This window comes from Python bivittatus, unplaced genomic scaffold, assembly GCF_059951505.1.
Source record: "Python bivittatus isolate LINGU-HERP-01145 unplaced genomic scaffold, Pbiv_v1 ctg000080_np1212, whole genome shotgun sequence".
Taxonomy (NCBI): domain Eukaryota; kingdom Metazoa; phylum Chordata; class Lepidosauria; order Squamata; family Pythonidae; genus Python; species Python bivittatus.
The window spans coordinates 88,703,450-88,775,538 of NW_028277035.1; the positions used below are offsets into that span (position 1 = coordinate 88,703,450).

The following is a 72,089-nucleotide window of genomic DNA, read 5'->3' on the forward strand; positions in this document are numbered from 1 at the left end:
CACAGATTAGGCAATGGTTAGATAAGAGGCAGCTTAGCCCGCAGAAGGAATGGAGGTGTGGGAAATGTCTCAGAAGGGACCCTCTCTAGTTTTTTGGACTGTAAAGGCAAGGGTGGAGAGATGTACTTTCAGACTTGCAAGATTGATGTCAGCCCCTCAAGGCAGTCCAAGACAAGAAGCACCAACACGAGTATTATCATTATCTTTATTGTAAGGTTACATAAGCAGTCAGCCTCTTACTTGACTGTTGCTTAGTCGTCTCCTCTTCCTCCCCCTCCTCCTCCCCCTCTTCCTGCTGTCTCTCAAGGACATTCTTACAAACCATTACAGTGGGACTCCCTTCCATATTTTCACTTAGGCACTAGTTAGAAGAGCAGCTAGAATCTTTTAGTGAGTTATGAGCACACAACGTTCCACAGCTTTCAAAGCTTTAATGAAATAGAAGATTCTTTGCCTTCATTTTCACTCACATATTCATTCTCCCTTTCACTCACATGGCTCTTGCAACTCAGCATTGGCCAAACGTCTAGCTCAAGAGCATGGGGGTCCTCAGTCTGGATAGAGGAGCTCTGCTGGAACCTTTTCTGGATGGTCTTTTATAGTCTTGCCAGCTGCTGGGCTAATTGCTTTGCACCAGCTTGATTTACACACTGCCATTTTAAATGCCAGCCCTGTTAAGCCGATAATAAAAAGGTATCCACTGCAATCCCTTTGAAGTGCTTAAGTGGAAAAACCGATTTTACCATGATGTTGACCAATTGCTGGAAAAGGACTGGCTTTTCAAACTCAATCATCAAGTCCCCAAAACTGACAACTAATCACATTATTTGTACCAAGAATTTTATTCTCTATATAAACATACTTTTTTTTCCTGTAGCAACGTTCTACCTTCCCCATAATTTGGAACCCAACGATTATTTGTACAATAAATGGTGAGCTTTCCATCTCAGTGCTGTGCTCCTCCTTCTTCTTCCATGACAAAATGGAATTTGATCCATGTTGGGAACCTTCCCTACAAGAGGCCCCAAATCTCTGAGTGGATTCCTTGGTGTGAACTTAGGAGTTTGAAATATCAAGATGGGAAACAAACTGGGAAGAAAGATGGGAAGCAAATTGAAGAGCGTCAAGAATATTGATTTTACTTTTCATTCTGGTGTAAGTTACACTAAAATGACATATTTCCCTCCGTTTGCATTTTATCTCTATCATTTTGTGTCTCTGTGTGTGAGACAACTTTCACTTTTCTCAGTATTCCAAATTCGACTCCCAGATCTTCCTGGGAGCTTCCCTGCCCATCAATATTTACATATTCTGCAGGTCTTAGTCATATTTCCAAGTTTTTCTCTGCAGTCATGCTAGAAACCATCTGTTTTCTAAGAATAAATACTATTTTATTTATTCAAATTTGTTATAGCTTCCCAACTCCAACAGACTCTGGGAGGCGTGTGAAACGCCCAAAACATAAAAATAATTAAAACATAAAAGTGTTCAGGATACTGATGAAGCAATGGTATCAGAAGAATCTATTCAGCATTACACTGTTAAATCTCTGCCCTCCACTAGTGCTTGTTGGTCTACAGGAAATTGTGGAGGAGCTGATCATCCTTTGGATATGATCATCTTCTTTGGAGAAAATGCTCCATAAGTAAATTAAGTTTCCCATGCTAGGTTCAGTTATATGGATCCCAAAGGCATTCTTAGAAAATAAAAGTGGCAAGTGGATGTACCCCAGCACTTCATTCTGAAGCGTACTCAGAAGAAATAATTTAAACAGAGAAGGGTGAAGAATGTCTAGGAGATTAAACGTTAAAAGATAGTTAAGGAATGCCACCTTAGAGTACTTCTAATCTTAGTACTTAGTACTAAATACGTAGTGTAATATGAGTACTGTTCAGCTTGCAGAGGTGGAAGTGAATAACAACAAATTATTCAGCTCATAATTGCTGGTTTCTAATGAAGATAAGTCACTCATTACTCCCAGATGAACTCTTTGAATGAGTCAATGTATATGTCCATGATACAGTCCCTATAAAAGGGGAAGGCAATGTGGTTCCCATAAATATTGATGTGTCCATGGATACCTTCCTTGTGTCAGAAAACGACAGACACGGGTTCGGTTGTCCAGTAGACAGAAGTTTTTATTGGGCACGTTTGCAAAGGTGGGTCCCTCCCGCAGCAATGGAGGAACCCCGAAACAAGGTCTGACAGTTTTTTTATACCCCCTATCTGTCCTCCCCCTCCTACGAGGGCTTGGCTCACAATCTCACCTTTTTTTACCGCCCCGGAGCGCCGCTAATTAACCGCAAAACCGCAGACATTCCACTTTCCGAATCCAATCAGCGCAATACACATTCCAATACCCACTTGACCCAACAGCCGCCCCCTGCCGTTTCTCTTCACTCTGGTGCGAACGTGCCTTTTGCCTGCAGTCTTTCCTCCCTCCTGCCGTCCCTCTTCACTCTGGTGCGAGTGTGCCTTCTGCCCATCCTCCCTCCTGCCGTCCCCCCCAAGGCTGCCCCATGGTGCACAGCGCTCTCCCCTAGCAAACATGGTTCGTTTGAGGCCCTCACTTCTCCCTGCCTTCTCACAATCCCCCCTTTTTCTTTTCATGCCTCTGTTGGGCCTCAAACCTGGCTAACAGGATTGCTCCCTCGTCCCGGACCCGGGGCTTCACACACTGGGACAGGTAATTTCCACAAGCAGGGAGGCATTGCATTAAGCAACATACTAGGACCAGTAAGGCAATGAAGCCAACAGCTAGCACAGAAAGTTGTTTTAACCAAGCAAAGTTAGGTAACCAACTAGTGAGCCACGACCAATTCCATCCCTCTGGATCCTCGGATATGCGAGAGGCTAAGGTCTTCAACTTGGCTAGTTTTGCTTCAATATAATTCTCATTGTTGGTTAGGTTAAAGCAACAAAGACCTTGAAAAGATTCACAGCCTTGTCCTGCCCTTAATAGGAGATAGTCTATAGCTATCCGATTTTGAATGACCGCCCTCCTGATCTCAGTGACTTCTTCAGTGAGAGCTGCAATGAGAGAGGATGTAAGGTTGACACTTTTAGCCAGGAGGCAGGCCACCTTCCTTAGGTCCAGATGAGCTCTTCCGCTTAGTGCAGGAACCCCTACTAAGGAGAGGGCCAGAGCCATGGCTTCTGTTTCGGACAAGAGTGTCACATCACTCTCACAATCAGATGGCAGGGCATATAGAGAAGTCAGGCGCCCTACAGCACAAGGGCCCCCTGAACTATAGGCTGGAACATAGGTATAAGCTTCATGTCCACACAACAAAAAGAAACCTTTAGGTAGGTATAGAGGGGTTGAGGCGTAAGGGATATTATAGACCCCTCCACAAGTGAAAGCAGGACCTTTTGAGGGCAATGGGTGGGTACGGTTCTGGGTATTGTTGAAATATACACATTGAGTTGCATTGGTTATCCCCAAGAGATTTAGAGCCATTTGCCTTTGATTAGTCCAGGGTCTTGGTATGGGAGAAGACCCAAAATGATAGAACATCCCCCTCCCACGGGGGATCATCCCCAGTGATATCAATATTCGCTGAGTAACATTCTTCAATGCTTCCAAGCTGATGGGCATTCCAAAGAAACAGGTGGAAGTGACACCATTCACAGTCAAGAGTTGCCCCACACAAAAAATTGAGCTGTTCAAAGCTGTCTGTGCCAATTCTACAAAAAAATTGTTGTTAGAGCTGTGCGGTAGAGCATCTAAGCAGTGACATAACAGAATAACCTGGATGCAAGCCTTTATGTTGGTCATCTCCTCCCCTGCCTTAGTTCAGTTCCTTTTAAGTTTTACTTTGAGTCCGTCTCCCGGTTCGGCAGTCCACGGTCGGGGGTCGGGAGCTCGCTTAACCCGATGGTAGTGGGTCCAACCCCCCTGTCGGGTCCGAACCACTGATTCAGTTGTCAGGAGAACTTGGTATGGTCCCTCCCAAGACGGTTTCAGCTTCTCATCCTTCCACGTCTTTATCAGGACCCAATCCTCTGGCTTGTGGGGGTGTCGGTCTTCCAGCAAGGGGGCCGTTGAGCGAGGAGTCCCTGTTTTCTTAGAGACAAGAAAGATTGTGACAGTACCAAGAGATACTTTCTTAGGAAGGCATCCTTTAGCTCGGGGATAGGCTCTCCCATTGGAGCCAGGAAAGGTCTTCCCATCATCAACTCGAACGGGGAGACCCCCACATCCTTGCGAGGGGCTGTCCGCATTCGAAGCAGGGCAACCGGAAGTGTCTTTGTCCAAGGTAGCCCTGTTTCCAATCCCAGTTTGGTGAGATGTTGCTTCAACACCCCGTTGGCCCTTTCCACTTTCCCACTGGAGTCAGGATGCCAAGGGGTGTGGAGTTCCCATCGAACCCCCAGGCTCCAGTACCATGGCTTTACAGTGTCTACCAAAGCCTGCACCCCCCGTGAGACCCTTCGTGCAGTTTCTCCACCATCCCCCTCATGTCAGCACGGCTCACTACTGGGGTCCCCTCAATTGTAACCCAACGACCTGCTTCCTCCCTGCAACCTTCCCTTTCCAGCAGCACCTCATCCAACTTCCCCGGCGCCCAAGCCGGAGGTTCTTCTATTTGGGGGATTGCAATCATGATGGCAATGGGGACACCCTCCGCTGCCTCCTTTGCTACTTGATCAGCAAGTCGGTTCCCTCTTGCCTCCATCGAGTCCCCCTTCTGATGTCCCATTACATGCACCACTGCAATCCTGTCGGGTTCTTGAAGAGCTTCCATCATCCCCTCTATCAGTTGCTGAGCTTTCACCTCCTTCCCAGCAGTTGTGAGTAAACCCCGTTCCAGCCAAATTTTCCCGAAAGTGTGCACTACTCCCCAGGCGTATCGCGAGTCTGTGTAAATGGTGAGGGACACTCCCTTTCCCAACTCTAGTGCCCGTTTCAAAGCGTGCACTTCACACAGCTGGGCCGACCAGTCCGCTGGTAGTGCCCCCTTCTCTACTGTCTCTCCCTCCGCCGTCACTATCGCATACCCTTTGTCCCTGCTCTACTCGGCTAGACCCATCCACAAATCAGACCTCACCCTCCTCCAGCGGGACCTCCTGCAGGTCCTGCACCAGCCTGTAACTATTGTCCTTCTTCTTCACAGCTAAGATAGGGGAGTTGAAGGGGGACATAGCCGGTTCCAACAGCCCTTGCCGCCTCAGCCCATCAATGATGGGCTTCAGACCGCGCCTCCCATCCCGGGACAGCGGGTATTGGGCTTGCCGCAAACCCGTCACCCCCGATTTCAAGGGGATGCTAATTGGGGCGATGTGAAACCGACCCGCCCCCCCCTCCTGCTCATACCTCAGGGTTCACAACCTCCACGTCCGCCTCCCGCAACAAACACATCCTTTCTGCCTGTTCCATATTCCACAACTCCACTCCTAGACTACCCATTAGATCCCTTCCCAGCAAGTTCACTCCCGCCTGTGGGATCAGTAACACATCTGCAGTTACCTCCTTCCCATTCCACTCCAGTCTCACTCCCTCCAGTACGTCTGCCTTGACCGGAGAGCCTCCCACCCCCATCACCGATACCGACGTGCCCCGGGATTTCGCAATCCCTGGGATCGGTTGGCACAGCGATGTTCGAGAGGCTCCGGTGTCCACGAGGAACTGCTGTTCCTCGCCAGTGGGACCCACCGTGATGTTTACCAAGGGTTCCCCGTGGGTCCCGGTTGGGGAACCATGACCCCCCTAGTCGTACAGGGGGAAACTCCTCTCATGTTCTCCCAATGTTCAGCATTATTGGGATTCCAATTTGGGTCCGCCAGAGGGAATTTAGTATCCGCGGCTGGGGCACTCGGGACGTTTGCATTCCTTTGCTCCCAAGCCCCGAGCGCAGCTCGCTGAATCTGGCCCCTCTCTTCTGGCATATAGAGGTGGGCTAAAATGTAATTCAGTTCCCCCCAGGAGTATTCCACCGGGCCGAGAAAAAGTTCCAATTGTTCGGCGGCGGTATGGGCGTTCTCTTGCATACGAGGGAGGGTCTTTTTTTAATTCCCTCAACTCACTGGGTTTGATGGGAACCGTTACATAACTGGTGACGGCCACCCCCTGTGCGTTCGTTCCGTTCGGGACCTCCTGGACGGGGAAGACACTGGCCGACCTTAGAATAAAGGGCAAGTTCTGGATGTCTTGGTTCAGCTGGTCCAGCTCTTTCCGCAGCCCGGGATAGGGTGGGGGCGCCGGAGGGGGAGCGGTAGGAAGAGGAGGAGGAGGAGGAGGTGGCGGCCCCCATTGGGGTCCAGTCAGCCAGAGGTCCTCCTCATCCTCCTGTTCTTTTTGGACAAAAATTTTGGCTAACTTGGGTCGAGGCCCCTCCCAATGAACATGGAACCAGACTTCCACATAGGGTTCCTGTGTTAACATTTTATGCTCCACAATGTAGTTTTTTAGTTGGGTCACCCAGTAATTACTGGGGATTCCAAGAGTATCCCAATGGTAGGGGAATTCGGGGTCCACTAGTGGATATTTTGGCCATTCTTTAGTGCACAAAGTTATCATGGTCGGTTTTTCCAGACCCCTGGTGGATGGACACAACCAGGGTGTCTCCCATTGTTGCAACAATTGTCCTAATGGAGAATCCGTGGGGATTCCCCCTACTGCGTTTTTCCCATTGGCCCCTGGCCTTACACTCTTACTCTGCGCCTTACCCATCCTTCCTGACTACGTTTCCCACCTTACAGAAGGTCCCGGACTCTTCTGTCCCCTTGCGGCGTCCAACGCCTCGTAACCACGCTAATCTCCCTGAGATTATGGGTAGGCTGTACTTACCAGACCTCCCAGAGGTCCCCTCGTCGGCCGACTTCCTCTTTACTTCTGTCTGACTGGCGATTGGAGTCCCGTCCCGGACCCGGCTCCGGGGAAAATGGGAGACACCTCAACGGGGTGTTACGGCCGATTACTCACCGGTTCCCCACAGTCCGGTCGTCGAGGACTCCTGGCTGGCTCGCCAATTTTGTCAGAAAACGACAGACACGGGTTCGGTTGTCCAGTAGACAGAAGTTTTTTTATTGGGCACCTTTGCAAATGTGCCCAATAAAAACTTCTGTCTACTGGACAACCGAACCCGTGTCTGTCGTTTTCTGACACTTGGCATCCACTAGACCTGGATATAGATTTTTGAAAAATGATTTATTTAATTAAAACATGAATTGGAAAGTTGACATGCTGCAAAGCAAAATACCAGCTCCCAAGTATTATTATTTCTAGCAGAATGCCCCTGAGAGCCATAAAGGCCCTTGGCCTTCTTAGAAAATAACAATGGTGGATTGCTGCAACCAATTGACCTGTTTGAAAGTAGGCCCATCTGGCCAGAAAAAGGCTAAAGTAATCTGGGGTGGTGGAAGGCATCTTGGAGAACCAGACCAGGAAGCAAGGAACAACATTGCAATTAGCCTTCTGGGAAATTAATGATTTAAGACTGGCCTTGTCCAACATGGCAGCCATTTTGTAAGAGTGCCCACCATGTGCTCTCAAAATTCCAAACGTGCCCATCAGCCCAAAAAAGTTGCATATCAACTAGGTGGGAAATCCCACCCTTTCCCAGTAGATTAACAACTATGTCTTGGACATGACTGAAACTGAAATATAGTCTCACAGTCTAGAACCAGAGAGAGGGAACAAGGAACAGTAAGAAAGAAAGTTGAATTAGTTGCCGGAGGAAGACTCCTGAAGCTCCAACATCGGGTTCTCCTTTTCAAATCTTCCTACAGCACTGATCAACTTTGTTCAGATAGAATAATTATGATTAATCATTCACCATCCACAGGGCTGATTGAGTCGTTGAAAATTAGTAGGAAAAACAACAGAGTTGTGGCTTTTTTAAGGCCTATACATAAAAAATGGGCAACTATTTAATCCAAGATATACACAAACATTTCCAAGAGAAATGAAAATGGGCTATTAATACATCCCTGTCTCCCTTTTGAAACGGGGATTTCTCTGATTGATCCATAGGAGCTCCAAAAAGGTAAAATGGATCATCTTAGATGAACAGAGTTCTAACCATTGATGAATACACAAGACACTGAAAAATGTGGTAACGCAACTCTGCATTGTGACACAGATCAAATGAGGTAAAAGAGTTGCCCAGCTAGACCTGGAGCTTCCAACTTGGTGCAGATTAAAAGCACTGTGCTTTTAAACAATAATAGCCACCAGATCCTCTTCTCCTCTTAATGGCTTTGTATCCTGCAAAGTTCCTATTTCCCATGCTAGGTTCAATTATATGGATCCCAAAGGCATTCTTAGAAAATAAAAATGGCAAGTGGATGTACCCCAGCACTTCATTCTGAAGCATACTCAGAAAAAATGAACAGAGAAGGGTAAAGAATGTCTAAGAGATTAAACGTTTGGCTGGAAATGATGTATGTGTTGTCTGTTTTTGTGATGCGATACCTGTATTAGATCCTTTGTGTTTAACCATTTCCTCACTCATGATTCTGCCAGCCATGATGATGGCAAAATAAACTTGACTTCAATACTGATATATCCATCATGATGGTTGGATGATGGTATAAATCACTGATAAGGAAATGGCCCTTTTGTTATCCTTTCTTCCTTCCTGAACTCACATTTCATTCAGGAGTAAAAGGTAGCATACATAATACACCCTCCTCCTTTTTTGTCCTGCAACAACCAACCTGTAAGGTAGGATGGGGCCCCCGGGAGTTTTTGTGGCTGAGGCTGAATTAGAACCTGCTCGCTTCACTCCTGAACCATTTTCTGCATTGATTATTTGGCACCAACATGGTGTTGATTCTTAGTGACCACATTGATAGATCTTCTGCAGGATGATCTGTTCCCATCCTGGCCTTTCAGATCTTCCAATGATACACTCATTGATGCTGCCCATCCACTTTGTTTAGAAAGTAAAGAAGATGACCTTGACAGAGGTAAGCCAGATCTGTTTCCAAAATCTGGGAAAAGCAAGGCGAAAAGCATGACTCAAGCCCAAAACAATCTGAAGAGAGAAGGAAATGACTCAGACAGACACCTCCTTAATTTCCCAGGAGTATAAGGGGACGGGGAGGGAAGTGAAGCACAATCAGACTTGCAAGGTACTATAGCCAATATAATAGTTTTAACCTTCCTTTGGAGTTACTTTCATGATCTGGTATACATAGTGGAGCTGACATCAGTCTTAGAAGTCTGATTGTCAAGTTGGTGTTGACTCTTAGCAACCACATAGAGAGACCTTCTCCAGAATGATCTGTCCTCATCCTGCCATTCAGGTCTTCCAACAATGCATTCATTGATGCTGACCATCCACTCTGCTGGCGGACATCTTTTTCTCTTTCCTTCTACCTTTCCCAGCATTATAGACTTCTGAAGAAGTCTTAACCATTACATCACCCAATGGGGAGTATCATTACTTTGCGTTCTCTAAAATGGATATTGGAGCAGAAAACAGTACATTCAAAAGCTTGGCTTTAAGTTCTGAATGTTATACAGGTAGACCCCAGGTTAAGAATGCCCAGTTTAAGGACGACCCATAGTTAAGAACAGAGCCTGTTGTAGCAAAGTTCAAGTTAAATACACAATGATTTGAGTTAAATACACAATGGTTCAAATTCATTACACAATACTGTACTCATACAGTATTATACAATAGTACTGTTCTGGCTTTCATACAAATTCGACTTAAGGGCAAACCTTGGGAATGGAAATCGTTCTTAAACTGGGGACTACCTCTGTTAAAATTTTTGGTCAAGCTTTTCATTTAACCTTTCCAGTTGCCTCTTAGAAAAACCATGTTTTGTGATGGGCTATGCTTGTTACTCATTCTTTTCACACCACAACTGAAATTCATGCCTGAATACTGATTTCTGAGTTCTCTACTTCGGAAACGTTTTTTTTGTTTTTTTTTAACACCACCTGATGCATACGTTATAATGAAAAAACTTGAATTTCAAGAACAAATTAGCTCAAGTATGTGGTTTTCTCCTATAGCAAATGTTTGTTCAAAACAAGCAAGCAATGAAGGCCATGCACAGTGGTGGAAGATGGTAGCTGCAATCTTGACTTTTTTGAGCCCCCCCCCCCCCGGATGTTCTTCTATGGAACATTTGAGTATTCTTTCAGGCAAGGAAAAGAGAGAGTTCATTTTCAGCATGATTTGCCAGGGAATCTAGGATGTGAACTTTTTATTTTAGGAGCACGGCAAGATTGGTATTTGTAGAATGCATCCATATGCAGAATTGCTCTCCCCCATCCCTGCTGTCTAGTGATAACTACCCCTCCCGAGTTTTCAGTTACTGCTGTGCTCGTCTAGATATTTTGCAAAACAATCTGGTGGTATGAAAGTTGCTTGGATGTGAACACATCTATCTTCCTTCATATCAGTTCCCCACTGACATCTGTGATGAAGGTATGAGACTGTCACTGTAGTCAGATGTTCCTAACAGCTACATTCCCAATAATGGCAAATGCTCCCCCCCCCTTCTGGTGACCCAGTGTTGCAAGTCACAAAGCGCCCATTTTGCCATCTGAGCCATGTTACAACCATGCAAGAAGAAAATCAATTCACCTGCCCGAGGAGGAGGACAACAGGATGACTTCATTGGGGTGTGGCCCTCATCTGGGAACAGCACCAGACCTGTGAGGAAGTATCCTGAATTTTTAATCCCTGAGGACCTTCAGTGCTCTGGATCCTGTTCTAGATCATCTGAATCCTTAAAGTGCAATGACCAGAACTGGGAATAATGCTCAAGGTGAAGTACATTAAATACTTCTGTTGACGCAGCCTGCATCGCAGTGCTGATTCATACTCAGTTTGTAATCAACAAACCAATTATCTTTATTCACAAGTTCTGTTGCTGAACCAGTAATTTCTCTTTCAAGCAGGAGGAATCTGAAGTCACAGTATGCACACAAAGAGACCATGATTCTAACATGGATTTATTTATGTAAGGAAATTATGAATGGTGCATTTGCCTGAGATTCTGCATCCCAAAGTTGCAATTAATGTTTAAGACAGAGAAACAAATTCAAATAATTTTTTTAAATGAATGAATGAATGAATGAATGAATGAATGAATGAATGAATGGGAGACTAGTCTATGTTGTGCCTTCTTTTGGACATTTTTTTTTTTTTACCAAGTTTCACTTTCTGAAATCTAAAACTGGATTAGTATAATGCAGTGTTTCTCAACCTTGGCAACTTTAAGATGTGCGGACTTCAACTCCCAGAATTCCCCAGCTAGCCATTCTGGGAGTTGAAGTCCACCCGTCTTAAAGTTGCCAAGGTTGAGAAACACTGGTATAATGTATAAACACAATTTAAGGGTTCAGTGATGTGGGATCAGAGAGATATGACCCCATTAGGTGTCAGTTAATGTATTAACTAATGTAGTGTCTATATTGATGGTGCCCCGAGACTGGGTGAGGATCTGTGCAGTTTATATTGCTCAAGTCCTCACCCAAGTCTTCAACCCATTTTAGCTATTCTGTTGGCACATCTACTAGCACAAGTATGGGAATGTTCTTTTGGTGCGTATAAAATGTGCTACTGGTGTACTTCCATGTTGGCCTGCGTAGCACAGTTGCTTTCATAACCCTCATACGGTGTTGGTGAAGTAAAGGGTGCCTTCTTAAGACTGTTGGGCTGCTGAAATATTGATGTTGCATTAATTGAAAATCAAAATAGAATTAATCCAGTAATATGTCTTTGAACTTTTTACTGCTTACTTATGGTGCCCTCATGTGGTCCCTCTGAAGTCTCATGGTCAGATTATTCAGAATCAGAAACAAGCACACAAACTAGAACAAGTTATACCTGATCAAGACAGGTAGGACAAACTACTGTACATCAAAAGCAGCAATCTCCATTCCTTCATGTCAAACCATTGACAAGGTTGCCTAGAGTGGTAATGAAACGCTTGCAAAAAGAAATCCAAGCTCAGCAAACACCAAGATCCCAATAAATTATTCTTTAATTATAACTGGAGATTGTTTCTGTCTTGCAGCATTTAAAGCTCAAAACAGCATTAGTCAGTCCTATTCTGTCTTTAAGGCTGCTGCACCCATGTGAACAGCTGAAAAACTGGGATTGGAGCAGAGATTCCAACAGCCCAGAATATATTCTGATTTTTAATGCACTGTGCGTAGGTATCATGGCTCAGTCTGATATATTAATTGGGTGGGGAGAATTCTGAACAGCAGATATAAAATGTCAATCTTCTTATAAACAATAAAAATGATAGACTCAGCTATGGAAGCCTGTTAAGTAACACTGATTGGTTCCTCCTTAACCAATCAAAATCCCCTGTTCATATGGTCTCCCAATACTAGCTTTATTCTTAGTACCTCTGCAGTAGGACTATATTGCAGTTCCCAGTACAGGTGCTCAGTCTTAAGTTAGTTTTCTTTCATTTGTGCAGTTTCTGAAAGAAAAGAATGAGGACAGCTCTCATTCCTGTATCTCATGGTGGATGGTAAACAAACTATTCCAATACGTAGTATTCATTTATTTGTAATAATAATGATTCAATTCAGATAATATATTGACTTATTAAAACCGAATTCATGGTCAAGTTAAAATACATGACTTTATTTGCTTTAAACGCTCATGCACTATGGCAGTGCTTAAAGAAACCTTTACATCCAGCATTAACATAGGACTGAGTTGCCACCAATATTAGTAACGTGAATATATGCCGTTGCTTGATACTTAGCCAGATCCTAGCTAGGATGTTTTCTAAGTTGAGAGCGGCCCTTGAGGATGTGTTTTTCTGCCCAGTATCCTTTTGAAATGGAGATGCCAACAGTTCAACTTTTGAGCTTCTGCATGTACAATTTAAAAGCAGCAAAAGTGCTGGTGTCTGAGCTCTTAAAACAGGTAACAAAATATGACCTAGTCATTTTTTTGTCATGCATATTATTCATATATCACACTATACTTTGCTTTTTCAAGCTTGGTTGGCTAAATAAGCCACCATGGGCTGGGTTTATTGTATACATATATTAAGCCGTCAGCCAAGACTTACACATCACATTGTTAAGCTTAAGCCTGCCAAGGTACCATTATGTGTGAATCCTGCCCTTAAGAAAAAATAGTTTGAAATACTGAAACATTTATCACACTACTTGCAATACCATCAGGGAAATATGAGAGGTTTACAAAAAACAAACCAACCACAAACAGTTTTCCCTGACAAAGAAATCAAGAGAAGTGACAAAGTCAGATCAATTCTTTTTTTTCTTTTTCTTTTAAGAGTGCTATCGCTCACCTGTGTTGTCACACAGGTAACTTAGAGAGTAGTTTGGAGGAGTCCAAGATGCTATTACTGTATGTTATAAAAAGGTAAAACTGATTCAACCTCATCACAGTCTAAGTGGGAAAGCCCCATCCTAAGCTGCTTTGAATTCATAGGAAGGGAGAGAAAAGCAGCCAAATGCCTTAATGTTGTTTCTTAAGACTCTCCAAATATAAAATGTTTTAAGAAACCTAAAAAAGAGTAGTAGACTGAGATCAGGCTAAATGTGATGCTAATGGTATGAAAGGAAAAGCTATCGCATTCCGTTTTTAAACACATACATGTTTCCCCTGCTCTTTTTTCAAAGAGAATTGAGATTGGAGCAAGAAGGAAAATTTAACTACCTTGCTCAGGATGAGATCCGAGCAATTCTTTGCTGAAGCTAAAAGCAACTGACTGTGTTGAGAGAGAGAGAGAGAGAGAGAGAGAGAGAGAGAGAGAGAGAGAGAGAGATTTTCATCAGAAGCATTGGGTGGGGGGGGGGGGAGGATTACACTCTCTTCCTGCCCAATTCTGTACTTTCATAGAATTGTGATTCCAGAGAATGACAGAATGAGGTGTTTATACAAGGCTGCATCACTGGACATGTTTTTGTGCATCTCTGTGAATACAAAGCATAAAAGAACACGAGCTGAACAAGGTCTGTGTGGGGAAAATGGCTATAACATGCTTTGATCTTGACCTATGCTTATCAATTCGCTAGAAGCTTTATCTGACCTGTAGCTCTCCTAGCCTAACTCAAATACTATATTTTCTCTTGAAGAGCAATCAGGTTTTGTATTACTTAACTTTTCTAGGATATGAGGCTCTGAACTAGACAGACTGAAGTCTCAGGACGCATACTGACGGCTACGTTATTGAAGAAACAAACTGCTTTTATTTCAGTCCAATTTCCAGTAGAGGACTAGAGTGGTCGTGACCATGTACTGATCATCCTAACTAGCCATCATCACTTGCCCTGCGGTGAGGACCGGATCCCCCTTCTTTTGACTGGAGTCAATCTCTTTTTCTTTTCCGTTCCATGTTTGCTGCTCTGTGGAAGTGAACGATGAGAATTTATTAGACGCGATGCTTAGTTGCGGTTGTGCAATAAAAGAACACAGCTAGAAACTGCTCTATACCCGGCCAGATTACATGTCCATTTAATCTAGTGTTGTCTACTCTGGGAATGGCTCTAATCCTCAGGGAAGGCCTTTCCAATTATTTGCTCCCTGTTCCTTTAATTGGAAATACTGGTACAGTAGTTAAATCTGGGATTTCCCATATACAAAACGTTAATTTTGCTAATGAGCTACATATATCTCTGCAAATAGGGACAATTTCTCATCCATCGCTGCATCAGGACTGTGCATTTTCTGATTCTGCACAACGATGACAATATTGTCACCGTTTCAGCATGCTGAAAAGCTTTATTTCTTAAGAAGTGCAAATAGGGTATTGGCTTAAAATATAATTTGAGTTTTTCTGGAGTCAATCTCTGACAGAATAGAAATGAAGACAGTATGTCGGCCACACCAATGCAATGTCTGAAACCGGGGCAGGGATCGCTGGCAGCCAGAGAAAGTTCTTTGGCAGCATTGCGTCTGTCCTCTCTGCCAAACTAAATGTTGTTGTGCAAACTATGTAAACACATGCAAGTTAGGTTAATGTGCACTTTTCACACAGGTTGCAAGGAAGGGGAGCAGACACTTAGCCACTTCCCAATCCTTTCCTTATGTGAACTGACCATTGCATTTTCATCTTTTTAAGTTCCATGCACTTCCTCCTGTAAGGAAGCTCCAACCTTGTTGTTCAAATCTCTCCCATTGATGTGTAATCCCCCAGCTGCTTTCATCAGGTTGGAGGTCCAAATCCAGTGTGGTCTGACTGCTGACCTAATGCTACACGAGAGCAGTAGGGTGTAGAAAGAAATCTAGAAATTTAATCCATCATTCTGCCTGTTCTTTGCCTCACCAACTGCCAATGCAGTGTTTCTCAACCTTGGTGGCTTTAAAATGTGTGGACTTCAACTCCTAGACTGCTGGCTGGGGAATTCTGGGAGCTGAAGTCCACATATCTTAAAGCCACCAAGGTTGAAAAACACTGTGCTAATGGAAAGTCACTTCCTTCTAAGATATATACCTACAGAGATGTTCTTTGATCTCCTCATGGTAGGATGTAGTGAAGAAGCTTTGCCTATCCCTGTAATGTATTCTTGTAAACACATCTCCTCTTCGTTATTGTTATAAAATCTGCTTCACTACTTGTTACATGGACACCCAGAACCATTTAATCTCCAGCACACAGTACTGCAAGCATGCACAAAGTGACCAAGGTGCTCAAGAAACACACCCTCATTCTTCTGCTCTTTCCAAGAGGGGATCTAGGGAGTTCAGTCTTGGAAGCAAAAACTAGCTTTGCATGATGTCGGTCAGCCAAGAGTCTTACCTTCCCCTACGATATTATTTATAATCCTTTAAAATTGGCATTTTTAAAAAAGTAAGAAAGCCTAATGGTATAAATGTAAAGCAGTACTTTAAAAATAAAGGGAAATAGTTGACATCTGATACAATGTGGAAAGGGACAAAAGTGATCATCAGATCTTTGTCACAATCACTGACAGTGCATCTATTTAAAAACAGCAAAGATCAAAGAAAGCTGATGCAATTAATGGGTCAAAATGTTCTTTGAACATTTTCCTGAACAAGGAATTCCTCCATTTGTCTACAAATAAAGATTGATTACTGATTGCTATATCCGTACTTTATTCTTCAGGTCTACACCCACAAAATAAGACTCCAATTTTCTACCTACTGTGGTTCACACTGAAGGAGTCACTTGTTTCTTGCAACTCCTGGATGATTTCCTGAAGAAGGTCAAACCTATGGAAACATGAGTAAACAGATTTTAAATACAGTTTTGAGAGGTATGATTTAGAAACTACGGAAATGTAAGGTAGAATAAAAGTTAGGTATATATTTAGCTTACAAATGCCTCCAAAGTGTAGTTTGCTAACTAATCAGGGGAAAAAGAGGAGTCCTAGTTAGGCACTGTTCAGAATTTTTACTAATGCTGAAGACACAGAAAATGAGAAATAAAAAATTCCAGATTTTCAGAAAAGATTACTTAGTCCTGAAAAAGAGGGAGCTGTGCAACAGAAACTCAAAATAATTCCACCTTGATTTTGTTTGGTATAAGATAGAGCAGAGAGCATTCACAGAATCCCTTCTGTGCTTTCTTGCCTACCTCGAAGGGCTGACATTTATGGACAATTCCTGTGTGGTAAGAAGTTTCAGGGATTACAGTAACAATCAAAGATTTCGTGTCTTCGGAAAGAAGACATTGGTTCTTGTGATGTGGTTACTGACTTATGTACAGGCTGAGCTTAAGAGGATTTACAGCAATAGCATTCCATTAGATTTCAAGCAGAATTCAACATGCCTGTGCATTACACAAAGTAATCTCTCTGCCTTCTGTTTAAACTCGGTCCCTGTATAGTTCCATTTCCGCCTATACACACATATTTCATTTTCCTTGTTCTTTCTCAGAATTTAGGGATATTTCTTTGGGCCTCTATACAGTACATATTCTATACAGTACATATATGTGTTGTAAGACTGGGTAACTTAACCTTCAGTTTTACAGAGTTGAACACATCCCAGAGCAGTCCCCAGACTTGGAATAATGTAAGCTGAAAGCCAGCAGCCAGTTCTTTCGACACTGCAGGAAAATGTGATTGCGACATTGGCTACTTACGTCTCTGTGTTACAAAAAGGCCTTTCTGTGTTGCTCTCCAGCCTCTGGTAAACCTCTGGTGAGACAGGATTTTGCTGTGGGCAAGACTGTTTGAGGTTAGTATCACTAAAAATATAGCAAGAGAAGTTTTTGTTTTGTTTTATTTTATTTAAAAATACCTGTTTTTTCCTTCTGGCTTGAGCTGATAAATCAATAAGGTTTTGCAGGGAGTAGTTCTGGGTGTTATCTTTGTACTTTTCTGAGTGGAGACAGATGCAGGTTAGTAGCAATCTAAAGGACGTTAGTTACCAGCAGTCCTCACTTAATGTCCCAAAAAAATGGTGGTTGAAGGTCCCAATGCTGCCTGAGTGGTACAGTGGGGCAAAAAAGTATTTAGTCAGCCACCAATTGTGCAAGTTCTCCCACTTAAAAAGATGAGAGAGGCCTGTAATTTTCATCATAGGTATACCTCAACTATGAGAGACAAAATGGGGGAAAAAATCCAGAAAATCACATTGTCTGATTTTTAAAGAATTTATTTGCAAATCATGGTGGAAAATAAGTATTTGGTCACCTACAAACAAGCAAGATGTCTGGCTCTCACAGACCTGTAACTACTTCTTTAAGAGGCTCCTCTGTCCTCCACTCGTTACCTGTAGTAATGGCACCTGTTTGACCTTGTTATCAGTATAAAAGACACCTGCCCACAACCTCAAACAGTCATACTCCAAACTCCACTATGGCTGAGACCAAAGAGCTGTTGAAGGACACCAGAAACAAAATTGTAGACCTGCACCAGGCTGGGAAGACTGAATCTGCAATAGGCAAGCAGCTTGGTGTGAAGAAATCAACTGTGGGAGCGATAATTAGAAAATGGAAGACATACAAGACCACTGATAATCTCCCTCGATCTGGGGCTCCACGCAAGATCTCACCCTGTGGGGTCAAAATGATCACAAGAATGGTGAGCAAAAATCCCAGAACCACACGGGGGGATCTAGTGAATGACCTGCAGAGAGCTGGGACCAAAGTAACAAAGGCTACCATCAGTAACACACTATGCCGCCAGGGACTCAAATCCTGCAGTGCCAGATGTGTCCCCCTGCTTAAGCCAGTACATGTCCAGCCCCATCTGAAGTTTGCTAGAGAGCATTTGGATGATCCAGAAGAGGATTGGGAGAATGTCATATGGTCAGATGAAACCAAAGTAGAATGTTTTGGTCTAAACTCAACTTGTTGTGTTTGGAGGAGAGAGAATGCTGAGTTGCATCCAAAGAACACCATACCTACTGTGAAGCATGGGGGTGGAAACATCATGCTTTGGGGCTGTTTTTCTGCAAAGGGACCAGGACGACTGATCCGTGTAAAGGAAAGAATGAATGGGGCCATGTATCGTGAGATTTTGAGTGAACACCTCCTTCCATCAGCAAGGGCATTGAAGATGAAACGTGGCTGGGTCTTTCAGCATGACAATGATCCCAAACACACCGCCCGGGCAACGAAGGACTGGCTTTGTAAGAAGCATTTCAAGGTCCTGGAGTGGCTTAGCCAGTCTCCAGATCTCAACCCCATGGAAAACCTTTGGAGGGAGTTGAAAGTCCGTGTTGCTCAGCGACAGCCCCAAAACATCACTGCTCTAGAGGAGATCTGCATGGAGGAATGGGCCAAAATACCAGCAGCAGTGTGTGAAAACCTTGTGAAGACTTACAGAAAACGTTTGACCTCTGTCATTGCCAACAAAGGATATATAACAAAGTATTGAGATGAACTTTTGATATTGACCAAATACTTATTTTCCACCATGATTTGCAAATAAATTCTTTAAAAATCAGATAATGTGATTTTCTGGATTTTTTCCCCCATTTTGTCTCTCATAGTTGAGGTATACCTATGATGAAAATTACAGGCCTCTCTCATCTTTTTAAGTGGGAGAACTTGCACAATTGGTGGCTGACTAAATACTTTTTTGCCCCACTGTATAATCATGATGTGCTTTCCATGGACACTTTGGCATCAAAAACCACTCCAAGGTATTTACAGCAGTGTTTCTCAACCTTGGCAAGTTTAAGACAGGTGGACTTCAACTCCCAGAATTCCCCAGCCAGCCAACCCAATTATTAACCTCATGGAAGTGGGAGATTACAATTCCCTTGGAATCTATGTGCTAGACTCGCCCATACTGTTTGGAGAAGGTGGCCTTTTTCTTAGCTAATATTCACTAGACCAGTATTTCTCAACCTTAGCAACTTTCAGATGCGTGGACTTCAACTCCCAGAATTCCCCAGCCAGCATGGCTGGCTGGGGAATTCTGGGAGTTGAAGTCCACCCGTCTTAAACTTGCCAAGGTTGAGAAACACTGATTTATAGACATGAACCTGCTCAATCTTATTCTGCTTTATAATCCAAGTTTTCTGTTTGGCTCTTTTCCTGAAAGCCAAGATTTTGGATTATTGAGCATAAGCTTGTTTGACTCACTATGCCACTATATAATGACAGTAAATGGATTTTAGTAATTCTGTATACATGAAGAAACTCTTGTACCACTAAGAATATCCTTTTCCTAAAATGATCAGTCAGATCAACTTCCCCACTACTGATATGCAGTTGCCTCCCTCTGAAATTCCTTTTCAAAACATTTCCACCTATACAACCAATCTTCCATGGTTTCTGTGGTTTGATTTTCTAATAAAGATATCATTTTCTTGACATATCTAATATTTTATTAATAAGCTATATTTGGAGGAATTCCTACATTACGTGTGAAGGGTCAAATAAATTGTAGTAAAGTCTAGTGCAGCGTTTCTCAACCATAGCAACTTCCAGATGCATGGACCAACTCCCAGAATTTTGGGAGTTGAGGTCCACACATCTGAAAGTTGCTAAGGTTGAGAAATACTGGTCTAGTGAATATTAGCTAAGAAAAAGACCACCTTCTCCAAACAGTATGGGCGAGTCTAGCACATAGATTCCAAGGGAATTGTAATCTCCCACTTCCATGAGGTTAATAATTGGGTTGAGGCCAGGAAGCAGTGCTTCTCCATCACAGCTCTCATTTTATGGATCAGTCTCCATGATTAGAGTTGAAACTTGCCCTGACTTCAGTTGCCTTCCAGAAGCTGATTAAGAGGGAACTCTTCCAGATCGTTTTTTTTTTAATGGACATTATTTGTTTTATTATTTATTTTATATCATTTATGTTCTAATACTTTTACAATGCGGATTTTATGCTTTTTAATTGTGTTGTATACCACCAAGAGTCTTTTGACTGTAGTCTTAGAAAAAAATCCAATAATTTTTTTAAAAACGGTAAAGCTCATATAGATTTGGAATTATATAAAATGCTGTAGTGTTTCCTTTATGGATTTTTTTCCCCAGATAATCTTCTTTTCACCACGAATCCAGCTGCAAGTGTCTGTTTGTATTAGCACTGGTCAAATACAGCAAGTTTTTTTTCCTCTCTTTTGGAATAGGAGAAGATTGAAATAGCCTTATTCCCCAGGATTTGAAAACATGAAGACGCATGCAAGAATACTGGAGTAAATGAGTCCTGTGGAAGCTGGAAATTGGCAAAAAAAATCTGAAAAGGCTTCTGGAAATGCTTATACCACCATGATGGTTGCTAAAGGAAAGATTCATACAACATTAGTTTCATTGCTGAATAATATGCAGGGGGTTGCATAATACTGGTACACAGATTACAAGTAATAAATTATCAAGAAAGGGTCAAAGCTCTTACTTTTAATGTACACAAGAAGGAACAGCTTCAGTCACTGTTAAATACATAGTCTTTTCCAGTATTAACACTTACCCACCACCATCCGCTTAGGCAGGGCTCCCTCACTGTGATTAGTTCGACCTGGTGCCCCTTGCTGGATGACAAAAGACTCCAACATATGGATGCCAGATGCAAAACGTTTCTCAAGATTTTCTAAGGATGCTTGGGCCTTTGCCAACAGACAGGCTGAATCCTGTAGGCTGTTCACAAATGTTTCCTCCTGGCTGGTAACCGTGTTTCCCTGAAGAAGAAAGAAAACTGTGAGGAGAGTCCAGGTGGGCTAACGGGGAAGAAGATACTAGGATTGAGAGTATTTGTTCTGTGGAAAATCATCCAGAAATGCAGATCAGGATTGAAAAAGTGTTTGGGTAAGTATGTGTTAAGGGCAACACAATTCAGAACTAGCAAAGCAGACAGATTCATTCACACTATGGATTCTGAAGCAGAAGCATGTTGAAAGGGGAGTGAAGGCTTACAGCGTGGGAAACTTTGGATCAGAACAGTGGCTTGAGAAGAGGCGAAACACCACTTAAAACACTTGGAGATTTTGGTGTGGAGCAGTATGTAAATCCTATCAGGTCTACAACTTTTAATCATTACAGTTATTGACTGAAATGCTTTAAAGTCAAGTAAAAAGAAATTCACAATCCATGCACTACAGTACATATGTGGCATTGTGTGTCAAAGTGTGAATGTGTTTATTCATGGCACTCAGTGCAGCCCTCATAATGAAAAGGTTGCTTGTCTTGCCCCATCTAGTATCCTCCATGTTTTGGACTATAATTCCCATAACTATGCTAACAGAGAGAGTTGAGCATTATTACTGAAAACATCCAAAGGGCCCTGGGCTTAATCAGTGAGCTCACTTGATTCACTGAATAAGTTCTCATTAATCAGGTGAAAACTCTAAATCTAACTTATATCCAGGGTTAGATCCAGGCTGTATAACATGGGCCATATAAGCATGTTTGTGGAAAGGAACAGCCATGTGTGCATGTTGGAAGTGGAAGGGTTTAGGAATATAGAAATAGTTTGGAACAGAATTAACATGAAATTTAGGAGTAACACATAATAGGAAAAGACTGAAATACCACTATGACTAAAGAATATGAGAAAATAGGCATGGCAACATGGATGCTAATTGAGGCAGGGTGAGCTTATATGAATGGGAAGTGTCAAGGTAGGGCATCTCCTCCTGCAATTTGTACTCAGGGAGTTACAGATCAAGGCTAAAAGGGCTTCAGGCCTGACCAAGCCATACCAGGTCTGTTGACATTACAGTGTTATCAGACTCAGCCTTCTCTTCGTCACTCTTCCCTTGTTCCCATGTGCTGTCAGAGTTCGACTTCAGGTGTTGCTGTTCCACAGATTTGCTAGGGACACCTGCCTGCTGATCGCTATATTTCTATAAGAAAAAAATACAGAACGCTGTGAAAGTTCATGCTCTTCAGTGGATGGAACGTAATCTACTGTGAATTGTCCCTTCCACTTATTTCCTAAACAGGGGCATCCTTGACCGGTCCCTTTCTATGGAAGACATTTTGTACCTTTACTCCAATACATGAGGCCGTGTGCCTCTCAGGACCAATGGCCAGAAACATGAGGGGAAGAGCATTATTCTCCTCCTCCTTTCTGGGAGCTTGCTGCAGATGCTGAAATGGGAATAAAATTCTCCGAACTAGTTAGGCCTTTGGTTTGATCCAGTTCAGCTTTCTCTATATTCTTAATACTCTCCAGTGAATGCTAATTAAAAGCAATAAATAAACAAATGCAAGAAACCCTTCAAATGAACAATGATTCACACAATGAATCTGTCTGAGTTTTAAAGTACCTATGGTGCCTTCCTTATGATATACCTTAGGAGAGACAGGGCTCTCTTTATAGATGGAGATGGCCAATCCTCTGCTGATCTGAAATCTCCTGATATCAAGAACAAACGCTATATGGCTGTGCTCTTCCTGCTCTAGCTACTGTGTGTGCATGTGTGTCTGTGTAATTTCTCCATTTAAAAACTGATATAAAATGGACTGTATCTGACTGCATTGCCCAAGCACTTCAACAGTCTAGTTCAGTGTTTCCCAATCATGGCAATTTTAAGATGTTTGGACTTCAACACGTTGAAGTCAAAGAGTTGAAGTCCACACATCTTAAAGTCACCATGATTGGGAAACACTGATCTAGTTGCTATTGCAGCAAAATTCACTCAACTGGAGAAGGAGGCTTTCTCCACAAACAGGCAACTGCTGTTACATGGGATAGGAATTATGTTGTGCCAGGATACATCCCTCCCCAGAAGGAAAAAGGGGAAAGTTTGTTTAAAGCCACTTGAATCCAACCTCCTACCTGCACCTGTCTCATTGTCTGGCTCCCAGAATGAGCACTAAATGTGCTTTGTTCTGCACTCCTGCTGCTGGACTCCACCTCAAAGTATGGTGGTTCTGGAGAGAACAAGAGAGGTAAAACCAGAGTACAGAAACTTATGAGTTCTTTTAGCGCCTTCCTATATCTAAATTTAAATAAATTTATAACTTTATTTTGGGACTCCATATTGTTATGCATTAACTCCAAACTCACCTATTAGTTGCCCTGTATCTCTCTCTCCATTCTTCTTCCTGCCTGTGATTTTTCATTTTCTTTTTCCAATTAATATTATTGTTCCAATTAAAATTGTCATTATTACCCAAATACTTCTTAGCATAAAAATATTTTTACAATTCTTATTTCATGTTAAGCTCTAAGAGATGATCTCTTGCAACCTGCATAGCTATTCATTTACTCATTTTGAGTTTACTTCTACCAAGAGCTGTTTTATAAATCAGGTTTTGAAAACTACAGTTTGTTCTTGAATTGAGTCCAATTTATCTCAGCATGGTGTGCAAAAGGATGCAGGGTTTGTCTATAATCCCCTGAACTATTTTTAGGGTTATTTTCTGAGTCTATCCAAACTTCTGCATGGGTGTGAGAATAGAGCAGCAAAACGGAGGGCCAAAACAGGGGTATCCATAGGATCTTGCTGCTTTCATCAGAATAACAAAAGCAGCATCACGTCATCAGCTCTTTCCCTTTCGTATGTGCGTGCAACATCAGCAAGCACATACAAGAGGGGTAGGGCTTGCATTGTGACACTGCTTTTGTCATTCTGTCCTCTGCTTTGTCACTGGGCCAAAGAAGCAATCCCTGCTTTGCTCATCTATAAGGAAGATTCTGGTCTGTTTCTCAGTTATTCAACACACTGTGGGTAAAATAAACTATAGATTAATATTATATGTGAACGTCTCTGGTGACTTATTTAAAATGCATACCTGAGTACAGATTTGAACATGCATTCTCAAACCCAGCATTTACTTAGGCTTGGCCTCCAGATCTACATTGGAATCCATGAATTTAACACTTTTTGCATCCTGTAATCCTACTACCTGGCATGAAACTGACCTTCAGGAATGGTGGGGACAGAGTCTTGATCAGACTTCGTTTGTCCTGCCCACACGCAAAGCTTCTTTGGGCAAGATGCTGCTGATGAAAGCAAAGGGAAATTCCCTGCAGCACCCTGAAAAGTAATACTCCTTATGATTTTTATTCTGATCAATAAAAGTTAAAAATAGATATAACAGTGTTTTGCTCATTCCTTAAAAAAGCTTAAGTGCTGCATATGATGAAAGGGTTTCAATAAGCCAGATGTGCTTTGAATTAGGTCTTTCCCCACTTTCATCTAATTATGGTATAAATGTGCCCTGGCAATGTATTTTTTGTGCCATGTCCCTGTGACACTGTCTTCATCTCCCAACCTGGGAGACAAGCTTACGCTACCTTTGGCTGCACCAATGTTAGTGTTTTTCCCCTTAAGCTGACAGCATCTAAAAGTCACAGTGAAGATAACATTTGCTACACTTCTCCACCAACTATCAGGGATGGTTAGGTCACCAGTAGTGAGTAGAATCACAGTGTCTTGCTGGCTGTTTTGGGCTAATGTGTGTAGTTCTCTCCTCTGGGCCCCAGTCAGTCTCACCTGTCAACCTTCTACTGCCCTTTCATTAAACTGCTGGACCCAACAGCCTTGAAGACACTGTAAATGAGTATGAAGCCCTGGGTAGAAAGCCGTAGAAGTTGGGGCACGGGTAGTGTCTTCCTTCCTTCCTGTTGAAGGAAGTGGCCCAGAAAGAAAGAGACTTCTAGAAGTGAACAACTGGCTACATAGATGGTGCCAAAAGGAACAGTTGGGATGCTTTGGTAATGGGACATCTTCCAAAGGTAAGAGACTCCTGGCAAGATTTAGTCTACATCTCAGATGTGAAAAGAACATGTTTTGAAGACACCTTGCAGACCTCATCATAATGGCTTTAAACTAAATGTTGGAGAAAAGGGTGAGGAGAGTGTAGAAACAGTGCAATGGCAAGAACAGAGAATGGAGCTGGGATGTGTATGCAAGATGTGAAGCAGCCCAATGATGAATACATCAATTCAAGAAGGAATAAATTATGTGACCCAAAGATTCCAGTGTCTGTGTTCAAATGATGAGAGTATAGGAAGAACTAGAAGCCTTAAGGCAGGAAGGCAAATATGGTTTAGTAAGGCATTGCTGAAACCTGTGAGGATGAAACTCATGAGTGGAATGCAAAGATTGAAGGATACAACATACAAAAGGACTAGACCAGAAAAAAGGAAAGGAGGAATGGCACTGTAGAAGACAGTGTGCCTATGTACTGAGATCTAGGAATCTGAAGGTCCAGTTGAGAGCATTTGGGCAAGAATAGAATGAAGGGGAAACAACAAAGATATTAGTGTGGAGATGTGCTACAGACTGCCAAACCATTAAGAAAATCTGGTTAAACGCCCTCATGGATCAGACTGCAGAATTTTCAGTGAGGAAAGACACATTAATAATGGGAGACTTAGCTACCTGAGGAAATGTTGGAAAACCAACTTACCCCCAACTGCAAGATCCCCAAAATTCCTCAGTGGTCTTACTATTTCATTTTCCAGAAGGCTGAAGAAGAATCAGTGGGTTGATTCTCCTAGATCTGATCCTAAACAATAAATAACTAGTTCTTCAACTAGTTGTAAGTAAAAGCTGTACTGTATAAACTTTGGGAGGAAGTAACCATGTCATCTTGGGGTTATTACAGAACAGGAAATTGGAGCATAGTTACATACAGGAAAGCCAGTTTTGACAATCTTAGAAAAGTACTGAGATCCCATTAACACAAATTATTAGGATTGGAAATTTCTTGTACATCATAACATTTTATTTTAAACTTTAGTTCAAGTTGTAACTTTAGCTTGGGTTACCCCAGAATACGTTGTAGGAGGAGGGGTACAGGAAGGAGTGTGAGATGATGGATGAAGTTCTACAGCCAGATCTGCCCCATTTCTAATGCAGTGCCATGGATGAGGGATATTTTTTCCACCAGCTGGTGACTTGTAGGAGAATATTAGAGGAGAATTCAACCAAATTTTCCTCTCCAATGTTGTAGATGAACGATCAGGACAGCGACAATTAGTAGTGAGTCAAAACAGAGGTAAGAGAGACAAGTTAGCAATTGGCAATAGGGGCAGTAAATTTCATGCCAGTTTTTTGCCAACTCAAGGATGAGTGGACAGTAGGCCCTCAGTTTCATCGGTTCTGTAAATAACAGGATTAGGAACAACTCAAAATGTCAACAATTGAGCTCCTCACCTGTTGGGCCGCCCGCAGTAAGTAGCGTAAGTCAGGGAAAGTGCCTCTCCGGTCACGTTCTTTCAAAGCTGTGCCACTTTTGACCACCTCATAAAATGGCTCAGGGACACGGGCATCAGTTAAGAGAGGCTGTCCTCCCTCCATTTTTTCCTTCACATTGAGGCCATCCAATCCATCCCAGGGAACTTCCCCTGAAAATATGCATCGCTTGATATGTAAAATCATAAATCAATAGCTTAGGATCTAGCCTAATATTTTTGGTCACAACAGCATACTATAATATATAACAGCTGTTATTATTATGATTGTGCACACTTCAAAAATAATTTGAAAGACCTTTAACAAATTATTAAAACTGCATAATTCTAATGTAATTCTTACAGCAGCATCTTTTTCCAAGCTTATGTGGATTTATTTGCTTTTATGAATAGCAGATAATGCACTTTTTCTGAATAATTTTAAGAGCATGCAGATCCTATTTATTATAAAGTTATCAATTTTTGTTGATTGTTAATTGTTTTAGTTATCAATAAATCATCCAATAGTAGAGACCATATCTAAAAAAAAAAATAGATTGAAGTGCCCTAACCTCAAAAAATTGTACCAGATAAAGAAGATTCCTCCACAGGAAGAAGGCAGTAAGGACAAAAAAGATCAAAGGGTCATCTAAATTCTAGTCCATAGGCCTGTTTCCAGTTGGATACTTTAGAGCCTGTTTAAACTGGATCTAAAAATCCAAATGTGGTCATACAGAGTATGTCATGCCTAATTTAAATCTATTTGACCAACAGCCATATTTTAAGCATAATTAAGGCTGAAACCAATGTGATCTTTCTAGAAATGAAAGCATTTTAATGGATTGCATTTTTGGTAATATATTCACATAATTTACTTGCAGCAAATTTGCTCTGCACAACTCATGGACAACTGATTAGTTCATTCTACCTGTGGATTTTTACCTACACCAGAAACTGACCTGAGAAGATTTCTTGAATTACTGTGCAGAAACTGTAGAAGTCAGAATTCACGGAGGTTGGTCGATCTCTTATAACTTCCAAGGGTAACCAGTTGTAGAGAGGCGGAGGTGGCGAGATAGGCCAGGTTAAACAGACTTTCTCTCTCCTGAAACAGAACCCACCATGTCAGAATTCCCGCAGAGCCCTATCAGAACTGCTACAATGGCAGTTGCTTCAACTAACCTCTGCTGCATATACTCAAGGTTACTGAGCTTGGCAAGACCAGGTCTCACCAGCTGTATCGCGTGGGAGGTCACGGCCCGATGGATATACCCTCGAGAATGCAGAAACAAAAGAGCTTCAGAGACTTGCAGTAGCAGATGCACTGTTGCTGAGGATGCTGGGGAGCTGGGATTCTGCAGCGAAGGTGAGAAGGAAAGTATGTGATTTTGGATAGGAAGGACAGCTGCCCACCTTCCTGACTGTCCCACTTACCTCACAGTGCAAGGCATAGTACAGAGAACACATTTCTACTCTTTCAAAGACAAGCTGGATATTCTGTAGATCCATGGATGGACTCACAGCTAAGAGGAGCAGTAGATGGGGATGACGAAGTTGGCTACAGGAAACACAAGAATCATGTTAAATACAGTACTGCTATTAATCTATTATGAATGCCTACATAGATCACATCTCTTGATTGTAATCAGGAAAACCTGAATAAATAAATCATATAAATATATCCTTCTTTGATCCATCATATTCCTGATGCCGTGAACTGGAATTACCTGCAGTATTCTTGTTCAACGAGGAGCAAGTCTGTGGTGCGACGCACTTTACTGCAGTTGGGATGTGCTTCTGACTTTATGCTTCTCACGGTAACCAACTGTCCATTCCATAGCAAGCTAGAAACAGAGGTCATGGTGAAAGAATTGGAGTTAGATTCCAATCTTTTTTCCAAAAAATGGGGAAATGAAGAGTTAGAATCATAACTCATTAATTGACTTTATTTGCAAGCTATCACTTCCACCTTCCTCCAGACTACCAAACTATGCATCTCTGTTTGTATTTAGATGCATATACATTTTTACTCTCCCCTTTGGAATTTCCGTGTAACTTCAAAGCTGGCAAACAATATTTTGAACATAAATGAGATGGAAATATTATGGATGAATCATGGAAATACATGATGACATAAATCACACTTCAATATCAAGGTTCATTATTAATTCAGGAGAAGACTTTCACTAAGTTTAACTACCTCCTTTGAACTGAGTCTTCTAAGTTATTGTAAGATCGTATATCGTTATTTCTAATAGAGACAAAGTGTCAGAAGGGACAAATCACAAGGGACAAGGACATATCAACTCAAACTATTCTTATAGTTTTACTTCCTCATGAGTGTGAATGGTCCATTCTGATAACTCCAATCTGCTTCTCCTTGACCTCTGATCAGTTCATTATTATCTGCAATGGATATGAAGGCAGCCATCCTTGGCTGTTCGTATCTACTTGGATAGAGCTGGAAAAAAATGAATGAGTTAAGTATGCACAGAAAACAGTACGTGCCCTTCCTATGCTGAACTACACTGTTCTGAGAAATTCCCTTACATGTCCATATCCAACAGATGGCTTCTTCACATTTCCAAACATTTGGGGACAATCCAGATACCTACAACAAGAGGGGTGGAAGGATTCTTTTAAGGCACATTCTTTTGAACTTTCAATATAAGAAAAGGAGATGAAGAGTTTTTCTCGCTGACAAGAAAAATATCTGCAATGTACAATCTATTTTCAGTCTCTATGACCTCTACTAGATTATAGAAATGCTTTAGGATTTCAGTTAATTGAAACTCTATATTTCACAGTATTCTTCAAGAATAAAGGTGACTATAGTTATATACACATATCATTACCATGGCGTGGATTGTTCTGAAAAGTAACTAGAAAAGAATAGTATCTATTATAATAATCCTTATTAGGGCTGGGCATGCTTTGAAAATGATATGGAGCAAGTACTTCAGGGAATTGAAGTCCACACCTCTTAAAGTTCCCAAGGTTGAGAAACACTGCCTTAAGGTGAAAGTTTGGAAGTGTCAATTCTCATCTCCCAGAAAACCTCTAGGCCTATTATCCTAGCTCTACCTCTTCCCTTTTAGTGTAGCAACTTGTTACTTCTGGTTACCACTTCCTATCTTCCAGGTGGATACCTTTCTCTGGCATCCTCTTCCCTTACCTCAGCATGTGAGAGAGTAAGGGCCTTCACAGCCTGTGCACCTTACTGACAAGTAAAAGGAAAAAATAGATTTAAAAGGAAATATATTCTATGGTACTGTTTCCTGGTTCTGTAGTACTGAGGTGTGTGACTAGGGAAATCAATCCCTCTTCCTCTGCCCCCTCTTTTTTTTGCCAAGAGGCAGTGTAATCTCACAAGTGATAAACAGAATCAAGCTTCTTTAAAAATCAGAAAAGATAGAAAGTAAACATTCTCTTAACGTCAAGTGGTCATTTGCAGAAAAATCAATGGCGGAGGAGATAAAAATAGAGCTGTGAAAATCAGATAGCATAAAAATGCCCCTCAAATGCAAAAATACACAGGAAACAAGGCTTGGAGGAGACTATAAGATGTTGTTTGTCTGTTATTTAAGACACAGTCAATGAGCTTGCACCACAGACAGTAAAGTAGACTTAGACACACCTCATCAGAATAAAACAAATCTTTATGGAATTTTTCTCATTAAACGTTTTAACCTATCTTTTCAGAGGTAAATGGATTTCTTGAAGCAAAAGTTTTGTCTTTGCTTCTTTGAACTAATTCAGTTTCTTTTAGATTGCAACCTTTTATCAATAGCTCAGGAGCAATATTACTTAGCTCCTTTACCTAGCCTCCAGTATACAGCTTTTGCTTGTTTTAAAAGGACACAAAAATGTTTCCTACTAGCAGAAAGAGACTTGGGTAATCTCACTGAAGTTTGTTATACGATCTACAGCCAGACCTCAATCAGACTGAATGTACACTGAGCATCTGAGCCTGTCTGACCAGAAGAATGGAAGAGGTCTATCCTACCAACATCTACAAACTGAAACAGGCACATTATTTTGCAGGCTTTTTTGTGGACTTGAAAAATGATACGGCTGTTTTCATGAACAGCTGAGAAGTGTTCTGCTTGCTTGAGGTCTGAAATACTTTTTCAAATCATTTTTTGAGTGTGCACTGCCCTAAGCCCTCAGTTCAAATTGTTTGCACTTGAAAGAAATCTAAACTTAATCTAAAATGCCTAAAATTAAATAATAACTAAATAACTAAATAAATGTCACCAGGATATAATTCTTTATTGTGACTTCAAGGAATGAAAGGAAATGACACTGAATATTCTGGGGGCTTTTTTGTTTGCTTTTTGTTTTGCAACAACATGAAGTTTTTCAAACTTCAGTTTTTACAGAAATGGTCACAGGTGATTTATGCAATGGTAGTTTCCAACATGTGCTATCGTGACATGCTCTTCTTCTTTCCTTCATAAGTATAGATAAAAATATACATTTACTGGGACATATTATACAAGAGAACTGTGTATCTGGTCAGTTTGGTCAAAACATGCTTTTTGTTATATAATCTTCTACTTTAACCGGTTTGGGTTAAAACCGAGCAAGAATAAAGTTACCAGAAGGAGGTAGATAAGAGTGTCGTAAGAGAGGAACGCAAACTGCGTGAAGGCGTTCCTAGAGTTTTTGAGTACAGTGACTGGTCGCCGTGCTGCACCTGTGCTGCCATCTGGGCATAGTACTGTCGTATGATGTCCATGACCTGGACGCAACAGAAAGACAGAGGACATCATTCAACAAAAACCTTGCACATCATCAATAGCCTGGTATCATAACCTATGTGCATGCAGCTAAGTGGGTGGATTGTTAGGGGAAGAGCATTGTTCCTGCCTCTGCATCCAGCATAGAAGCCAATGGGGCCACCAGAATATATAACCATCTCCCTCCACAATTTCAAAGGGAGTTTCCATTGCTCCTTGATTAGTCACTATTAGGTTAATATCTTTTGTTTTTCTAGCAGACTAATACATTTCATAGAATTATATCTATATCAGCCTTATGAACCTTGTACCTTTGCATTTTGTTCACTTCCAGCTTGCTGGGCCCAGTCCTTAGGAGTCCGACCCTTTTGATCATGGAATCTTAAATCACCTCCCACTTGCAGGATACTGTTGAGAAGTCTTGGGTGACCAGAAAATGCAGCTGCATGGACTGGGGTGCTACCATCATAGCAACGACTGGGATCCATTGAATAGAAAGGGAATGAAGAGGTGTTAGAATAGCAACAACAGGAAACAGCTAAGTTCAGACAGATCTAATATGTTTTTACCACGTTTGTCAGTGTTCAAGGGTCCCTGCTGATTTAACAGGGACCCTTGAACAGGTATGACAGCAGTTTGGGCTTAGTGGCTTCTTATGCTAAGGCATCTTTTGTATCATGGAAATCTGGTATAAACCATTAGAGCTGTGCAGAGAACTGGATTTGAAGAACAAAATGTGCTTGGGATTGTGAATGAGAACACACGTATAGCACCTACTGGGAACACCTTACGACAGATGCGGCTTTTCTTGGGATTGTGCATCAGCTACAGATCACTAGACTTGTGTAATCTGATTTACAACTGGCATATACTCAATTTGAGAGCTAGTTTGGTGTAGTGGTTAAAGCACCAGGCTAGAAACCAGGAAACCGTGAGTTCTAGTTCTGCCTTAGGCACGAAGCCAGCTGGTGACCTTGGGCCAGTCACTCTCTCTCCACCCTAGGAAGCAGGCAGTGGCAAACCACTTCTGTAATCTTGCCAAGAAAACTGCAGGGACTTATCCAGGCAGTTGCTAGGAGTCAAAAACTGACTTGAAGGCACACACACAGAAAAAGGTTATGGTTAGCTATTTTAGTGTGTGAACATAAGAATGAGTTAAGTTTAAAACTGGCTGGATCAAAGCGAGACAGAGGAAACTATGAAAGTATAAAAAGACAAGAACAAGGGATGGGCAGATAAGAAACCAATGGTCTGAAATCTAGGACTAAAAAGTAATCTGATTCAAAGGAGAAAAGTTTCTTCCAAGTGCATTCTGGGTTTTGTTGTACCTCTTTAATGAAACATCTTTTTTTTTCTGGGATGTTAGCACTGTTACAAATCCAGGGAAAGCTGCAGCTTCTTTAAAGGCAAGGGCAAACCACTTCTAAAATCTTGCCAAGAAAACTGCGGGGACTAGTCCGGGCAGTTGCCAGGAGTCAACACTGACTTGAAGGCATTAAGATATAAATAATATATTAATCTGTTAATTTTCTTTTCTTGTTTGGATTATAGAGTTGCCTTGTGGTCTAACCCTGTAATTAATACAAAGTTAGATCATCAACTGACAGCTATTCAGTCAGTGTTTGAAAACCTCCATTAAGATGTTGCTCTTCATGTTGAATGGTAAAAGTCAGGAATAAGGCTTTATTCATCTCCCTTAAAACCCTTCAGGAAACTGAAAGCGCTATCACGTGGACACCTTCTCCAACAAATCTGATGTGTTACTCGGAAGGAGAAAGAGGATATCTCCACATTAAAGCTAGGCCATTTCTAGTCACCATTATGTGTGGACTATAGCTGCAAAGCTGAGGAATGCATGAATGTTGGGATTGTTCCTAAAGAAATGAATATCTGTAGACATCAGAAACAATGTATGTGTTGGGATGCTTACAATACATTTCTATTTTAGAAGATGCTGCATTGTCAGATAGGTGCAAAAGGATGACTAACATTGAACTTTCTTCTCTAGGAATTCTGTATCACTCACTGATTAGGATTAGCACCAAAGCGCAGAAATAGCCGAACTACAGGAGCATGTCCCAGTAGGGCACCAATATATAAACCAGTCTGTCCAGCCGCATTGTGGCTGTCAACATCCACACCTAAAGAAGGAAGGATAGACTTTGAATAGTGGCAAAAGTTTTGTCTGAAGGCATGTCCACTGGAGTTGGGCAGCCAATAAATGAATAACAACAACAATAGTAATGTAAAATTATACACATCAGAATGAGCTGATTCAATTTCAGCTATAACTACATTTCCTATCCCATATTAGAAGTATGGGGGGAAAAAAATCTAAATTTTGCTGCTGATATCCCCTATTTTCATCACATGGATGATGCCCAGCTAGCCTTCTTCCTCTGTTACAAAAGGGCAGCTCTTGTTGCACGTAACCCACATGACAGACATGATGAACACTGAGCTTTACCTCTCTTTAGTAATATCTTGGCTTTATTGCTCTTGCCCTCAGCAGCATGCCTCAGTAACTGCCCCTCCAGAGATTCAGGTTCAGTAAAGTAGCCTAGGCTTACAGGACAGTTTGGTGAGAGCACTGGCACCTTTGGCATCACACTAAAAAAAAGCAATTTTTAAAAAGAGGAGAGATTAGAGAGATGAAGGCAGAAAATATACTGAAAAAGAATAATTTTCAGGCTCAGCATCACTGCTAGGACTAGAACTTGAGTAAAGAAATTGTAACTAATGTATAAGAGCTTTAAGCAATTGAAAAAAAAACTTTTTCTGCAGAAAAAGTCAATGTGTTTTTTTTAAATATCATTAGCAATTGTGTTTATTTATAGTACACTGTTATAAATAAGGCTGCTATTTCAAAACAAAACATTCTAAAGAGTTAAAAAAGATATACATTTTGTGAAAAATTGCATCTTATATCCATTTTCTGAATACTGAAAAAAAAAATCTCAAGGGAGTGTGTTCCATAGCCTGGGAACAATTCAATTACAGGTAGTCCTTGCTTAACAACCACAAATGGGACCAGCAACTTCAATGCTAAGTGACATGGTCGTTAAGCGACACATCATGTGACTGCAATGGACGTATGATCTCACTTCTGATGCGACTTTAAGCAAGACATCATGTGACTGCAACTTGTGATTTTATTGCCGGCTTCTCCATTGAGTCTGCATGTCAGAAGTCGGCTGTGAAGCATGCAAATGGTGATCACATGACAATGGGATGCTGCAATGGTCATAAATACCCACCAGTTGCAAAGTGCCTGAATCTTGATCATGTGATCTAGGGGATGCTGCAATGGTTGTAACAGCGAGGACTGGTCATAAAGTTTTTCAGCACCATCGTAAATTCAAATGGTTGCTAAACAGGGCAGTCATTAAGCAAGGACTACTGTATCTGTAATTATACCCTTCAGTAATAATTGGGATATTGTGCTGAGAAATTGAAATGCCATTTTACAGGCATAACTGTACCTAGACATTAATCTTATTTTAAATTATGCTGCTGCATTTTTTTATTATGCTTTGCTTGAAGACCTACAGTGTAGCATCCTCACAATTATTCTGCAACCAAAGATATAACCCAGCTACAGTCTCCCATTTACACCTAATCAACACATGTATATCTTACCCATTTTTGCTCTAGCCATTTCAAACTCTCCTTCCAGATCTTCTCCCGAACTCTATATTAACCATGTGAAAAACCAGCGAACTTAAGAAGCAGATAAGTTATGGCTATGGCTGTTATTGACAGATACAGGGAAAGAAATTAAGTTTCTTTCATCTCCAACCTATTTAGAAATTCAAAATTCAACTCACACCAAATATATACAATAGAATATTTCAAACAATTCAGTAAACAAGCCTTTCTGGTTTACTTAATTATATGAAATATTCTATTGTATATATTTGGTTTGAGATGAATTTTGAATTTTGCTAACAGAGGCAAATTCTACTTATGTCACCATTAACATAAGCCATAATGAACTATTATTAAAAATTTCTCATGATAGTGAACTTTCTTGATATAGGTGTGGTATGCAAGGACAATTTATTTTTCCAACATAAGATATGTTGGAGTTTTGGCACCAGTTTATAGGGATTCTTTTGAGTACACATTGTGCTGTGTTGTTTTACATTGTTCATGAGAATGCTCTTTACACTCCTTTCATCCCTAGTTATGATTAAGTCTTTAGAATCCATTCTTTGGGGGTTGTACCTGCAGTACTGTATTTTCACTGTTCTCCTGTGCTGTGGCACCCAACTGATGTTCTGTCCTTGTTTTGCTGCCCTATTAAGTTGCCATGATGACCTACTGCCAGTACACGTATTTCAACAGATCACCTTATTAATATTTGGAGACCTCAAGTATTGGGGGCGGAACTGGGGCCAGCATTCTGCAAGATAGGGTCATTTATTTTCAAAAAGGGTGTTTACTATCCACATGCTTCTATCTTTTTTAAAGTAAGCCAGCTACTGTATTGGTGTATTAGTTCATTACACCAATTTTTTGTAGGCAACATTTAACTAATAAAAGTTACGTAATCAATAGATTTGTCAATGAATCACTGATCCCCAATAAAAACAGTCTCCAGACATTGATGTACTGAAACAGGCTTCCTGTTTTGGTCAATGCTTTTGGTCGGAACCCAGTCCAGAATGTGATCAGTGGGTCACACTGAATTCAACTGAGTAAAGGTGTGGAAATATGCTTAGTATTGCCATGCAACATATTTAAACATTTCTTTCCCTTAAGAGTCTCTGAAAGGCCAACCAACTATGCCTAACATCTACGGCTGCACCTTTCGCTGATGTAATACCATTCCTTTTGATACATTTATGTTTGCTTGCGAACAAACCCCATTATAGTGGTTCTTACTTTGGGACAGACATATATAGGAATGTGCTGATCCATTTTGCTACACACATTTTTTTATCTTTTTGTGCATCCAACTTGGCAGCAAAATGGAATACAATAGAAACATCAACTTATCCATTATTTCATTATTATTCAGTTTTCCAATATATCCTTTCTCTTCTTCCTTTACAACTGGCAAAGCGAAGTTTCAGACTTAATTTTACTTCAGATGAGAAACCACAATGCATAAGGACATCATTTTCCCAGATGTGCATTTCAGAATGCTGCAGTTACCCCTGGTGCTCTGTGGAACAACCCTTGTAGTCCCAGAAGCCATCATTCAGGGTGTTTTGATCTAATAATCCTAGTTCATAAACCTGGTTTCTGTAATGGAATCTATTCTCAACTTTTAACACTTCTGTAGTACTACTATCCCATAGCTAAGGGTTTATTCTTCTTCCTAAAGACATTAGAGGCATGGTCCTTAGAATATATTTGAGTATCTATTTGTGTGTATGCATTAATGTTAGTTATAACAAATAAAAAAATCAGAACACAGTTTAAATATTATAAAACAAAACACAACTTTTAAATTACAGACACAGGAAATACAAAATCATTTTAAAGATCATATATTGTGAAACATAGATGTGTGGATATTCAAACTCCTTTCCTCTTCCTTCCTATAATCTTAGTATCTCCAAGAGGGCAGCACTATACTTTATTCATATATATTTCAGAGTAAAGGATACTCCTATTCCAGGGACTCTTGAACCTCCACCAATACCATTCATATTCACAAGTATATCCCACTGATTACAATGGGATTCCTGCATGAATATTCATGGAATTGGGCTGCACATTTCTACTTTTATGAAAACTCTGCTCTTGATAAATCAGTTTGCCTGAACAGCTTCACATCAGCATAGATTGCAATCTGACCTAATAATATTTCTTTCTAAATGGAGTACGATGCTACTGTATGCCTTAATTTCGAATCGGATGTGCTGTTGTATAGTGTTCTGTGTTGCACTGTTGGCCAAGCAAGTGTGATTCTCCCTTCCTGTCCCCTTTATAAGGCTGAGGTTACATCCAGCTGGCCCCTCATTGCTAATGCAAGCCTACCTGGAACCTCCACCTGGAAATATTCATGGATGTGGGAAACGCTCTCCGCATGTTCAGCTCCTTTCAATGACTCTTACTTCCCATATCCTGGGGGTTGAGCCTGGTTTACATTAATGTCTCTTTATGTTGCAGCATTATAAACTGCTTTATGCCCCCAAATCAAGCCAGTCTGCAAAATCATAAAAATTGAGTGTAATACAATATATCCTGAATTCAGTCAGGACACTTTGTAGAGCAATAAAGCAAAACTGGAGCCAACTCCAAGCAAGGCAGGAAGCAGTAAAAAGCAAAGGATGCCAAGTTTGAACTAAAATGTTAAGTGTAATGAATGCATGAAAGCCACCCTTGGTTTCAATTATTCTATCTACTGGGAAGAAAACAATGCCTTCACTCTGAACATTATCCTTGCTTCTTTAAAAGAAACACCTTTCACCTCAAGGAGCAGTCCTTGGGCGAGGAAAGGTACAATGAAGAATTAGGGTGACCCTCAAAGAAACCCCCAAACCCCAATTACTGCCTTTCCTGATTTTCTGACCAGAACGTAACGGATGGGCAAAGACACGAGAGTTAAGAGGGAGGGCGGGGCCTATTCAACGGCCGCAGCGCGAGCCAACCAAAGGGGGCGGGGCAAAGTGCGAATTGACGGGAAAGGAAGGGTTTGCCAACTGCAGGCACAGATAGCGAAAAATCCCCCGATATCCTTTGCAGACCCCGCTTCAAAGCAAGCCCCGCCCATCTACCGGCAACGTGGTTTTAATGGTGGAATGCTGAGGTCGCGAGAGGACCGAACTATTCCACCTTAGGGAGAGCGAGCGATTTTGAATGTTTACGAATTTAAAAATAAAAGGCAATAGAAAGCGAGCATGATAGAGAAAAGACTGTAACGTAGTCTCTTTGCCTCTTCTGCAATTTTCTTTCTTGGAGGGAATCGGCATAGCATAGACAAGCACTAAAATAATGTGAATTGGCCCTCTTTGGAGGTCGAAGTGGTGTGGTCCATTTTTCACCTTTTCCCCGTTTGATGGTTGAAAGTTCGTTTATTTCGGGGGGAGGAATTCCGGAGCGGCTTCCCAGAAATATAAACAATTGTTAATGAAACACATCGTACACTTTATTTTAAAAACAAGATAATTTCTAAGATATTCCCCTCCGGGCAGTTGATGATGGGGGGAAAGAAGAATCCAACACAGCCGTTTTTAATTTAGAATTTAAAATCTGCTTGCTTTTGTGGCTTTGCAGTGTTTTTTTTTCTTTCGTGGAAGTAATAATGAGACACTGATTTTTCATCGGGTTTAAACTCACGCTCGTTCGCCCTCAGGTATCCGAATGCACCAGAAACAACGTTTTCTATGACTTTTCGTCAAATACTGTATATAATGTATTCAAAAACGAGAGTTGCCCAAACCCGGACGACCACAAAATGGCGGCAAAGAGGAAAAGTTTGAGAAGAAAGTGGCCCTTCCCAAGAGATGCCTGATTCGTCCTCCCTGTTCTCTGCTTCCTCCCTCCAGCTTTGTGTCACTTCTTTTATCCCAGTGTTTCTTAAACTTTTTTCTCTCAGGACCCCTTCCCACTTTTAAAAATTATCAAGGACCCCAAAAGAGTTTCTGCTTGTATGGATTATAGTTATCAATATTTACCATATTAAAAATTAAAATGGATGCATTTGCTGCTGCTAACGCTTCTCATGATTGTTTGGTAGGATTTTAATACTGTATCATTTTCCAACACAAGCTGGCAAATAATTTTTATTTTGTGAACCTCTGAGTGGGTCTTGGGGGGCCCCCCAGGGTCTTCAGACCACACTTTGAGGAACACTGTTTTATGCTACTCTCGATTTCGCTGAGGAAAATCTCACCTCAAATGACTTGGCAGATAGTTATTGGAATTTTTAACTCCACAAAAGATGTTTCAGTGTGAAATCCAGATTTCACAAGTCCCTGGGGGGAAAAATGCAGATTATAAGGAAAAAAACTCATTTACTAAATGAGGCTGTAGGGCAATTAACATCTCTAACTTGAGGATTGTTTGATAGAAATTTTTTTAACTATATCAAAGTAGCAACTCTAAATAAAAACAGCCTTCCTAACACTGGTGGGTTGTTTCTTTGCTTGTGCTGGTGGGTTTTGGCCACGAGAGAGATCTTGGCATTCTCATAATACTAAAATCAGATAAAAATAAAGGGGGTTACTATGTTTCTATTATTTTTTAAAAAAATTAGGTCTGATTCTAAGGAGGTGTAGTAGGAGCCAAAGCTTCTTTTAAGAAAATGGAAATCTGGCTCCGAGAAGACAAGCTTCTTTATTAACTAGCCTTAAAACTTTTGAAGAACAACTGTATTTTTTCAAATGTCTAGGAAAGCAGAGGACTTCTTATCCTATCCGCTTGGATGTTGTTTACCCTCACAAACTAGTCTTATGTCCATGGAAACTAAAATGGTTCTGAAGGGCAGATGACAGTTTGTCAGACCAACAGCTCACCAGTTCTCATTTCTTCCTGGTCCAAATTATGGTTCATCCAATCTACTATTGTGCTATTGTGTTTATTAAAGAAACAAACAATGAATTTCTACATAAGCTTCAGCTTACAAAATGATCTCTGGCTGCTCAGTAGAGGGATATTTATCCTACTCTAAACATTACAGTACAAAATGACCATATTTACAGTATGGAAATTTAAACTTAAAATTTCAGTTGATGAATGGTCAATGACAAGCTTCATCCTTGTATTGTACAACACCCTCTCCCTACGCCACGCCCTTCTCTGTCCTCCTTGATACTTGGGTATAATATTTTAACCTATTCTTTCTATCTCTTAATCTGCTTACCATTCTTCTTGTTGCCAAAATATATTGTTTCTTTCTGCCATTTTTTTCCCCTATCCCAAGCTTATTGTTTCAGATAGGCCTTTGATTATAATTGCTCAATAAACCATGGCGGGGGAAGGCATGTTTTAGGTCAATGAAAGATTAATTTGGCCATGTGTTGTTCCTAGTGGGATTTGAGAAGTAATTTGATGCAAAAATTGTGACCTATCAAAAACAAGCAACACAGAAATAGAAATATGAATCGAAGCAGCACATTCAAACCTTTGTTGAAGATAGGTATTTCCAGGCAGATAATTTGAAGTCATTGTGACCCAGGATATCCAAGGATGGATAAAATATTTATGTAGAGACACCTTCCTCTCTTTAGAGAGCTATTTGGCTGGTCCTCCACTACCATTGCCAAGAAACAGTACAATGATCTCTGGAGAATGGAGAATACTTGATAAGAGAACACTCTGCTTAATAGAATACCTTTGTGATGAAACACCTCTCCCATTATTATATATCTTCTGAAGGTGGCATAAGAAGATGGACAAGCAGGAAATGTGTTTTGTATCACATGCCTAAGCCCATTTGGCTTGCCCCAAGCTTTGATTCAATCTGCTATGCATCTTCTGTATATCAGCCTACACTCAGGACATATGATTGTAGTATACATAGGTGTATCAGTCAATGTAGGAGAGAAACCCAGGGAATAAATATAGTAAATAAAAAGATTATGTATGAGTTGTAGCCACATATTGTGTTATTAAATAGATTAATCTTTGATACTGCATATCATGCAACTGAGTAAAACAGAATCACGTGGGATTTATCTAATAATCTCTGGTACACTTGATACAGCTCTCCATTTGAAAAGAAAAATAAGATAAAATAAACTAGGAATAATGTGGGAGTTGGGATTCTTGAATTTTGTTTCCAGTTTCAGATTAGAATCTTATAATGACCCACTAAATAATACTTTATAGTATTGCATAATGACAATTATTATTACACTGCACAAAAGCAATATAAACCATTAAGCATTTATTTAATGTATTTATACGCAACTTTTCAGATAAAGCAAGGCCAGACTAAGCAATTTACATGAATTTACATACAATAAGTGTACAGTACAACAAAAAAAGTGGATAAATAATACTTGGTTATTGAAAAAGCTGTAAGTGCTTCTTCATATCTCCTTTCAAGTTTAAGATAATTCTTCAGAAGCCCTTATGAAGCTCTGGTATTAACTTTTAAGATCATGTAAGAGTTCAGCTTAAATTTTGTGGGCAAAGTTGGATAGGAAAATTTGTCTGAGATAATTTTCAAGGTAATGGTTATTTTAAATATGAGTTTCCATAATCAGCCTCTGATTTACTTCATTTTTACCTATAAGCCTTCATGTGTATCCTTTTTTCTTTGTACAAAACATCCATTATGGAAAAATGGATGGAATAATTGCACAATAACCTTTGATACATAATGTTAGGAGACCTCTGCTGATAATTTCTTCCCTGAACTTTAAAGTTTGAAATACAAATGAATCCTAATATAAAATTGTTTTCTCCTTCAAAATGAATTGCTTGGGATGGCTTTTGCTTTCTTACATGTGCTTAGTGTGGAATAACTAGGTGCAAGATTAGTCTAACCAGTACAAATGCAATTCACATTCATAATCCTTTCATTTCTGTCTTTCAGTTACTCATACACAGAGATTGTGTGTGTGTGTGAGAGAGAGAGAGATTATTTGGTTTGTTAGTTTTTGCTCTTCATCAGGTTATTGAAATATATATGAATGTGAGAAAGTTTAGTTTATATTGCTGAAAGTGGGATAGGCTTGAATTATGGAAGGTTTTACCAAGAATAGAGTTGAAGATTCATTAGTGAATGCAATAAGAGTGATATATCATATGATGGAAGTAAAGCATGTGTGAGAATAAATCCTAGGCTGCATCAGCAGAAGTACAATGTCAAAATCAAGAGACATTATTGTACTCTCTGTTCTGTGTTTGGCAGACCACACCTAGAACATTGTATCCAGTCCTAGATACCATATTTAGGAAACTCATCAAGAAACTGAAGCGTGCCCAGAGGAGCACAGCCAAAATGATAAGGTGTTTAGAAGGAAAGACCTATGAAGAATGATTGGAGGTATTAGGGAGTCACAATAGCTACTGTACTTTCAAATATCAGAAGGGTAGTCATGCAAGAGATGGGTTCCAGAAGACAGAACAAGGAACAGTGGGTTTAAATTACAAAGAAGTAGATCTCAGTCGAACATCTGGAGAAACTTTCTAGTATTTAGAGCTGTTCAATAATGGAATTGCCTCAGGAGGCTGGATGTCCATCTGTCAGGGATGCTAGACTGGGCTGGAGATTTGACTAGATGATCTCCAAGGTCATTTCCAAAACTTACACTGTATGATTCTATGAAATGGAAAGTTTTGCAAATGGTTCAAAACTGAGCAAGAGAGTAAGACAAAGATATGAGATTGCCCCTTGGTTGTTTAATGTATTTATGGATAAATGTATAAGGAATACTTGTTGTGATGTTTGAAGTGTACTGGTTGGGGATGTGAATGTATGAGTAGGTTGTTTTTTTTTTTAATGTAGATAGTGCTGTGTTGTGGATGAGAATGCAAATGATTTCTAGTAAATGTTAGATTATATAATGCAACAAGGAATATGGATCTGAAAATTAATGTATCCTAGACTGAGGTTTTGTTTGGAGAAAAGTAGAGTGAATGATTGTGAGTTAAATTTATATTTTGTTCTAGCCCTGCCTATTTTTCGGTCTTAGCACTTTGGAGAGCATGTCCCTTGGCCACTCAAGTAAAGTGCAGCAGCTCCTGAGATTTTACAGCCCTGATTTAAAACGGTGACTCTCCCCAGAGCTCTCTTTAATATTTTTTTCTCTTCCTCCTGTTTTAGATTTATTGTGTCAGAAGATTCTTACCCACTAAACTGTAACTACTGGTTATTCCAAAAATGATATAATGGTACTGTCTTCAGTGGCACAGCTGAGTGTACCAATCAACATGCAACAGCAATCTGAAACTGCAGGCATCAGAGAAGTAGGAGATTATCCTTCCATTTCTAAAATGTACATCCATGCTCCTTGGCTCTGTTCTACTTTCCCTGTAGCCAGCTGAACCTGCACATTCTTTTTCCACATAATCCTTGAGTCATTTTCCTGCTTTAATTTAAGTCTGAAGAGATGATAAGGTTCAACCACTGAACTCATTTTGGCCTAATTTCAGGAAAGCGTACATTGTAAAATGTCTACATGTCCCAACCTTCTAACAATTGATTGTGCCATGACTGTTATTTTACCCACTATCCCATGCTCTTACAAGTGACCTTGTGCTGGTAATGGTATCTCCATTCATACGTAATAAATTGGATTGGCCAATTGACACTTTTAGTATAGTATGTTAGCTTTGCCTTGCCATTTCACTCACAGTATCTCTCAAAGAAACATGGGAACTGTAGTTTGATGGGAAGATACAAAGAAATCAGGAAATGAGATTGCTGTTAAAATTCCAGTGCAGAATTCCCGGGGAGAAGGCATGTCGAAAACAAGCATTTCACCCTGTGGTGTGTGTATGCGTTGCATGAACACAAGGAAAAAAAAACCCTTTTCCTACTGAATAATATTTGGCTTGAATCATAACATCCCCAGAGAGAGACATTTGGTTTCAACTTTACAGATTTAAAAAATGTCAGACTTTTCTAGCTGTGGGCAAGTAATTTAAAGAGAGTGTGCATTTTTTTACTGGATGCTTTTATTTTAGGAGAACTTGAATAAAGTCGTTTTATTGATTTACTCTCCTCCTTATGGGTTTCCCATAGGCATTGGAGTGGTTCTTTCTATTATGAAGGTCCATCCCTTCACCTTCTGGGATTTTATCATTTTCAGTTTTATTGCTGAAATTGTATGGTTTGATTGTTCACAAATCAGATTACAGATTTCCAAATACTGTATCTGAATAAACAAATTATCTTGTACATATGACATGCAGTGTAAAGTTGCTTAAGGAATTTTAAAAATGAGAAATATACAAAGTTATATAATAGAGAAGCTGCAAAGGCTGCAAAGAAAACTGTGATGTACTTGTCAATTCAGATTACTATATAATATTTTCTTTAGAACTGTTTAGATGCATTTAACTGTAAGTGTGAGAGTTCACAAAACTTCAACAGGATTCAACGAGAAAAAACGAATGGACCAAATTAACATATTAACACAAAAGAGTCATAACTTTGCAAAAATTGCTTATCACAAATACCATGACAAAATGAATCTTGGAAACTTGCCATCATGTTCCATTAAGTGATAATAAGAGTGAAGGATGCACTGAGAAAATCTTCCTTCAAGTATTAAAAAAAAAAACGTTAAGAAATAAATATGCCCCATACAAAAGTACTTGGTACTAATCGAAAAATGTGAGACTTGCTCTGGTTATAAGAAAAACCCAGTTGAATTGTGATACAAATGAATTGATGACCTCATGGTTTTCCAAATTTTGATGACCAGATACTAGGAAGAAGAGTATTAGGATAAAGGCATCTTTCTATCAGTTTCTGCATTTTGAGCTTCCTTGGGCATCTTTCCTACAACTCTTGGTAATACTTGTGTTGCTCTGTCTCGAAAAACCCCTCAGAGCTGACTTCCAACAATGATCCTTTAAAAAATGTCAGAATGAACCACACATAAATGCAGTTGAAGAAACAGGTGAAATGACTAGCAAAGAACGTATGTCCTCTCGGCAGCAAATAAGAAGAAATGAAACAAAACATGTCCAAAGATACCACCACAGTTTTTAGGACTGTGCTAGAAGGTTATCCAAATAAGAGATATCTTAGGGTTGCCATACATAGAGATACCAATTACATGTGCAAAATGGAAATGAAAGTTTCTAATATTTGGAACCTCTGAGGAATGGGTTGAAGGGCTAGACAGAGGATAGTAATAAATTTACTCCTCCAGTGCCTGATTTGCTTCTGATGCCGAAAACTGTGGGACATCAGCAATAGGCCAGTGAAGAAGCTTTGGACTTCCTGAGTGTTTCCACATTGGGAGTTTCAGCTCAGAAAGTCAAGGGCATCCTCTGAAAAGAGCCAACTAGGGAAAGAATGGTGGCTGCATGGGAGCGCCCTGAATCTGCTAATAAGAACAATGACTGAGGAGGGCGTCTAAGAATATTTGGAGGACAGACTGATAAGTTCCCAGACCAGCTTTCCAGTAGCATAACCAGAATATCCAATGAGAGGAATGTGGAAAATGTGGGAGGCGCCAAATGTGTGGCACATGCTAACAAACTATCCATGCTTCTGCATTGTTAGGACAAAGAGGACCCATTGTTCTTTGTAGCACAGGGTTCCTCAACCTTGGCAACTTTAAGACGGGTGGACTTCAACTTCCAGAATTCCCCAGTCAGCAAGGTTGCCAGGGTTGAGGAACCCTGCATTAGCACATCCAGGGCACTTCCATACAGCCACCATTCTTTCCCATCAAACTCTTTTTGGTAGATTTGCATGGAATGTCCAAAGTGCTTGCTTTTCAATCAGATGGTCACACCTGCCAATCTGACTTTTTTGACCCCCCCCCAGATAGCCCTGTACCCATGTGTTGCCATTTACCCATTTTTGTACCTTCTGTGGACAGCCATTCTTATACTAATAAAAAAAATTACAACACCCCCCATTGAACTAAAACAGAAGTAAAAATGACACAAACCCTATGAAATCAATATACATCATGATGTACAGTATTTATAGACATTCTTTACCTTTTAAGTATTGCTTCCCTGTTATTTTTCACAATAGCTTTGGGGCCCTGGAGTTCAAAGCAAGAATCAGACCAAGAGAACAAGAATTGCCAATCTTCCCGCTAAGGTATACCCGCTTACTACTAATGAACAGCTAGGATGCCCTAACAAATTCATTCATTAGATAATCAAAGGGCCCAGGGAGCCTAATCTATATGGGCATTGAGAAGCTTGCTTGTTGTATCCTTGTCTAATAGTGATATATGCAACATTTTTAAGGTTGTGGGTGACACTTTGCCCTATGTGGTATGCTGGAGGTGCACTTCAAAAAGTAGGTGGAGGCAGGAAAAAAGGAATAGAAGGGCCAAGGCTAACTAACTAACTAACTAAATACAGGTAATGTGATTAAAAATGGCAAAATATGCCTTCACATCAAGCTCAACTCAATTCCTGGTGACTATAGATTCACCCACATTGTTTTTTTGCGGGGGGCAACAGTATGGGTATCACCATTTCATTTTTCCAGAATATATTTTTGACTTCCCAGTCTAGTTTCCAGCCCTGGGAATTCCTGGTGATCTTCCATCCAGTAGTAATCAGGCCTGACCCTGCCTCGTTTTTCGAAATCAGTCAGGTGCTGTCACACGTTGTGACAGTGCTCCCACGTCCCTGTATTTAACAGATTCTCCTTTGTGTTACATTAAGACCACTGTGGGAGAGATTGAGAGGGCTCGCCCAACTTTTGCAGGGATTCAGAGTGCGTACTTCTGCTTTATAAGTTGTTTTCTGTTCTTGCTTCCTTTAAAACCCAATGCATTTGGGATTTGAAACTCTGGTGGAGGCAGAATAAAAGAACAAATAGATTGTCCCAATGGCAGCATTCTGATTCCTTTGAGGACTTACTGCCTAAGAATTTTGCAAACGTAAATCAAAAATACCCTAGCATCCCTTCTGGATGTTCCAAGAACAAACAAAAACACTGGGAATTCGGGATAGTAATTGCAGAGGATCGCAGTGAAACGAAGAGAAACAGAGTTACTCTAAGTTTCTCTCTTGTTGTTGTTTAGTCGTTAAGTCGTGTCCGACTCTTCGTGACCCCGTGAACCATATTGCGCCAAAGTTTCTCTCTTAATGTGCATTAAACATTCCAAATGTGCCCTACCAGTTCCCAAAGTGTGCCTTTTCTGGCCTATCCCAAAAAGCCTGTGATGGGACTAGTTTTCCAGGAATTTAGAAAGATTTCATGTGCTGACACTTACAGTAGTTCTCACCCCTCCCTAGAAAGGAACAGGATTAAGAATCAGTGTATCAGCAAGAAGAGAAAGTGCCGCTCAGTCAGAAACAATGACAACATAACACTTCCTTCTTGAAATAGTTCTTTCTTCATAAGTTGCAAGGTAGGTATATTAGGAATGTAGCTACAAAGTTTCAGTGAATGCCACTGTGCTTTAATACTCCCTTCTCCCTACAAAGTTTGCAAGGACCTACAGCGGAACGCAGGAATGAAGGAACCTGTTCCCTTTGCCTTATTACAATATCAAAGCAACTGTGGTACAATAAAGGGGGGGGGGAGAAAGAAAGGGTTTACAGTAGTGTTGAAGGAGAGAATCTGGGAAAGGTGTCTAGAGCAATGTTTCTCAACGTTGGCAACTTTAAGATGTCTGGAGTTCAACTCCCAGAAATCTTAAAGTTGCCAACGTTGAGAAACACTGGTCTAAAGGCATTCAGGTGTGCAGATATCTGAGAAAGCAAAGGAAAAGGAGAGGGTCTAGTGAGGAAAAGGCAGGCACTGGGAGACCCACTCAGTGCCAGTGAGGCTTGCCTTCCCTGCCCAACTGGGAAGGGCAAGAAGCAGAGAAAAAAGAAGTCAGGGTGACTGTGGTCCAGACTGAGCACCAACCCAACCCCACTGCAAAACCACTGCAATCTGTACTGGAGTTTTTGAAGTTGGCTTCAGGAGCATCATGGGAGAAAAGCAGCTTAGGTTGCTCCAGCTCATTCTGTGTCTTGCTATCAAGCGTTACCTAGAAATCCTGCCTGGATCTGACCATACCTTACTGTTCTACCCTTTGTATCTTGACTGTTAGTGTAGAACTTTTACCAAAGTCTTAAATGGCTCAGGAGCTGGGTATCTTTGGGACCAGTGTCCCCAACTGTATCTGCCTGTCCAATAAGACTGCACGATCAGTCTGTTCTCTGACTATCACCCCTTCCAGGGAATACCATCTGCAGGATCATGTAAGTGAGCCTTCTCAATGGCTACCCATCCCTGCCTTCTCTGGAACAGTATTCACCCAGAAATCTTACCCTGTTGGTTTTTTTAGGAAGGCCATTAAAACTTGGCTGTTCCAGCAGCCCTTGGGTTGGGATGCCTAACTTACTTACTGAGTTATTTGCTGGCTTGCTGGCTTACTTACAGGACTTATAAGGCCACCTATCTCCTATGATGATTCTAGGTGGCTCACCACAATCCATAAAAACATAGCTAAAAACAAAAGTGCCCTTCCCCCCCAGGTGCCAGACCAACCATCCTTGCAGCTCAGCCCCCATCCTAGCTTAATGTGTAGGGGAAGAGCCAGGTCTTCACAGCCCTCCAGAAGGCTAAAAGGGTAGGGATCCCTCGCTTCTCAGGAGGGAGGCTGTTCCAAAGGGCTGGGACAGTCCCTGAGGAGGTGTGCCTCTGAGGTCACATCAGGTGCCAACATTTAAGGGAGGGCACCTGGCACATGCCCGCAACATTGTTCCCTCTGGCTATGGAGTATTTGTCTAATGTGATCCACGTTCCCAGTGTTTATTTACGTCAATGGGCTTTGATTTCCATATGGTAATTTTGTTTTTGTTTCAACCTGATATGCAGATATCAGATATGTACCCCCATTCAGAGTTGTCAGCAGCATACAAGCCCAGCAAACAAGCAAATAAAGCAATTGTTCTACTATTGAATGTGTGTTCTTGTAACGCCGTCTTTGGATTCTTTGACTACTGTATGTGACAGGATGGATTTATGTCCCTTTCCTGTGACAGGATGAGACAGTGGAAAGAAAGAGACAACTAAAAAGGTTGGTGTAATACTTTTTGGCATTGGCCCCAAACAAGTCTGGGGTTGGCCCTGCCTATCATTTTTGACATGTAGTCTCTGACAGAGCATGTTTCAGAGCATGCAGGTCTTGGGAAGAAAATAAAAAGTCCCCTACTATGGATGCATGACCTCACGTTATGGATGTATGTTTTGATTCTACTTTCACAAGGAATGCTACATTATCTCAGCTGATGACTGACTAGAAAAACTCTGTGCCTATGAAAATGAGTAGAGAACCTTTTTTAAAATTGTATTTTAAAAACTCTTGTTCCCCTGCTGATATCTTCTCTTAAAGTCTCAGGAGCAGCTTCAGGGAACCACGCTGACATTCAGATGAATGCCATCCAGCTACTGTATATATAAAGCTGATTTTTCTTTGGCTTGCTCATTTGGTTATAGCTAGTTCATTTGCCACTAAATATCTATTGTGTGCACCAACCTATCCACCTCTTAATTTAGTAAACTTTATTTCAGTAACAATTAGAACTATTTACCAATGGCTAAAATAAATGAGTTCCTTCTTTCTCAGCTGGGTGTCCTCCCAGCTGTATTGACAGAGCAACCCCAGAAAGGGGTGGGAAGCTGGGGGATGCTGAGCTAGGCTACAAATAACTCTACCTATAAATTTCCAGTCTAATTAGTTTACAATGGTAGCGAAGGGGTGGATTCAAAGTCTTTCAGCAAATCTACCAAGCCCTACAGGCAATATCCCATCAGTGCCCAGCCAGATCTGATTAAACCTCATTACAGGAACATGCAGGTTCTTCTCCCCGGGCTTAAGAGGACAAGGATGAAAAAGAATGAAGGAAGAACACCAGAAGCCAAAGGTGTTTGAAAGGTTATCTCTTTGGAGAAGTTGGACAGATGGGAAAATGATGAAGATGATCTTTGGATAGCAAAGTTCCTTTTTTAAAAAGGCCATTCCAGGATCTTTGGTTTCTTGAGAACCATGCCTACAAAAAGAAAATACTTTCTGCACCCATATTGCTTCTTCTGTAAGAGGCTAGTGAAACAGATTAGAGTGCCATGCCACTAGTGATTTAGGGTGTCACCTACCATCTCCCAGCAGCAGTAAGGAGGAGAGGCTTCTTATTGCCTCAAAGATGTTGGAGTGATGCTAGAAGATGGTAAGTGCTAGTGGGGAAATGGCCTGGGTTAGATGGATAATGGACCACACAGAAGGCCATCTATTATGAAAAGTTTCCCTAGAAGGCAAACTAGAAGTGTTGAGGTAAGCAGCCTGAGACCACATGAAACTTTTGATTTTTGACTCCAGAAGTTCACAGAGTAGGTGACCCTAAATTTTTCTGGACTTTTTTTTTCCTTTTTTTCTTTTTTTGCATTGTGGGATTTGGAGAAAGGTTTGAAGGAAAAATAAACTTTTTTTTAAAGTACAGCTTTTCCTATTTTGGAGGAAAGATTAAAGGGAAAATTTGTAGCTTAAATCTCTGAAATCCTTAAGGGCATTCACACGTACCTGAACCCGCACAAAAATATACATTCATACACACACCAGGAGGCCCACCTCCTTCAGTGTCATCATCAATATCTGGGCTGCAGATGTGGTGGATTGCAGAAGAGAGCAAGGTTCTCAGGAAGGAGGGGGCGCATTCCGAGAAAGGCAAAGAGACAAGAGACAACACAGTCCAGAGCAGGAGTGTGGGAAGTGTAAGAGGCTTATAATAGCCACTCCCTAGAATCTCCCAGGGTATATCCACTATTTGCAGTAGTGCAGATATAGTCTGGCAAGATTCTGTCTATTTGATGTAAGCAATAAAGGAACTGAACTCGGCTGAACTGTTTCCCTGTTTTATTGTCGAAGGCTTTCACGGCCGGCATACGATGGCTGGTGTGGGTCTTCCGGGCTGTGTGGCCGTGTTCTGGAAGTTTTGTTTCCTAATGTTTCGCCAGCACCTGTGACCGGCATCTTCAGAGTGCAGGAGCACAGACAGGAGCAGTTCTCTCTGTGCCCTGAAACGTTAGGAAACAGGTGCTGGCGAAACGTTAGGAAACAAAACTTCCAGAACACGGCCACACAGCCCGGAAGACCCACACCAGCCATTGTTTCCCTGTTGTTCTTGCACTGGGCCTGACAGCAGATGACCTATAGATGGCAGCAAAGAGTTAGAGCTCTTAATGTCTTTGCTGCCATCTAGTGATTCTCTACTTTCTGCAGCCCAGATATGCTAGGCCTATTCCTGTGGATATTAGGCAGGACACAAAGTACAGTTTAGGGATGAGAAACTTGTAGTGCAGCATCTTTTGGTCTTGGCAATGCTGGTTAGGATCCCCTGGAATTGCAATTTAGGGATATCTGGAGGATCACAGGCTCTTCAATCCCACTGTGATGACTGAGAGCCAAAATTAGGTATTCTTAGGCACTCCCAAAAGCTCCCAGCTCAGGTTCCTTACATAGCCCAGTTGGAGGGATTCTGAGGGTACTTTTAAAGGAGAGTTGGAATGAGGGAGCATGCTTACACTTTTCTTTACCCATTTTTTTTCCTCTATAAATAATCCCCAGAGAGTAGTCTCCCCCATAGCTAAGCTCTGAAAGTAGAAGTCCTGGTTGTTAGGGTATGTATGAAACCAGGTTTAAATGATCAGAAGTGGTTTAATGTCTTCTAAATGTTATTTTGGAGATACATAAATATAATGTGAAATCTTGCACCCACTACTCCAAAATAATAATAATTGATAAAATTTATTAAACTTGCATGCTGCCTGGCTGGAATAGTGGACTGGACTCGAGCTGAACTAAAAGCCCTGGATAGGAAGACCAGAAAAAAAATGACAATGAATCATGTCCTTCATCCATGCAGCGATGTTGACAGACTCTACTTACCAAGGAGCATAGGTGGGCGTGGAATGTTGCAAATACACCAGGTGGGTGAAGAAAAAAGGGAGTGGAAGAATATCTGGACAATGAAGAAGATTCACTGAAACTAGTATACCATGAAGGCTTACTGAATACCAGAGAAACCAAACTGGCCTATAAGAAGGACCAAATGAAGAATAGAAATGAGACACAGAAAGGCAAAGTATTACATGGCCAGTACACACACACACGCACACACACACGCACACACAAACTAGCAGGCAAAGCAGATAACAACAAGACCTGGCAATGGCTAAGAGCAGGAAAGTTGAAGAAACAGATGGAGGGGCTAATTCTGGCTGTACAAGACCAAGCCTTAAGAACAAATGCATACAAAGCCAGAATGGAGAAGACAGAAACAGACAGCAAATGCCACCTCTGCAGAGAAGCTGAAGAAACAGTGGACCAGCTAGTCAGCTGCTGCAAGAAGATTGCACAGACTGACTACAAACAACGGCATGACAAAGTAGCAACAATGGTGCATTGGAGTATCTGCAAGAAATACCGTTTGCCTGCAAGCAAGAACTGGTGGGACCACAAAACAAAGTAATAGAAAATGAAGAAGCTAAATTTAGTGCTCTGGGACTTTAGAATTCAAACAGACAAGCACCTGCCACACAACACCCCAGACTTAACAATTGTTGATAAGAAAAACAAAACAGTCTGGATAGTGGACATTGTAATACCTGGAGACAGCAGAAGAGAAGAGAAAGAACTGGAGAAAAATCACAAAATATAAAGACCTGCAAACAGAAGTAGAACGACTATGGCAAAAAAAGGCAAAGACAGTACCAATTGTAATAGATGCCCTGGGTGCAATCTCAAAACATCTGGAGTACCACTTGAACACCATCAGCACTGACAAAATCACTGTCAGTCAATTGCAAAAGGCAGGTTTACTTGGGACAGCTTCCATCCTGCAACGATACCTTTAACACCATCAAACAACAACATCTGCCTATCCCAGGTCCTTGGGAAGGACTTGATAGGTAGATAAAAATGCCAAATCCAGTCAAAACATCTGGCTGACTGTGCGGCCAACCATAATAATATAAACCCAACAGCTCAAGTGCTTTTATAAGGAGTTGCCTTTGAGGATGACTCAGAAGCTATAATGGGTGCAAAATGTAGTAACCATATGGCAGTGGGCGAAAGCTGCTACAACCACAGCAAGCCTGTAGTTGTGGGAACTACATAGGTTTCCAATAGGCTTTCAAGTACTATTCAAAATGCTAGTTTAACTCTTGAAGTCCTACATGGCTTGCCTCCCCAATGTTTTTGGAATTGCCTCCTTGAGATGGAACCAGTCTGTTCTATACACTTATCCTGGGTAGAGGTGCTCAACATTCCCACATACAGGACATCAGAGGAGTTGGGGCCCTAGAAACATTTTTCTGTGGTGGCCTTCAGTTTGGTGGCACCTGCTCTGGAATCCTTCTGGAAAGATGTAAAGATGGAGCTCTTGCATAGGGGCTGTTATGCTTACGTAGTAGTTGCTGCTACTGCATTAAGCTTGGTGCCTATGGATGCATGTTGTTATAATCTGTATTGAACAATGCTTTTATTTTTCTGGATTTTTAATTTTTTTTCATTGCATTTAAACCACCAGGAGTCAATAATAATAGAGACAATTATTAAATAAATAAACATGGAGTTCTTATGCTGAGGCTGCCTTTATTTTTACTGGTCCTTCTATTAGTAATCTAGGATTTTAGAATGGGGGCAGAGGGTTATCACACACTGTTTTTAATTTATTTAGAGTTGACCATTTATTTGACAATAAAGTCATGTGAACCATTAGTATGGATTTAAGCTATTTCTGTTGTATCAGTTCCATGCTTATTTACAGATTGGTAGTTTTATTTTTTCACAGAAGAGGCCAATGTTTTTCTCTTTAGTTCTCTCTCCATATCATTTATCTCAGTTTCTTTTCCTTTCCCTATTTTATTCTCTTAAAGGCCTGTCTCCCCAAAGTTAACTCTTTATTTGCCTGACAGCTGGAGGAAATGCCTTCAGGAAGGCTTGGTTGCACCTCCATATCCCCAATACATGGGGCAGCTGTGAGAACTGTGGAGACAATACCTGAAAAGCATATTGCACACCTGATCTTCTACAAACATTCACCCTTCCAACACTCATGCCTCATTCTTATACAGGAGAAGGAAATCTGACAAACTCTGCCAGGATTGAATGAATCTCAGACCACTTTCATCAGTAGCTCTGATGGAATTTATAGTAGTAATAGGTAGTTTTTCACCACATGAGCACACACTTTTTGGCAGAACAGCCAAGGGCTGTGGTGGGGGCTGCTATAATGGATGAAGGATGGATTTCTGTGGATCTTTTTTTGCTTCTGTTGTAGGAAGTTTAAAAAAAGTATGTGAAACACATGAAAACTCACACTTTTTCTGGCTTTGTGTTTGAACATCAGCAGGAAACCTTGCATCTCTCATTTGATGATCTGTCATTTTAGCTCTGCAATCAGTAGAAAAAAGAGGTTTGGGGCTACAGGTTATCCACCCCAGCTCTAGTTTAAAGCTATGAAAAATTGCATAGTAATAAGGTGTCTTATCCCTCATTTTCTCCACCCTCAAAAGTCTTGAAATTCAACCCAGTTACATCCTTTCACAGCTCAGCAATTTAAAATTCCATAAATCCCCAACGCGAAAGAAGTTTTAGTGCTAATCCACAGCTTTGGGAAGCAGGATATAAAGGCTAACATTAGAGGAAAGGTGAGGGAGAGGCGTGGAGGTTGTGGTAAATTTAGCACAATGAGTGTTGCTGTCCTGTAATTCCATACCTTCTGCTGAGAAAGAAAGGCGATTGGTTCCAGTCCTTTCATCATTCCAGCTTGTCTTGCCAAATTCCCAGTAGGAGGATGTTTCCTAAAGGTTGGATCTGCTCTGTTGAAACAGTCAAGAGTGGCACTCCCTTGCAGGTGATAGCAAGATACCACTCCCTAGAAAATCTGGGAAATCCAGCCCTGTATCCCAACAGCAAAGATATAAGCTGCCTCTTGAGAGTATCTGGAGCAGTTGGGTTCCACATGGGAGCCTGACTTGAGAATCATAAAGCAGCAGGGTGTCAAATTTGCACAAGCCAGAAGAATGAAGATCAGTTTGGGTAGTGTGTCCTTCAAAGGAAACCTTGTCTTCATCTTGACGGTGACTCTACTTTTTACAGGTAAGTAAAGGACAGGTGAAGTCAGAGCAGAAAAAGAACAGAACATCAAGGAAAAAAAGGAGGTCCTGAAGAACCTAGGAAAGTCCTGTTTTGACTATGGTAGGCAGAAATCAGGAGGAGTCAGGTAGCATTTTTTCAGACAAACGAATGTTATTAAAAGACATAAGCTTTTGTGAGCTGTAGCTCACTTCATCAGATGCCTGAATGATTTTAACTCCTACATCAGTTTAACCACTCCATCCATCTGATGCTTTTCACAAAAGCTTATGTCTTGTTTATTAGCCTGAAAAGGTGTTACCAGACTCCTTCTGATTTTTAGGAAAACAGGGTGATTTGTTAGGAGAATTAGCACTGAATTTATAGCAAGCCTAGAAGATATTCTAGATCTTATAAAACCTAAGAAGAGATCCCCTGAGAAAAAGAATAAAACATTCTTCGGTTTCTGACAGCAGCCACTTCAGCATTTTATTCTGTTCTTATTTTAAGTGTCACACCACCTAAGGCTTAGCTATGCATAGAATCACATCAGCCTATTGTTTAGTAAATGCTGACCTGCTGGCTTTAAATTGACTCTGGCTTAACTTTCATTTGATTGTTGACAGAATGCTTCCAAGGACCAAAAAGTTTATACAAGTGTCAGAGAAATGTTCTAGAATGTAAGAACTCTGTCAGGTAGGTAGGCTGAGAGAGAGTGATTGCTCAAAGGCTATTTTATGAGTTTCATAGCTGAAAAAATGATTCAAACAAATTAAACAGGAGAGATACAAGCACGTGTGTATAGATTGTCAGAGTTGCTCAATCTGGAGTTAAAATGAAATTTGGTTTGGATCAAGTCTTTATAATGGTATTTCAGTAACTCTTCCTAGTCCATTAAGAGACTTTCCAGTGTGCATTTGTGTGTGCTGTGTAATGATCAATGACTAGGTTGGATATGGTGATCAAATTAAAATCTCTACTCCATCATGACGTCCAGTTTTCTGGATGATCTTGGACAAACCAGAATCTCTTAGGGTAAGCCATGGCATGGAGCAGCAGCCCAAAGTTTCCTTTTGTACAGTAATGCACATGGAGCTCAGAAAGAAAGGAGATACAAATAGATTGTGATAATAATGGCCAGGAAGTGATCCCTCTTTACTGAACCCTGCCCCAAAATCAGAGCCATTATTATTTTAAAAGCTGGCATTAGTGATCTGATGGACCAAGTCCTGTCAGTCTTAACAGTCAGGAAAAATGGCAAAGGATTGTGTGAGCTGTAATCTAGAACATCTAAAGACCAGCAAACTGTCAATCGCTGTTGTAAACTCTTTTTTGTACACAAAGCTGTTGTATAGAAATTATGGATGACATTTTTTCCCAGAGTTGATCTGTAGTTTTGGAATGACAGGAATACAGCAGCAAATTCTAGACAGGGACTTCTGGAGTCTGCTGGACATCCACAAAGTGTCTGTCTTGAAAGTAGAATGACAAGATGGGCAGAGCTATACCTCTCCTTCTACCCACTTCCTGGTTGACAAAAGGTCCTTATTTATTATTTGATGAAAGCTGGCTGGGGAATTCTGGGAATTGAAGTCCGTACACCTTAGAGTTGGCCAGTTTGAAAAACATCGCTATAAATGAGCTGTTTTCTGGATTTGCACCACACCCTGGGCTAAAATGAGGCTATCTTGGAATTCAGGATGTCAGGCAAACACAATCATTGAGTTCAATCGGCTTGAACTATCAGAACATCTGTACAATGCTAGGCCCTGGGATGGTGATAGCTGGCAGGCTGGTGGACATGCTGGACCTTTTGAGAACATATTGCAGTCTTTCCTGTTGGAAAAGCACCTGCTGCGGTGATGTGGCCAGCCACACTCCATCCATTTATCGGGAGCCAGAGTTCCCACCACTCCTTCTAGCCCTCCGGGATGCTGTTTGCCATCTCGGCTTACGTTTGGTCTTCTGGTAGGCAGACACACCTCCAAACACCCTATTTGGCTTTGCTGCCAGCAATCATTTCCACTCTCTAAAAATACCTGTGGTACCCCATTAAGGAGAGGCTGAGGCTTTGAAGCATGCCAACTCTTCATTTATTTTAATTAAAAACAAAACAAATACCTTAGGCACTCTATTGCCTCTCTTGAGGTGTATTACTTATTATTCTTTTTAAGATTTATGTCCCACTTTCCTAGGAGCTCTAGGCGTTGTGCAGAGTCTCTCTGTTCTTATTTTTCCCCATGACAGCTTTGAGAGTCAGGCTGGGCTTCCCCACTCCACCACACAGCTCTGGGGCCAAGAGAGAGGGACTGGCCCAAATTCACCTACTAAATGTCTGTGGCTGAAGGTGGCCTTGAATCTGGGTTTCCCTGCTCCCAGTCCCACCCTCTCCCATTCCACCCCACTGCTCTTGAGCTGAGAGAGAGGGACTGGCCCCATATCATCCAAGGAGCTTTTCTGTGGCTGTTCAGGGGTCTAAATCCTGGATCTCCCTGCCCCTTGTCTGAACTGCTCGCCTGCAATCTTAGCTGGCCCCAGATGCAGCTATTTTCCCTCCACCTTGACTTTTGACTCCATTTGCCCCCAGAGTTCCAGCCCTGCCTTAGTCACAGAAGCTCATTGGGTGATTTGGGACCACCCTCTCTTTCTCAGCCCAGCCTACCTTGCAAGGTTGTTGTTGCAGGGGGAAAATTAGATCTTGTACCATGCTTAGATAAAAGCCCATACGAAATAAATTAAAAAAAAAATCCTTAAACTATGCTTTCCGCAGTTGCCCAACTTGAACAATATAATTTGTGTTTAGAGGAAATCCTAAATTCACAGATGCAAGAATGTCATGTTAGCAAGCTAGAAAAGTTTCTTCTCCCTTTGGTGTCTAAATATCGCAGGCTGTCCTGAACTTAAGTGTCTAATGAGAAAGTATTCTACCTCTAAATTAAAAAAAAAAAGTATTCTGGCTGAGTCCAACCTTATCTGGTGTGCTTTCGACTAGGAGCCTATATGCTGATTTACCAAGAGCGGAAATGGGTATTACTTCTGAACGAACATGCAACGGACAAGGCTGTTAACCTATTTGTTGAACTGTTGAATAGCTGTAAAAGAAAAAAAAAATCTTGAAGGATAGCTTAGAAAAAGCTTTTACTTTCCTACCCTCTTGTCCAGATTTTTGTTAAAATTCACTAACTGCTGTAAACTGAACTTTCTGAAATTTTGGTACATCGCCAAGCAAACAAGTTGGATAATAAATTGGATTGGAACTATATCACCCTCAATAACACACTATTTCTTTATTTATCTCTTCTGACCTGTGTTCTGCGTGTAATGAGTGCAATGGTTAGAGCATCTTTTTACAATTTGATGACCCCCAGTGGGTTGGGATTACAATGCCCATAATCCCTCAGTTAAAGCACTACTTTAGGGAAGGCTGGATTAATATTGGTTTAGGAGGGGCATAAAGAGCTACCAGTTCTGTGCTCCAAAAATACAGACAGCCGCTAGAAGACAGCACCGATTTATTTATTTAGTATCTCTAGAAGGGCCATTTGTACTTTTGCAATATTACTTAAGTAGCTTTATGGGAAAAAAAGAAATGGAAGTCATACTTTCTGCCACGAAGCTCACTGGGGGATCCTAACCCAGCCAACATTATTCAGCCCACCTTACAGGGTTGTTGTGAGGGGCAGAAGAGACGTATTACCCGCCTTGAAGAAGGAAGAGTGAATAAAAATCTCACTACCCCTGCCCTCAGAAATGCTAGAAACAGAACCAAAACATTTTCGGTGTATAGAATATTAGATTTTCAGGTTCAAAATGGCTTATTCCCTTCCATCTAGATCTGTGTTTCTCAACCTCGGGAACATTAAGAGGTGTGGACTTCAACTCCCAGAATTCCCCAGCCAGCCTGGCTGGCTGGGGAATTCTGGGAGTTGAAGTCCACACCTCTTAACGTTCCCGAGATTGAGAAACACTGATCTAATTGTTTTGGATTTGATGTTTTAAAGTGGACATGTTAGAAACAAAAGTACAACCCTTTGCTTACACTCTGATTGATGGGCTCTTGCTTCACGATGCCCTAATTTCCGTCAGCGGTGCCAAAAGAAATTCCTGGGTGTTGAGTTTCCCCACTGAAGATGGGCTAAAAGGGGCAGACGGTTAATTGGTTTCAGGGTGGGGCCTGATAGTTTTATAAGTGACACTTGCTAGAAAAAAATATTTGCAGCGAATGTTACTCGAGGCTGAGGGGAACACAGGAGACCAAAGCAGAGTTCTTCTGAAGCCTGTTCAAAAACAAAACTAGTTTTGAAACAGTCTTACGTCTCTCAAGAGTCTCACCAACGACAAGGTTGTGAGCCAAATTTGCAGTTAAGTTGTGCATAAATAAAACATTGCTCATAAATCAGCTACTTGGCTTCAGTTTTATACTATGCCCCACCTAGCACATTTGCTTTCAGAATTAACTTCCCATAATTGCCATAGTAAACAGTGCAAAGCTTTCTTTTTCGATCATCCCCATCCGTGGAATCCCTAAATGTGATTCAGCACGAAACAGGAAATAAACTAAGCGCTAACTAAGTTAGAGGTGAATGGCAAATAGAGATTTTTTTCCCCTAACTCCTTTATCAGTTGATGTTCAGTGAAATTGTTTGTAAGACCCACTTCTCATTCACTAAGAAAAACATTTTTTGAGTGGTGGTAATTTCAGATCACCCTTTCGCTAAGCTGGGTGGGATATTCTCTAAAACCCATTTAAACAATTTATGGTTAAGAGGCTACAAATAATATACTCCCTTGCCTGGTTTGTTCTTCTCTATCCAGCCTTCCCAAACCAAGGGATTTTGAGATGGGTTTGACTACACATCCTATCATCCCCACTCAGTGTGAACGTAGATAGAGTTTTATTTTCCTGGTTCTGTTCTTATTCTATGCTATTATTGTTACGAATGCATGACTCTAATTAATTTTGGAAAAGGTTGTTAGATAACATATTTGTAGTCACAGCCTACAAATGCTGAAGCAAGTACAGGTAGTCCTCATATGGCAACTGCCTCATTTAGTGACTATTCATAGTTACGACGGTGATGAAAAAGTAACTTTGCAATCAGTCCTCGCATTTACGACCTTCGTAGGTCTGTAAAGCAAAGGAAAGCTGAAGTAAGATCAGAAGCACAGTCACGGTTTCACTTAGCAACCACTTTGCTTAACGACCGAGTTGCCGGTCCCAATTGTGGTCACTAAACAAGGACCTATCAGTAATATTTTCCACCGCCTACTTAGACAGCTTGTATATTATTTGTCTGAACATATCCTGCTAATTACGCCCTGTGATTTCCGCTCTGCGTTGGTACGTGTCCTACTTTATGGTTTTAAGCAGGCCCGATGTAAGGCTTCTGCCTTATTTTTCTGATGAGGGTTCTGTACATTTTACAACTTTGTGGTAAGCAGAAATTGAACAGGTAAAACTTCGGCTTTGCCCTGGAATGCTCTGCCTGATGAATCACGCAACACTCCCATTTCTTTAATTACTTGTTTCAATGAAATCTCCCTTTCCCCTGCAAGAAGTAGTTTTCCAAGCAGCCTTTAATATTCACCCAATGAGCAGATTTTGAACAGGTGTAACTTCCCCGGCAAGGTGATGTGGGCCTAGAGTAAGCTGCTGTTCTTTATTTTCTCCTATGGCAGGTGTGCAATTCCTTCCAGGAAATGTGGGTGGCCACAGCACTGCGATTATGGGGCTAGCGATGTCCTTTAGTTAATAGAGAATCTTCTTTTCTAAAAAGCATGTAGGGATCATTTCAGAGGATTGGTAAGACTTGCATTAAACTGAGACTTAGAACTGGCCGGATTCCATCCTTGGCTGTTGGGGCTTCCTCGTAAGAACTGTGACCATCTTGATCCTCTCTCTCCCCCAGCCCACGTTTCCTATTTGCTAAATGAGAATAGCGATAATCCATTTGACAGAAAAGACATGAGGCCGGCCCAGTATTTCTCAACCTCAGCAACTTTAAGAGGTGTGGAATTCTGGGAGTTGAAGTCCATGACTCTTAAAGTTGCTGAGGCAGAGAAACATGGGCTAGAAGGACACGGAAGGATTATCTTCTCTGCTGTCCTAAGCAGCCAGTTAGGAGTCGTTGGTTGGTGTGTGGGCTGTTGCCCAGAGCATCAACAGCACCTTAGATGGAGTAGGAGGGAAAGACGCCTGCTAAACTGGAGAAGCAACATACCTTGGAATAAGTCTCCTGGGACTTTGCTTTTTCCTTGCTTGAAGGTCAGCAGAATTAATCCTACTTCGTATCATGAAGAGTCTCGGGAGAAAAAATCCTGCCTGAAGTCATCTTTGGGCTCGAATATGGATGGAAAAGAACGCTGACCCCAATTGAATGGACTGAATTTGCAAGTTCCTCTCTGCTGGACTTAATTTAATCAGCAGAAGCGCAGCATCCCGTGAAGCGCGGGCTGCTTTCATTTTTCTGTATCAGTAATCTGTAGAAAAGCTTGCAGAAAGAAGAGAAAATACGGAAAGCTGTATACCAGTAGTAATGGTTATACTGAGAAAAGGGCTTCCCCCATGGACGTTTTCATTTAAGAGCCCGCATTATGAATGTTTCTATGTCAAACAATGAAATTAGGGAGATTTGCATTTTTTTAAAAAAAAGGTTCTTGAAGAACTTATATTAACAGTTACACAAATTAGGGCAAGATCAGTACAATGTTCATGTGACAGGAGATGACGCGAATGAAGATATCTCTTATTCAACAGCTGTCAGGTCAGAATACTGTTCTACAAAGATGAACAGGATTTTTACTGACTCATAACAGGCAAGTGATACTGAAGTGTCGGTTGCTTGGTTTATAGGTTTGCCACTTTATAACATTTCTCCTTTGTGATCCCACCCAGATGTGATATCCGTGAGCATTCGAATGCCTGTTGAGACAGCTGTTGCTGTAACCCCAACTGTGGCCGATGGACGAGAAGCAGAGGTTCCTGAAAAGGAAGGGACTTTAAATAAATACAACCTCAAACCTGATGAGTTGGAAGTTGATTCCAGTGAGGGGGGCTTGACCGAACTTGATGATTCCTGGGATTATATTGGAGCTATTATACCAGACCAAGAAGAATTGGACTCCCCAAAAGATAACAGAACAGAGGGAGATAATAAGGAGCAAGGAGCTACTTTGTGGGGATCTCTAAACGCATCAGAAGCCAGTATTCCTGAATTTGAAAATCTGATTGGAGATGAGGAGGAAGATTCTCTTGCCCTATTAAGTCTCCTTGTCAAAAGAGCGGTTGAAGAAAATTATGGGGCTAGTGAACCGGAAGCAGGGGCACTCAGTAAAGATGAGGAGAGTGAACCTGAAGCACAGACCATTGATGAAGATGACTTTTCTTTTTCTGACTTGCCCAAGATTTTTGAGCCTTTAATAAAGGCTTTCTCTGGCTCTCCAGAGTCTGAGCCTCCTCCACCAGAGGATTTTTTCTCATGGTTTCCTTCTCTGAAGGAGCTTCTGGATGACCCAAAGGAAGAACCTGCTTCAGTCACCAGTTCACCAAGAAACAGCGTCATGCAGCCAGAAACATTTGGTCTCCCTACTCCATCAGAGCTGTCTCTGCAAATGGCCCCTGCCGTCCCTTCTGCTCAACGAGATGAATCAGATGAATCCTCCAGTGAAGAGGAGCTGATCACTTCTATTGTCCCCACTCTCCCTATCCCCCCCTCCAATGAGTGAGCATGCTCTCTCAGATGTCCTAGACTCTGAAGAGAAATTTGATTAATCAGGAAGATGTAAGCTTACTTTTTCTTGCTTTTCCTGGAGATTGAGTCAATAAAAACGCCAGTTTTTTGAGTGGGGGAAAAAATCATCATCCCTGATCTTTTGTTTTTGCTTTTAAAGGGGTTTCAAGAAAGCACAATATATGCTTTTAAATGACCTTTTTTTTGGAAGGGAAGGGAATATGATCTTATATACATAGCAATCCTTTGAATTCTCTTTCCACTAAAATTGGAAATGCCCCTTTGATGAGTACTATTACTCATGAGTAACTCTATACTTCAGGCCTGGGAAATTATAATTTCTTTTGGTAGAGCACCATCTCCAGATTCCCCACCTTCCTTTCATAAGATGTTGGGTAGGCAAATTATAGACTTGCAGGATTTGCTCTGTGTTTTATCAGAGTCTCAAGATCCACAAATTGGAGTTTGGTGCAAATACAAATTTTGAGATTGGAATTTTGGACTGTTTTTTTGGGGGGGGGGAGTTTATATCAAAACTTAATTGAACCCCTAGTCTTTTGTGTATATTCACACAAAAACCCATTCTAGATTACCCCAAACTTCCTCCATTTCAGCAGTATAGTTTTGTGTTGAACAGTTAGGAAGAAACATTTCTGACAGTCTAAGCCCTCAGTCCTTTCTCAGCCCAATACATTACACCACAACTCCCAAGGCAGCATAGATATATTAGCAAGCTAAAATGGGAGTTGTAATTTAATATATCTAATGGACTTCAAATTAGAGGAGGGTGGTCTACTGGGAAGGAGGTCACAAGACAGAACATGAAAGGCTTTTGGCCAACCAGGTACAATTAGATGAAACTAACTTAGTAGGGAGATTGAAAAGCCAGAATTTACATTCTCAACTGCATCATCAGTTCTAATCTCCTTCCTCCAGGAATTTCTGTATAGGTTAGGGAGGGTCACACTTGAAGCTTATGAGACTTACTTCCCCCCCCCAGTATTTCTTGAACCTTCCAGGTGAACCCTGTGAACCTATAGGGAAGATCTGCCTTCACAAATACCTACCTATGCCTGAATTAGTACTAATCTTCACCTAATGCAATTGTTGTAAGAGTTAAGAAGCCTGTATTACAGGAGTTTTGTTGTTGTTCAGTCGTTAAGTCATGTCCAACTCTTCGTGACCCCATGAACCATATTACGCCAGGCCTTCCAGGAGTTAGGGACTGATTTATTGCAAGTCACCAAGAAATCTACTAGCAGATCTACTTTCTCCTCACTGAAGCCAATGGGGAGTATTATCGTCAGTGCCAGAATGATTTGTAGGTACGGGGTGGGGAACAGCTTGGGTAAGCCGATGTTTGTGCCCTATGTATTAACCCCCCATTGGTGGGCGGTGCCCTATGCCCCTACAATAAGAACTTTAACTTCACCTTAACTTTAGCCTGCCTTTCACAGCTTTAATTTATGATTAAGTGGCTCCTTGGCTTCCAACCCATTCTAGTGTGTTATTGCTGATGTGTTTCCTGCTCTTTCCTTGCGTTCATGCAATCTCTGTACTCATCAATCTGGGCAACGCTGAGGCAGCAGTGGGTCAGGCCTGAGAGTCAGCTGGCACTGGTGGAGGGCAACATGCAATGCATCCTTCGAAATGAGCTCTGCCAGGATGCTGGAACCTGGGAATGCCAGGTGCTGCCAACAGACCTGGCCTGTAATACAAGGGTTGTGGGGTGTGGCAGTATCTGGATTTCTCATAGGTGCTTCTTCACCTACAGGGAAAAAAAAGAAAAAGACTGCACTCAATGCATATACAATTTCCCCTAATCCTTGCAGTGAATAAGACTCTCAAGGGCACATTAAGTTCATTTTATTTACATATTAAAAATGATGGATTTGTTCTACATGAGGTATGCAAGAAGGAGAACCAGGGTATTAGAGAGGGAAATTGGCTATAGTGTCGCTAGATGGTTTGGGTCAAGTCTTCAGAGTACTAAGCAAAATGGGGGGTGGAAAGGATGTCAGATTTTATACCAGGTTGGTGATAAATTCAACTTTTCAGGCATTCAATGGTATATGAAAGAACTTGCTTACATCAGACACAGCTAGATAAGTCATTTTATTGTGGAAAAGAAAGATGGTATGTATGCACAGAAGATCTGCCTACTGCAGAATATATAAATTAAACTCTGTGTGGGTGTGGGTGGGTGTACATATACTCCCACACACATACACACTCCACGGGACTTAAATTCTAAGCTGTTTCCTCCCATCTTTTCAAATCAATGGACTTTGGGTTGTTCTTTTCCAGACTTAGAGACATCTGCTTGATGTTTACATCAAGGTTCTGTCTGGTCTGAGAATCTCTGGTTCCTGCCTCACCAGCTTCAGCCCTTATATCACCTCCCTCCCTGTTTTCTTCTTCCTCCTTGAAGAGTTAACTCAACTTTAGGTTTTTAAAAAATCAGGCCAAATGTCCTGCTGGTAATTTACATAGCAACAAAGGTATCGCTCCAAGGTGGCTTTTGTGCTCCCCATTTCTCCCACCAACTGGGCAGAAGGCTGGTTGAGCCTGACATCCAATAGCTGAAACAAAACTTTCCAAAAACAGGCTGTGAAAACCAGAAATGAGATAATTGGATAAACAATTGTTTCAGAAAAAATGGTCGAATAAACAGGCCAACTCTTTCAGGAGCAGAATAAAGGCCAGGGAATGAAATGAGCCATCTTAGAAAAAAACAAACGTTGCACCTGGATTCTTGGCAGTTACACAGGTAAGTCGGTTTTGAAAATGAAGGAAAATGTGCCCTTATCGGGACGGGAGGGGAGGGGAGGGGAAGGGAGCCCAGCCAGGTTGGTGAGAAGTGGCCTGGGTTGGAAAGTGAGGCAAGAAGAAATATATGGCTTGGTATCTGCTCTAAAGCAAGGCACAGAGTCACATTGGGGCTGTTAGAGTAGATCTGCAAAATGTATTTGCAGATCTTAAGAAAAGCGGAACATAGGACTGGTCACTGTGATACAGTTTTCCCTGTTCCCAAGAAATGGAGGAGGGAGAAGACAAGATTTCCCCACTGCCCAATCAGGTCATCCTTCTGAGCATCTGCGTAAGTCCTGCTTTTACTGAGTATGGATTTGACCAGGCAGAGAAGGCATTTCCCTTTGCTCCGAGAGTCTCTCAGAACTGCCATAGTATCCTAGGGGTGGGAAAGCAAAATTTTCTGGGCGCCAAATTGAGATGGGAGGAGGGTTGGAGGGTAAGGAATATTCTCACGTACATGATACAGCCTCTATCTGCTTGTTAGGAATGCAAAGATATGTGAGTGAAAGTAAGAAATGAATTACCTGATCTGGCGCTATGAGTTTGTAAGAAGTTTGAAAGCGTTCCAGATGCTTGTGCTCAGTTTGGACTTTGACAGAGTGTTCCAGGCATTTGGGTAAATGGCACCAGTGCTGAAGGGCTTCTTGGATACCTCAAAGCTCTCAGTTAAAAACAACATTGTAGTTCTGTTCTTCTGAAAAAGAATGCCTGGAAAGGAATCCGCTGGGAAGGAGGGCACCCTCAAACTCTGGAGTGGGTTGGAAAAGGACAGCCCCTGAGGCAAAATTAGAAGCATTGGCCTATACAACAAGGGGGAGGCTGACATTTGGATGGCCTAGGAAGTGAATGCCTATAGAATGGTCTTACTGAGCCTCAGAATCCCATTAAAAAGAAAAAAAGCAAACTCCATTCTTTGTAAGATGAGTCAGTGGTGCGGTTAATGCAGCAAAATTAGAAAAAAAATTACGAGAAAAATGGGGAAAGCCCAGATTATGCTGTACGTGCCTGATAGCGTGAGGAAGGAGAGGGTGGTCTTGAAAATGAATAGATTCTCCTTTAGCGTCTGAAATCCTTTTGAGGTAACAAGGTAGCCCTAGGTAGCTCTGGTAAAGTCAGATCAATGTCACAATATTCTACCCTAGCTTAAAGGCAGTAGTGGTTGCAGAACTGGCCAGACTTGTTCAGTGAGGGAAGCACGATTCTCAGAGTAAATAAGCAAATTGCCCAAATACACAGTTTAAAAATTGTCCTAAAATTCAAGAGCATATGATTCATAAATCACATAATTTATGCCCCTCTTTCATTCAAACTGGGTTGCAGGCTCCTCTGAAATCCAATTTGTTAAAAATGTATACAGTACTTCCTTCAGGTGTCCCAAGGGTTCAGAAATGAGGGGAGAAAGGTAGCAATCCCAAATGTTACAGAGTACAGGAGCCAATAATCATGGACTACGTATAAGGAGCCCCCCCTCTTAGCAAAAAAAGTAAGAAACGGACAGGGAAGGAAGATGGGCAGATACAGCCTTTCTGTAAGTTCTCATTGATAAATTCCTTTAGGCAGACCAACTCTACATTTGACATTAGGTAGTTTGAGCTTCAGGGATGAGACTGATGGTTTCGAGGGGGAGATTTCCCACTTCCAATCGCATCAGCATAATCTACTTTTTCGGCAGACAAGTCCAGAAGACGTTGGAGGCCCTGCAGGTATACGTTTTATATGCTGGAACATGTATCATTCCATTAAGGTATGATTTCAGACAGCATCCTCTACTGTCTGCAGAAGAAACTTCAAGAGAAGAGAATTCACTAAAGATGGATGGGTCAAAGCAGGTCTAAACATCTACTGCTAGTGCTCGAATGTGACACTTTCTCATTTTCCTTTCATAATTGAAGAGATGATCAAGAGTTTTCCCTAAATGCTAATCCATCTGATTTCAGATCATGACAAAATTGGAGCTGGGGAGCTTAAAATGAGGTCATAATTAAAAGCACTGCTATTAACAGGGTCAAAGGTTGAGATAATCCCAAGAACATCCATTATAACTTCAGTTACAGGGGTTTAAATCCCTGTAATTCATACAAAACATACTGATGTAAGACATAGAAGAATCTAGTTGGATAAACAGTCAGAGCAAAGGATTTCTTTTTATGTCGTTTGGAATAACATTTATATCCTGTTCTTCAGCTAAAAGGACTCTCAGAACAGCTGATGCATAATCAACATATTTCTTAAAAGGTCATCCCCTGCCCAATTTTAAAAAGTATGTTTCACTTTTATTTATTTAACGTATTTCTATGACTGCCCATCTACCAAGGTGGTAGAACAGATAAAAAGAGAACAAGATCACAATCCATTACACGCCTATTACACATAGACACACCCTTCACATCATTGCTTATTTCTTTCAGAAGCAAGCAGAGTTATGCAGAGGGTAGAAAAGGAATAAGAAACAGTAAACTCTGTGAATTAGAAAGAAAGGGAAGGGATGGGAATTAAACTTTCATTCCAACAGCATTCACTACACCTGCCCTACCTTGCTATTCTTGAAAACCATCCTTGTTTCTACTCGCTCCATCCACTGTTTCATACATTGCCTTTTCTTCTTAATCAGGCCATGCGTGATACTATTAGCACATCTGCATTGTTTCACCCTCATCCTGGTTTCCTGCAGAGATGCTGTTGATAAAGGCATGCCACAAAAGGAAAAGGGGAAAAGGAAATCAATTTTGGGGCACTAATTTTAGTTCAACTGTACTTTCAGATTGGCCAACAAATGAATGAAGTTCAGGGAAAGGAAGAGCTTCAATGAGCTGGTCTTTCAGCCTGGTCCATATGATCTTGATGGAATGGCTGGGAATTAGAGGAGTTGAAGTCAACAAATATGGAGGGTGTAAGATTGGCTAAGGCTGATATAACTGCAGTTTTCAGCTTCTGATAATACTCCCACCCCACCCCGCAAAGGCACCTGTGTGAGACAATGGCTTCATTTCATGAGAGGAAACAAGGAAGTCTCTCTCAATTGACATTGCAGGTTTTGCTCTCTTATTTAATATTTTGCTTTTTCACCAAGATGATGCATGCTGTACATGAAACCGCTTCTTTGGTTTCATCCCATAAGGAACGTTGGGCAGAGAGGGAGCGGCTGACCCCAGATCACCCCGTGAGCTTCCATGGCTGAATGGAGATCTGCCCTTGCATCTTCCTGATCCCCCTTTGTTGCCGTTAATTGGTGCCTCGATGCTTTAGATTTTAAGAATTTGCAGGACGGATCCCAAAGAATGAGAACACTGCCAGGACGGTAATAAATCTTGAAAAAGGTTTATTAAGAAATCGCCCTGAACATACTTACAGGATCAGAAGGATACGACCCCAAATGGCCGGGTGAGCCCAAACGGTGGGGAAGGATTCTGGAAAAGGACTCATGAGGAAGCTGGGAAAAGGGCGTAAATCTTATAACCCTTTTCCTCCACTTCCCTGCCCTTGGGAATCCTCACCTGGGTTCTGGGATAACTAGCAGGGGAAATTAATGTTTGTATTTACACTTATTAGAGATGAAGAGCTAAGTAAGCACACAATAGGGAATCCACATTGAAAGGAAGTGCCGTCTGTTTGCTTAGCTTGCAAACTTTTAGGGAAGTGTTTCTCAACCTTGGCAACTTTAAGATGTGTGGACCCCCAGGCCTTCTGGCAGAGCCAGGATTTAGCCCCTTTTCTGAAGGCCATGAGGGAGGGGGCACACCGGACCTCGGGAAGCAAGATGTTCCATAGGGTGGGAGGCATGGCAGAAAAGGCCCTCTGCCTAGACTCCATCAATCAAATTTTTAGTTTTTAATTATTCTAGTTTTATCCATCCCAAGTTTGACTGGAGAATTACGATGGTGCACTGTGGGAGCGAGAATGAAACATTTCCTCTGCTATAGTGGTTGACTGAGTCCATTGTCTCTCAAGACTTTTTCCAGAGTTCATGCATGCAAATTCTTGGTGGAATTAAATTCCTGGGAAGGGTCGTTCTCTCCAGGAGATGGCAGTAGATACACATGATGCGTAGGTATGAGAACACCTATGTCTAACTGCCGCTAATTTATTCATCCTTCCTGCAGGAAACCACAGAAGAATCAGAATAGTGTTTTGTGGATAATTGTTGCACAATGTAAGTTGGGGAGTGGGCAGCCTCCAGGCTGCTTGTTGTTGTTCAGTCATTAAGTTGTGTCCGACTCTTCGTGACCCCATGAACCATATCACGCCAGGCCTTCCTGTCCTTCTCTGCCTCCCTGAGTTTGCTCAGTTTCATGCTCATTGCTTCAGTGATGCTATCTAACCATCTCATCCTCTGCCGTCCTCTTCTCCTTTTGCCTTCCATCTTTCCCAGCATCAGGGTCTTTTCCAAAGAGTCCTCTCTTCGCATTAGGTGACCAAAGTATCTGAGCTTGAGCTTCATAATCAATCCTTCTAATCTGCAGGCCGCAGGTGGCCTCAAACACCTTGTTGGTGCTGTTTGCCACAATGGTTTTGGCTCCCAGATGTAGTAGTAAACTGATTTCCTGTTGATTTTCAGCTGGAAACAAAGAAAAGCAGAAAGAAAGGGGTTGGGTTGGGTGTCCTTTTTTTCTTCAAAACAGAAAAAAAGGATCAAAAATCCCATTCCACACCTCAGGAGTATCTGTGGAAGTGGTGGTGGTGGTGGTGAGAACAGTCAAAACAGTCAAGACAACAGCCATGACTGCATGATTTACACTCTGCCCCTCCTTTTTTATATGTGCTACATGAACATCATTCATTAAAAAAAGGGCGGTGATTTGAACATGTAGTTACAGCTGCCATTGTGACTTTTTTGACCTCCCTGCAGCTCCTTCTGCAGAAAATCATACTCTCTGATAGAAGTAATAGTGATGTAAACTATTTTCCAGCTAAATTCGGTTACATGTTATAGAAAAAGGTTCATGATCTGACTTTTTGGATTCAGACCAATATAAATTGTCAAAGAGAACTGCCTATCGCTGTCAATGAAAGGCCTCTTTTTAGTTTTCATTAAACTAAGATGCATCCAGGTAACTGAAACATTTTCAGCAGAGTCAAAACAGGATACATTTCCAGACCAGACAGGTTTTTTTTTCTTGCTACCCTACCTTATGCACAGAATTTTATGTTGCATTCAGCTTACATCTCCATTTCTAATATTCCTGCTATTTCTTCCATCATTTCCTTTTTAAACAAAATCCATCAAAAATGGTGGTGGGGGGAGGGGAAATGCTGCATTGTGGCTTGTCACTGATAGTTCCAAACCTGGCTGAAATTAGCTTTTATGGCATCAGGTGAACCCAAGACTATACATGTTCAGGAGAAACAGCAGCCAGAATTGTTTTCAGAAGATCATCTCATTGGAAGAAATTTAATCTTCATCCAAGGTATCTTTCAGAAGATTCCTTATGTGATGTTCTGTATTAATTAATGAGAGAGAGCCCAAAACTAACAATAACTCTTTCATTATTATTGATACGACTACTACGTCTATAGAGCAACCATATACATATATTTGAGACTAATTACTGTGCTACAGACCAGTTCCAAACACTCTCTTGACATCTAAAGAATTATTAAAACAACAGTGAATCTCCCTCATCTTGAATCATATCCTGTGACATTTCCAAGTATTCCTGAATCATCCGATTCAGGTGTTAGAAGGTGCAACAGTATCAGATGCTGTATTGACAGGTCCTTAAACTACAGTTTTTCTGGAACTGAAACCAACTGTTTAACTAGTTAAGCACCAGAAGAGTTCTCTTATTTCAGAAGAATTATGCTATGAGTGAGGCACAGGCATTATGATGACTCTCAGGAGGATTCACACCTGGAGCTTGCAGAAAAGCAAAAGGTGACCTGGCACACTTTCCCAGCAGCATGGTCCTTCAGTGCCACCAAAAGCCAACACTCCAGAATGATGGTTTGTCAGTGAAGGGAGAACCTGAATCATCAACCTTGATTGTTTCCTGAAAAACTGTCAGTCTCTATTCTGTATATGGCATGACAAAGTAATGATCTTATACAAGGAGTGTAGACAACAACATGCCCATCAGATGCTTTGAACTGCAATTTCTGTAATTCCTCTGTATTAGTCTACTCAGTGGGGCTGATGGAAGATGAAGTCGCAAACTTCTGGAGGGCATCAGATCGCTTACCTCTTTTACCTGATACTCTTCAGGTGTTTGGAGACTATAATTTCCTGGAGGTCACAAAGGTCTCCTTCCATAGATGTTGATTCAGCTGTTAGGTGGTTTTATGAAAAGGCTAGGAATTGCTGGCTGGGGTGGGTGTGGGTCTTGATTGCCTCTTGATGTCAGCAGCTCTTGCTTGAAACTGATAGCTTTGCTATTCTTAGAGCTGCTGTTTCTTTGATGAACCTTTGTTAGGAAGCCAGATTATGCTTAATTAGATGTCTACACCCACAGTGGAAGTGGCTGCCCAGATGACTGTGTGGAAGTCAGGGTGGGGGAGAAACAGATGTCAACATACACAGAAGGTATATCAAGACAGGGCGTGTAAGACTGAATCATAGCAAAATTGGGAGAACCCAAGCGTAAATAGTCAGGAATCAAGAGTTCATTGGACTCACTGAGACCAGTAGGGCAGACATGGCTAAGAAGACAGTTTGACCTGGAATGCATCT

At 41.3% G+C, this 72,089-nt stretch overlaps 2 protein-coding genes and 1 long non-coding RNA gene across 4 annotated transcripts; 2 read left to right on the forward strand and 1 right to left on the reverse strand.

Moving 5' to 3' along the window:
• Positions 1-13,732: 13,732 nt before the first annotated feature.
• LOC112541225 (inactive serine/threonine-protein kinase TEX14-like) lies at positions 13,733-33,803 on the reverse strand. The gene is made up of 19 exons (XM_025169716.2): positions 33,665-33,803; positions 33,224-33,338; positions 31,509-31,674; positions 31,057-31,199; positions 29,006-29,066; positions 28,786-28,916; positions 28,183-28,299; positions 27,890-28,013; positions 27,638-27,810; positions 27,415-27,560; positions 26,439-26,629; positions 24,197-24,311; positions 23,108-23,202; positions 22,026-22,169; positions 20,798-21,005; positions 17,169-17,248; positions 17,011-17,084; positions 16,069-16,136; positions 13,733-14,308 (listed from the first exon to the last, which is right to left on the reverse strand). The coding sequence occupies exons 1-19, from the start codon at positions 33,801-33,803 to the stop codon at positions 14,211-14,213; spliced, it is 2,388 nt and encodes a 795-aa protein (XP_025025484.2). The 3' UTR covers positions 13,733-14,210.
• On the forward strand, positions 17,018-20,703 carry LOC148216791 (uncharacterized). 2 transcript variants are annotated; one of them, XR_015795090.1, is made up of 2 exons: positions 17,018-17,105; positions 20,460-20,703. It is a non-coding gene; the product is annotated as an uncharacterized LOC148216791 (long non-coding RNA). The 2 variants fall into 2 exon arrangements; XR_015795091.1 differs by having other exon boundaries at positions 17,029-17,105; positions 20,365-20,703.
• A 27,964-nt stretch (positions 33,804-61,767) lies between the features above and the next one.
• Positions 61,768-62,705, forward strand: LOC148216792 (uncharacterized). Its single transcript, XM_088134802.1, has one exon. It carries the CDS (start codon positions 61,800-61,802, stop codon positions 62,604-62,606), a length of 807 nt encoding a protein of 268 aa, XP_087990928.1. The 5' UTR covers positions 61,768-61,799; the 3' UTR covers positions 62,607-62,705.
• The last annotated feature ends 9,384 nt before the right edge of the window (positions 62,706-72,089 follow it).

Coding starts and splice junctions, on each gene's coding strand:
- LOC112541225 (XM_025169716.2), bottom strand. CDS start 33,803: ATGCCAAAGGTGCCAGTGCTCTCACCAAACTGTCCTGTAAGCCTAGGC. Junction 27,811..27,889: donor ACTATGCCTTGCACTGTGAG/GTAAGTGGGACA, acceptor CCTTCGCTGCAG/AATCCCAGCTCCCCAGCATC. Junction 24,312..26,438: donor TACTGCGGGCGGCCCAACAG/GTGAGGAGCTCA, acceptor ATTACTTTTCAG/GGTGCTGCAGGGAATTTCCC.
- LOC148216792 (XM_088134802.1), top strand. CDS start 61,800: ATGCCTGTTGAGACAGCTGTTGCTGTAACCCCAACTGTGGCCGATGGA.